We start from the raw sequence: 52233 nt of genomic DNA, 5'->3' as shown, positions 1-52233 counted from the left end.
ACTGACAGGAGGCAATGAGATCAATATAATTTTTGAAAATGGTCACTTTTCCTTTAAGTATACTACGTTTTCTTATTAAATCACTAGCACTTTGTTTCGACATGTTGACTTTTTTATTGTAAAATTATTGAAAATACCTGTATTACTCACTTGTCTATAATAAAATTAAAAAAAAAAGGTTAAGGTTTTGTGCATGAAAATGTTGTTGCAAAATGTTCTGAGCAGAATAACCAAAAAAAGAAATGCAATACTTAAATTAGCAAATGAAGGTGAGAGCGGCGAATGCAGTGCAGTGCAACAAGATGGCGGGGTGTTGGCGCGCGGCGTGGGCGCGGACGCGTGGCGCAGGGGCGCAGGCGCGTGGCGTGGGCGCGTGGCGTGGGTGCGCGGGTGTCTGCGCGGGACAGGCTGGTGACGTGGCAGGGCCGTGCAGTAGCACCACAGCAAAAGCGAACACAGTGCTGTGGAATGTTGGGTGCGGGTTAATTTCAATAAAAATTAGAGCCAAGCTGAGTAGGTGTTAATGGGGTTGCACATAGGTTATACGTATGAAGTATGAAATTTATTTAGCAATCTGAGGTCTGAATAAGTCTGAAAAAAGGTCTGCAAAATGTCTGAAATGGGTCTGAAAAATATCTGAAATGGGTCTGAAAAATGTCTGAATAGGTCTGAAAAATATTGTGTAGGTATTGAGATACCTAAACAAGAACACACACACTGAGTTTCTGAAAATGAGTTTGTGTCAGGGAGTAATTAATTGGAACGACTCACGACTGCTGCACCAAACCCTTAGAACAATCTGACTGGTTGTTCTTCTGATGTCGCCGGTGATGCTTCACTTTGACGACGGCACTGGATGTTTCAACGCTGCTTGCTGGTCACGATGTTTCGCGATGTCGCGGGCGTTGAAACTGAATTCCAGTGGACTTCTCGACTGCCGCTTGCTTGATCTTCGCTGCGCTGTGTAGATGGTCTCGTCTTGATTTTCGTCTGGATTAGCGCCGTAATCCCGCGTCTCTTCAAAATGGCGGTTACGATGGGCGTCGTCGCCGTTGCCGGGTGAATTTAACGCGAAGCTCGAAGGACCAAAATGTTAAGTAGACTGTGTGTTGAAGTTAAATTAAACGACGCTAAATACAAGTATAAAAATGTATTTAATTACTTTAGATTACAGCGAAATAATTATATGACGAATTAAACAAGCGCGCGTGCGGCGGCGGCGGAGTCGGTCGAGAAGTGGGGGGTCCCGCGCGCGCGGCGCTCCTGTCATCTGGCTCTTTGTATCGCGCATGCGCGCGCGTGTTGGTGTTGCCAACAAGTTGTGTAGGTATATGTGGGTATTATTGGAGAGGTCTATTATAAATGGAAAGCGGATACGAAATATATAGCTACTTATATATTTTTCATAAAGGGAAACCTTTTGTTTTAACCACGGAATAGATGGAAGAGTTTAGAAGGGCCAAGTGAGTTCATATTTCAACTTTGCACTCCATTCGTCCGCAAACTGTACGACATATAGACCTCCGCGATAGTTTATTTAAAGGTCGTCTTGCGCATTATAACCTGCAGGGCAGACAATCAAACATCGATTATCATGCAAGGAGATCCCTCATACCAGGAAAGCTTAAAAATACTTTTGCATGCAGTATCTTACGAATCACATAAAAACACTCAAAAAATATAAGTATATTGCTGGTAAAGTGGCTATGGAATTTGAGAAGCAGTAGAGCTTATTGTAGTCATCTGTTTGCAGGAGTAGTAGTAAAAGAAAGTGGGGTTGAACCGGCGACAGAGGTTTTGGTCTTTCATCCTCTATCTTCTATTCTGTGGTTCGAACTCGTAGATGTATTTACCTATGTCAGGTATGCCTTAGTAGACAAACGCGATGTCAAGCCGCTTACTGTAAAGTGACTCACTATGAAAAGCCTCACTGTAGCGGGAATCATTATCAACGCTAAAATTCAAGAAAATAACGTGTTATAATAGAGCATATAGTCTGTCATAAAAGAGGTAAGAATTGCGTGAATTATATTGTTATTTAGCAGTAAGCCCGCCTACAATAATGTTGTCTTTATATATTTGTGTTTGTTTTTCTGTGTGTGTAGGTGAGTCGCTTTCAACGCCAAAATTCATATTTCAGTATTGCATTATATAGTCAGTTGTCCGCTCACCCCTCTGAACTGGGCCTGGCTCCGGACCTGCCTCTCTGTTTATTACACATAGTGAACAGTGATGCGCTCCACTGGTTATTCATGGTTTAATAAAAATGTTAACAGCGCGCCCAGCGCCCTCACATCAGCATACTACACTTCTCATCAAAAAAATCGAAACACTTCCGTTTTCATTGTTTCTGTCCGAATTTAACACAAAAAAGAATTCATACGATGAAAAAAAATACATAAATGTATAGGTGGCAGTTTGGCCATTACAGTAATAAGCGAAAATTCTAAATTCAAAATTAGAATTTCATTTGTTTATCTTATAAACGAAATGAATCACTGTTTTGAGACAAATGTGTGTTTAGGGTTGGAGTACATTTAGCGTTTAAAAACTAAAAATTGGCGCCTATCCTTAAACTTTTTGTTTTTTATTTCAATACTGTGACTTTGGGACGTCTGAAAAAAGGTTTTTTTTCTAAAACGTATGGATACTTCGCCCACAGAAGCCGCCCAAGTTGTGGCATTGCTGGATTCTGGCCTTAGTCAGCGTGTTGTGGCTGCAAGACTGCATCTAAGCCTGTCATCTGTTCATAGAGTCTATAAACGTTATCGGGAGACTGGTTTGTTCACGCGCCGTTCAGGATCTGTCAGGAATCGGGTCACTTCAGAGCGAGATGATCGATTTATAGTAACAACTTCTTTAAGAAATCGACGCCTTAACGCTTTTCAACTGCAGCAGCGGCTTCGTGTTGTACGAAGGGTGGCTGTAAGTGACTCTACAATTAGAAGAAGGTTGAAGGATCGTGGACTGGTACCGCATAAGCCAGCAAATGGGCCGAAATTAACTGCAGACCATCGAAGAGCGCGCCTTAACTTTGCACGTGAGCACCTAAATTGGTCATACCTACAGTGGAGCAAAGTTCTCTTTTCTGATGAGTGTAAAATTATGCTGTATGGTAACGACGGAAGGAACAAGGTCTACAGAAGAGACGGAGAACGCTATGCACAATGCTGCATTGAAGAAAAGGTCAGCTATGGTGGCGGTTCGTGGACGGTTTGGGGAGGAATCAGCGCCGACGGTAAGACAGAGCTTGCTTTCGTGTCTGGGCCACGTCTGCCTGCACTTAACTGTCATCGGTACGCCGAAGAGTGTCTCGAGCCTCATGTGATGCCCTATGCACATTTTATTGGCAACGGCTTCATATTCATGCACGACAATGCTAGGGCTCTCACACCGCGGGCGTCGTACGGGATTATCTTAACGAAGTCGATATCTCTATTATGGAATGGCCAGCAAGAAGCCCGGACATGAATCCCATTGAACATCTGTGGGATGAATTAAAGAGACGAATTCGAGCAAGAGATCCTGCCCCAGAAACACTTAGCCAGCTGCAAGATGCAATCCAAGAGGAATGGGACAATATACCACAGCATGTGATCGTGACTCTCATCCGATCGATGAAGAACCGTATGGAAGCAGTAATTAGAGCTCGGGGAGGGAATACAAGTTATTAAATAAACGTTTTTTAGCTTTTTTTTTCATTTACGTGTGTTGTTTTATCCATTTCCTTTATACTCCATACGGAATAAAAATGACTCATTTAACAAAATACGAAACCTATGAAAAATTCATTTAAATTTAGAACATTAACATTAAGATTTGATAAGCTCATATTACTCACTATTAAACGACATTTAACATTTATTCCTAAATGTACACATTTTTCTGATAATCCTGACAAAACGTAAACTTGCAAGGTGTTTCGATTTTTTTGATGAGAAGTGTATTACTATGACTAGATTGTACCTATGCCTATGGCGTTCCCTACAACACTTTCCATATAACCACACCATCAATCGTTTATTTTTCTATTTTTATGCTCTACTGCCGTTTTATCGTCCGCATTATCAATAATACTTAGCATCGAAATAATGTCTGAAGAGCGTTGTGGTATTTTATTCTTAGCAAGTGAACAACCAACATTCCTAACTCTTTCTGGAGTCGTCGGCAGAGCCAGAGAGCCACAGGCAGTCAGAGATGGAAAATCTCTGGGTACTGACTTCCATAAATAGGTAAGTAATCGGTGAACTGAGTAGTTCAATATCAACCCACATCACCGCCTTTAATTTATAAGTCCAACAGATTGTAAGTATAAAAACAATTTCTTTACCGATTTATTAACATGCTCGGGCAAATGTGTAACGTGAAATTAAAACACCAACTAGAGGATAGTCGCAATAAAATGTATAATAAATGAAGTATAAAAGCATATTATTTCGATGACGATTCGGTTACCATGTGATCTAAAAGCATAATCATCACCATCATCTTTACCTCTCAAGCGGGTGATAAATTCGCTATAACCTGAAACTCGAGTGAATAAAGTTGTTTTGTCGAAATTCTTGCCGCATATAACACCAACTAGACGTTCGTTTTCAGGAAATAAAGAAGCCTTGCTTTGGCCGTCGCAAACTAAAGGACCTCCAGAGTCTCCCTTCGCGACATCCGACGACACCACCGAGTCGGAACAGACGAACTTATCCATATTAATTTCCCACAAAGTGCTACAGTTATTCTTAGACAGAATGTTGATGTAGGCCAGCAATAGAGTCGGTGATGAAGGCGCTTTAGAATCGTGCGAAACGCGGCCGTATCCCGCGACGATGCAGTTGGCCCAATTGTCTTCGCCTTCTTTAGCCACTTGAACGGAATGAACAGAGTGGTCAAATTTCCACGGGTTATCAACTATTAACAAAGCGATATCATTGATCGGGAAATTAAATTCATTGTGAACAAATATGCGTTTTATACCTCGCCATTGTACGGCTGGGTCAGAGATATTATTTCCATTTTTCATTTCTGTGACTTCGTTTGCGAGGCTCCCAGCCACGATACGTATCATTTGGGGATTTTTGACCAAAAAGAAATCGTTGTCTTCAAAACAATGCGCTGCGGTCAATACCCTCTTTATGTGGATGATAGATCCACCACACAAATTTCGCCATAATATGGTTTCATTATCATATTTCCTATGAATAGATTTAATGGAAACTATGAACGGTATTCGCCCAGGTTCTACGGGTTGTCCCTGGACTATAGTAGGTTTTACACGCAGCACCGTGTGCTTTAAAGTTGTTATGATTCTCTCATCGCACACAATCGATTTTATTATCACTGATACTAGAAGGTAATTCCAAAACATTCATTGAAAATTTAAAAGAAATAGAAATAAAATCTAAATCACGGAAACATCGATTTCCTGTAGTTATTGTCGTTTGTTCTGTCAGAAATAAGTCAGTAACTTCAAGTGACTTGGCGTGATCGTGAAAGAAACCACGAAGAAAGTGTAAAAATATCAAGACGCTATGGTACCTACTTATTATCTACAGTTACAAACGAAAGTGCGTGTTGCCTTGTAGCTGTGTTTGTCACTCTCTTCTTTTTAGATTATCACATATACTTAATACTTAAATATTTTTCTTTGTTTATAGTTTACTGCTGAGCAAAGGCCATATAGGGATCATATAGGCTAATAATAATAATAGTTTACTAGACTCTTGCCTACAATAAGCCGTGGTGGCCCAGCTGGTAGAACGCTTGCCTCTCACTTTGACGTCGGGGGTTTGAATCCAGCACAAGCCTAAATCAATGATTCTCCAATTTGTTTTCGGATTCATGTTTGGCTCATAAATGATTATAGAAATTGTTAATTATAACTATCACTTTCTCAGCGGTGAAGGAAAACATCGTGAGGAAACCCACATTCCCGAGAAAAGCGTTTTCGGAGGTATGTGACGTAATTTGTGTGGCCTAGTTTTCCCTTCGCATGTTGCAAGGTCAGACAGGTAGTCGCTTCTGTAAAAAAACCGAACCTGTCAAATCTTCAAATCTTTCCTGTGAAAAACGAAATAATGCTTGGGAGATGATGACATATGCCTCCAATAAGTTAAACTGACGATATCTTAAAATTTGTTTCTTTTGGGAGGGCCATTTTCTTAAATCCTGTAGTTTTCCGATATACCTATAGATAGTAAGTAGGTTACACAAAATAATCGCAAAATCTTGGTATTTGTACAAAGGGTATGGGCGGAGGCACACTTTAGCGACAAAGCCGAAGGAGATGAGAGGATCACGGGTCGGAACAAACAAATGGCGCAGTCATCAAAGAAAATTAAGACAAACGATAGATAAAGAAGTTCCTAATTAAAGAGGGGAAGTTCCAAGCAGTTATTATATTCGAGACCCAAAAATAATTTTCGTTAATATCACTAATTTGTAGAGGCACCCACTCGCCATTGTTTATGTTTATATAATTGTTTAGGAAAATTGGGAAACTCAAGAAATCTGAGGACAATCTTCTGTTAGGTTAGGTAAAGCTGTTTTAGTGTCATGAGCATGTCAAAGGTGAAAATAGATTCGAAATTCTTTGTAAAACGTATTAATGATAAAGCCACCCGAAACAACAGGAACTCATGACGTCAGATGTCGTATGCAGTAATATGCTGACGTAGGTGGCTTAATAATACAATGAAAAATACATAAGTATCTTTTTCTACTCCTCTACTTTAATCTGGCATTTAAATAACCAAAAAGTCTAATATAAGTACATACATAATTAAACTCTTTGAAAAAGTGTATGCTCTATGGCCTATAAAAGCATTGTTTACAAAGTGTAACTGTACTATAATGTCGCCAAAAAAGCATTGTTGTTGTTTTTTTTTTTTTTTTGACCTGGAAACTGGCACCTTTACTTTGTTTGGTGCCATAGATATACTATAAAAAAAAAGTATACATTTGCCGCCATTTTCCCGCGCGTTGGAAAATAAATTGGAAAATTTTTGTTTCATTTAAAATTACGTCGTCGTAGAAAAAGTATTGTATGCAACGTTGTATAACTAGGTCAAAAAATGCTCGTGGCGTCTCTTATTGCGATGTTCGCCAAGGCTCACATCGCAACTCACGCCACTCGCATTTTTTGACCCTTCTTATACAACTGTTGCATAAAATACTATATTATTCGATATTTGGATACCTACCGTACAAAATCCAGTTACCTAACATTTCATCCAATCCGAGTGAGTTGGTGTTAACTACGGAATAGAATCTTTCTTCTATTCCGTGGTGCTAACACATACTATTATTATTTTTACTATTTACATTTTTGTCCGAAAATGTACCTAGGCATCAGAAATCGACATCATTTATTAATAAAACACTTATTAGACTACTATAAGGTTCTTCTTAGTATGAAAATGTATATTTTCAGTAAAAACCAAAGAGCCACACGGAAGGGAGTAGACATCTCACATCTTCCCGCCCCGCGAAAAGTGGCAGAAAATTTATTTATTTATTTATATAGATAGGTATACCAACAGTACACATATTGTAAAGTTATAAAATGCAAGTCCTAAATTAGTTTTTGTATATGTACTCCAATTACAGGTACATAGAGCATTCATAATTACAACAACAAAACGTATATATGTAGGTGTATATAATTATATATATGTCGTGGCCAGACCATAGAATTGATCATTTCATGATGTGCTCGATCATTTCATGAAATGGTCATATTTCATGAAATGGCCAAGTCAAGTTGACCATTATAACCATTTCATGAAATGGTCATATTTCATGAAATATGACCATTTCATGAAATGGTCGACCACATCATGAAATGATCAATTTTACGATCTGGCCACGACATATATAAAATGAAAATGTTGTATTGACCATGGTATAATTATACCGTGGTACAGATAGTTCAACTCAGTTGTCCGCGCGGCCCTATGTGTGCGTGGGCTTGTAAATATACAACTTTCATTCGTGTGGCAGTGATGCGGCAATCGTCGTCCGAGCAAGATGTGTTTCTATCGCTTTTTCTTAAGGGTACAGTAGTTTACGAAAATGTCTAGTTCTTCACGGAGAAAATGTTTAGGGAGTAAAAATCTTTTAATTTTAAAAGATGACGAAAATAATGAAACTCGTAAATTAACGTTTAAGTCAAATTGATGACTTGTCGACATCTACAAAAGAAAGAAAATGAATACTATACGTATGTAGACATTTTGACATGGAGTCAGAAATTATAATTAACCTTGGTGAGAGAATCTGAAAATTCGTAATTAGATTTTTCAAGTAGGGATTCAGTTCAATTTTCAATAAATAAACATTAAATTACGAAATAACTGCTTTTTTAAAAAACTATATGACCCGTAAATAAACTGTATTTTGTATTTGAACCAGACTGTACCTCTTGTCACGCACACAAAATCACTGTATAGGTATGTACAAGGTTTACCCACACATAGGGCCGCAAGCACAACTGAGTTGAACTATCTGTATTTGGCAACTTACGCTAAGGCCACAGACTCCTCCCCGGTCCGCGGAGGCCCGTGTTGCTCTATGGCAAAAACATAGCAAAGTTAAAATGACTAAACTGTCATGAACGTATATATTTTATTCAGTTTATTATATTATTACTTTATTACATGTCTTTTATGTAATCCAAGAATTGGGTTATTCTTATAAGTAACTAAGATAATACCAATTAAACAATCTCTCTAATTCTGATACGCCGCTTTTTACGGAATTGGTATTTCAACGGTATGGCCGGATAAAAGACAAATAATAAACTGAATTAACGTGTTTATATCAAAACTAGTGTTAAATCAAAGGTCATGTGAAGATACGAAGCAAAGACTTGAATGTACCTAAAAATATTATATATTTTAACATATGTATCACAGTGCATGTCCGTGCCAGACAGACGAGTGATAACCACATTGAAATATTCGAAGTACCGCGTGAAGCCCGTCGTCGTGAACGGCGAGCCCGCGCTCAACTGGCAGGTACCCTACCTGGTCTCCATCAAGGAGCCAATCTCTAAGAGGGGAGTTCTTAAACTGTGGGCAAACTTATGCGGAGGAAGTATTATAAAAAAAGATGTAATACTGACTGCAGCTCATTGTTTCGAAGGCGACAATTTTTACTATGCCAAGCGATCCCATATACTTAGAGCTGTGGCCGGGAACATACACACCTCCCTGCAACACACCGGAGAGTCCGGCCGGTCTAAAGCTGGCTCACAATGGAGACAATTCAAGACAATTCACCTACACAAAAAGTTCAATTTCCCGAACAATGATTTAGCCCTCGGGTATATGGATTATCCTTGGGATTTCGAACAAACTGGAATAAAACCGATTACAGTGGCGCGTACCACGACGGACAGGCTAGGGGCGTGTATTACGGCCGGATATGGAAAAACTGGTCATAGAACGAAAGATAATACGTCACAAGTACTGCTTCTGGCGCCGATCGACACGATGCCGCGAGTGCAGTGTTCGTTGCTGTGGGAAATGAATATGGATAAGTTTGTGTGTTCGAACTCGCTGCGGACGGATGTGTCGGAGGGCGACTCTGGCAGCCCGCTCACGTGCGTGCACGCGCAGGACGGCGCCGCGCGCGACGGGCGCGACCTACTCGTCGGCGTCGTCAGCGGGAAAAACTTCGACAAGACCACGCTCTTTACCCGCGTCTCTGCCTTCCACGACTGGGTCACTGCTAATATGTCCGATCACCAATATTCCTTTTCCGACGCTGTTCGACCACAGGCGTTTTTGTTATATTTTTATGTACCTTATTTCTTTGTTTGACAATTAAATTAGGTATATGATAGTAACCAAAAATAAATTGTATCTAAACATGACTTTTGTTAGAAAGTTATTTATTCAAGTAGTATATACGCTCAAATTCCCGTTCCCTATCAAGGTCAGTCGAAATTTATTTCACAAAAACCTCTATCGTAAAAGTATCCTTCAACCTACAAGTTGTATAAAGAAAGGGCTCAAATCAAACTTGCGTCATCACTAAAAAATAAATTTATTACTTTTATTTTACAAACAATAAATTGTCTTTTATAAATCTTCGGCATTACATACCTTTCATTATACACCGTTAAAAATACATTGACTGATAACATTTGTAAATTCTCGTAGCAGGTTCACGAAACGTAAACGATGTCATAGTTGTGTTACATGATTGCATGCTTATTCGGCGATATTCTAACACATGTCACTGTTTAAATAGGTTAAATTATTTAATGATTTTATGAGTGATGTATACTAAGTTATAATTAACCATGGAGATTATACAGGCTGACAGAAGAGTTAGTCTACTTGTGTGGCAACATACTGCACTACAACGGGTAGAATTTAAAAATTTCATTCACCAGGGCTCAGACCAGGGGCCTAGAAAAGCTGCCAACGTTTGGATAAATCTGTAACATATATTATAACGCAGATACGCTACATTAACGATTCGTTTAATTTGTTGCATCAGTATACATATAGGTTACAGTACAGTATGTCCCAGTAAATCCTAATTATTTGTTATTTAGTTACAATTGCGCACATAATAGTATTAAAGGAATTAATACCCAACAATTACGGTATAATAATATTGTGAACAGCGGTAGTTTAAGATTAAGACCCCGAGTGTGATCAGTACGGTCACGAGCATTAATATGTATATGTCGTGGCCAGATCTTAAAAATGATCATTTCATGATGTGATCGACCATTTCATGAAATGGTCATATTTTATGAAATGGCCAACTTAAGTTGATCATATCGTTAAAACGTCAACGTTTAATGATATATCAATCAACGTTTGGCCATATCGTTAATGTAGGCGGTGTCCATGCTATGTGGTGTAATAAAAATGCGAATAGTCGATTAGTTTCTTAGGTTCAAAATTATGTACCTATTCGATATGGAAAATTGAACAATAACATTGATTCATCGATTATGAATCAAGTTTTAAATATAATCGACACCAGCGCCACTATCGGTGGATAATGTTACTAATTTTACGATATGATTGGCAACGTTTGGCCATATCATGAAATAATCATGCATTTAGTTGCTCATATCGTTAAACGTTTTGTGTTCATTGATCTGGCCAAACTACATCATGATGTGGCCAACGAATGATATTCTATTTCATGAAATAAGCACATCATGAAATGATCAATTCTATGATCTGGCCACGACATATACACTTTGGTACACACATTAACTTTTTTGACAAATTGAGCTGTAAGTGTCACTAAATGTCAAATAAGATAGTGCGACAGAGTCCTAAAGTGGGTACATTATATTGCTCATGACTGTACTACCCGCTGTACTAGCTGGTGGCTGTTCTACAGCGAGTAGTTTCTCGTCCGAGCGCGTCACATATTTGTTCGATTAGATATAATAACTGGTTTAATCGAAACGTTTGCAACTTGGCTAGACCCTCTGGTAATTTATCTTTTAGGTGAGTTATAGCTTTTAGTCGTAGCAAGCTACCAGTCAACTAGAGACCAATTTATTGGGGAACGCAACAACCTGAATAAAGACTATCTGAAGTTAAGGAGGAACAGGCTGGAAGGACCTTCCGTACAAATGAACATACAGAAACTATAATAACACATCAATGTATAAAATGTATTGGAAGATGTGACACAAATCATAATGTAGGTAATTTCACATTCAACAACAGTACACTAACATAGTTTTGAAATATAAAACAATATAAGGGTTATACCTTTTTAAAACCTAGTTTAAACACAAATGCTGAAGGGCTTATAGGTGAAATATAAAAAAAAAATACTATCGCTTATATCTATAATCATGAAAACAACATGGCATGCATGACACAATAAATGATGGAAATAATTTAAAATGCAATTTAAATGATTTTTAATTTAGTAATTAATTCAGTCCGGAATAAATAATACTGTAAATGTGTATATCGCATCATAATCTAAGTATTTAACTTCTCAAAAATTGAGCTTTAAATATGGTCCTCTAACTATCTGCAAGCATAACGGTATTTCTTTAGTTCTGATTCCTCTACATATTAAACAAATCCTTATACATTAGTTATGGAAGTGGTTCCACTTCCAACAACCAGGAAGCACTATCCAGGTATTCAATGGTGCCGATTCCAGCCGACATCTCCTAATTTTATTTACAGTTACACCTGTCATTTTTATCTGCCTAAAACGAAAGGGACGCATTAACAGCCGTTAATTCCAAAATGCATGAGTGAATGAAACAACACGGACGAATCAAATAAGCATCATACTGGTCTACAGTTAGTTTGACGTGTACTGTCGACTAAATTCTGGAGGCTTAATACCTTCTGTCTAAAACCATCCCGTTCTTTTTTTCGGTGGACAAAAAATTACAGGTATAACTTAAAATAAAGTTAGTAGGTATCTTCTCGTTTCACCACTAATATCAGTGAACATTCTATTTAATTAAATATGTATACTTATAACATAAATCTGTATATACACAATATTTCACTTCAAGATAATTCCATTTCTTGTGATTCTATACGATAATCTATAATATAACTGTCGTAAGTTTTAGGCGATATACTATGAATAGATAATTTCAATATTATGATAATGAGGTTATTTCATTTCTTTCGCTTCATAAGTACGTTTTTATGTTAGAACGATAATGAACGTAGTAATACGGTTAAATAAAGATTAAAGATTCAACCTCGGAATGAGAGCTAAATAGCTGGAAATTCGCGTAAGTAATAGCGGCGTTTTCCAATTTTCTACTTCGGCTGAAACCTCATATTGAGCTTCAAGATCAAAAAACAGATATTAAAAAAAACATTACTATGCATAACTTAGTTTTTGATCTTTTGACCTTGAACGTCTGGACCTGCAGACGCGTGATTTTATGTAATTTTTCAGCTATGGTGGAAAATGACAAAACGAAGCTATATACAAATTTCCAGCTTATTAGCTGGCATTTCGAGATTCATCTTTTAACGCACCTAATTTTTAGGATGCTGTACCCCTGAGACTCTATTACTAAACCTACGCGGTCTGTCCTAACTTGAAAATTTTATATTATAAAGTTTTAATACACGATACACGTTACGCAGATTCTAGATTCTAGAAGAAGAGGGCAAGTATTGCCATATTTAAAATGTGAAATATAATTTTGTTGGGGTTGCCAACAATCCGTAATAGGCAGACAGTTGAATTTTACACAGATGGTGTTATTATGGCGGATTTACCAACAAACAATTAAAATACCAAAATCTAATGTTTAAAAAGGGTACAAGGTACGTGTTTTTTCCAAGGTTATTTGACGGCTATAGTTTTTGCTTTATAGAACAAATAGTAGGTGCAAACATACATTTTGAGTTTATAATGTCATGATTATTGGCGTTATGATGTCACACACACTGAGACAGACAGAGCGGAGACTTGAGTGCCGAGTTTGGTTTATTAATATGAACGTTTTTGACAACTCTTAGCTGAGAGCGAGTGTGACATTAGTGACACCAGTCCAATTTATTAATAAGAACAGATACTTGAGATCAATCTTGAGTTGACACTCGGAACTTGAGATTGGTTTATTAATACGGGCCTTAGTAATAGAGTCCCATTACGGTAGTTACGACACCCTAAAAATGGAAGTATATGCATATGAAATGATGAGCGATGTGAACTATTAATTAAATGATATCACCGCGGGGTGGGAATGTGAGTGTAGCGGGGCGTCCCTATTTGTCCTGCAGTTGCACGTAGTTCGCGGGGAACAGTCCGAACGCGCCCTTACACAGCCCCTGCCACCAGCCCTCGTCGATCTGAAACAACAAAACTTACATCAGATTCCAGCACTTTCAGTCCTAATCGCCACGCAATCATATAAACGTCAAACCTCACGGATTATATAATATTTTAGACGCAGCATTTTATATTGATGATAATTTAAACCACATATTCTGAGACGAAACATTCACGGGTGATAGGTCAATGACCCGGGGTTTGTATTCATTACATTGCCGGTAAAGTGGCTATGGAATAAGAGCGCGGGGATGAACCGGCGGGTCTCATACAAAATGCGCGTTAGGGCCTTTCCAAGCTCCTTATTCCGTGTTATTTACCATGACGATGTTGGTGATGATGTCATCAGGGTCGAAGGAGATCTCGTCTGGCGCGGCGGCCTGGTAGTCGTAGAGCGCGCGCGCCGTGTACCCGTCCTCGTCCTCGCCCTCCGCCGTCTCCGACTCCCACCCCACCGGGGACACCACAATCGTCGGCTGGCGCTTTATCTGTTAACACGTATGTTTGTTATAGCTACAGCAAAAGTATAGAACCTGTAATAGTGTAAGTAAAGCGTAAACACACCCCGGACACTTCATACAAACAACCTCGTTTTACACAGACATTACACATTGACATAACCGTACACGCGCATCTGTGTGTGTGACGTCTGACACCGTACGATTCAAGTTTTAGGATGGTGTCAATAAACTAATCTCAGCTTTCTCAAGATAATGCGCAAGTCCTTGTTTTTATATAACAACTGTCACATTGGCATAATCTTGAGGGCAGTCTCAATGCTGAGATTAGTTTATTAATCTTTCGAACGCCGGAACGCAGATCTCGACCAGACACAATGTAAAATCTATTGTGTCTGGTATCTCGGCATATGAGAGGTTAATACCACCCTAAAATATGTTCGACTCGGGGGTGAGGTAAACCTAGCCCAGACACTGGTGGGGAGCGTTAGTATTATTCCATTCTGTATTTCGTTTAGATTATATGATAACTTTTTTCGGGAATTTATCGTCATTTCGTTTTCGTTTAGTTACGTATTCTCACTACTACGTTGGACTGAAAGCGAATACAGAACGAAAATACGTTTAGCTGTTTATCATCCGGGACAGGTCGTAAACTTATATTTACTTATGACGACGTAAAAGCTAACTACAGGGACTGTGTCCTTTCTAATTTGATGGTTCATTATATGGGCGATGAGCTAATTGCCTATCGCCATACGGTTGGTCATATCCGTCTTAGACTACTAGAATTTTGTATCCAGTGGCTGGCTGTAACCTGTCTTCTAATTACTTGCGGCTCTGTCAACCTCACTAGGTATGACAGTAGGCATGAGTATAAACTCAACCCGTAATATAAAACAGTATTATGTATGTATGTAAAACAGTATAAAAAAATACATGCATAATGACTTCATGTCGCTTTTTACGGAGGAACAAAATAAAATGATACCTCTTCCCGTTCCTCCATCGGTGAACCGACGAGAGTGACGTCAGGCAAGTTGGCCTGCTCGGTAACATCCTCGGGAGAAGTCGGCTCCGAAACTGGTAGCATTACAGGACTGGCTAGCACCTTGTTGACTGGACTTTTGTGCTGCTCCATGTGCTCAGTCGCTTTGGACGTAGGGTCAGGCTGTTCTTCGTTCTTTAATTTCTCCTTTTCCTGGAAGTAAGAGAAGTAATGTAACATTCTGTATAGTTCAGAACCTATTATCCTCCCGCAATGGAACAGCGTGATAGTATGCGCTTGAGGGGAGGCCCATAGTAGACGGTGTGGAGACTGTTTATGCTATCCGTGACACTTGAATGGATAATTCTTTAATTGAACCTGATAGTCTCGGTACTTGTCACCAGGTGAGAACCCTCAGCGCTCCCCATCTACGATAAGTCACGGAGAAAAAGGTTTGGCAGAGCGTGTTGTCGGTATGTGCAGAATAAATTAAACTGCCGTTTTGTGAATGTTTACTGCAGAAGTATAGACGAAGAAAGTGCAATGCACAATAGAAAAATATCATTTTAACATGTGCGTGTAACGCCAGAAAGGCATTTATCAATGGTAAGGTCATTTTCCTCACCTTCAGAGAAAGGTCCTTATCGGTTTTTTCTCGTTGCTGTCGTATCCTTTGCACAGTTTGCTGCGCTTCCTGAAAAATATGAACTGTTTTAACAAAAAAAAAAACACAGACCAAAACGGCTCTCATTATTTTTCAGGGCTCATAAATATTTAAAGCAAAAAAGGGTCAAAGAGTAATAAATTCAACACATGTAAATTACAGAGATTATACCAGCAAACAAGTTCATGTTTAATTATTAATATTTTTAATGATCTATTCCTTATAAATACGTAGTTCATGTCCCTTATCATTCTAAAAGGCTAAAGCTTCGTCTTCACTAGGCGACATTATTGAGTGCCATGTATCAAATATGTGCTCCCGCATATAACGGACTTTGTTGGACGAGACGTCGCCTGTGAATGTAAGGGAGGCGAACATGCGTGCTTGCTTGGATGAGATGATCGTCGTGAAGGCTCTCCTCCATCATCAGCACGTACGCGGACCTCCGCGTACGCGATTACGCGTGTACTCCGTGTACGCGATTGTCACCTCAATCGCGTTAACAATCATGTCACAGAAGGTGACAGTGCATTCCCGCTGAAGTGGGTATTGAGATCGGTGAACATTAAAACCAAACATCGTGTGGTGGGAGGTGCGACGGCCGGTGCCGCAATAATAAAATTGCGCTTACAAAAGGCGACAGAGTGTCGATATAAGCACCGATAACAAAAACACGCCTCTTTAACAAAGATAGAACGTTGTCGTGCTGTCATCCGATAGAAATCAGCGCACTCACGTAAGTACTGACGCAGTCATCATCAGCCCATTAACGTCCCCACTGTTGGGGCACGGGCCTTCCCTATGGATGGATAGGGAGATCGGGCCTTAAACCATCACGCGGGCCCAGTGTGGATTGGTGGTTATTAACGACTGCTAATGCAGCCGGGACCAACGGCTTAACGTGCCTTCCGAAGCACGGAGGAACTCGAGGTGAAAACTTTTTTTTTGTGATCGCCCATCCTTTGACCGGCCTTTTGCGAAAGTTGCTTAACTTCAACGATCGCAGACCGAGCGCGTTTACCGCTGCGCTACCGAGCTCCTCACTCCAACTATTATATTATTATAATAATTGTAAACTAGAAAATTAAGCCTGTCGGTATCGGAGAACTACGCATGCGTGCCAAACCAACTAGCTTTCTAGTAACCAGTTTCCGATCACTGTAGGCACAAGTTATTATGACTTCAGTGTCTTTGCGTGTTTCTTTTTTGTGATTAGTAGAAACTCAGATTGTTTGTTAAGTGGAACGTTTTTACAATGATTTATGTCTAATTTAGCTATAGTGGTTGAGTCTGTTTCAAAAGAAATTGAGTTGAGTTTTTGCAAAACGAGTGAAGTGTATTTTTTATCTCTCAACTCAACACACAGTAGCATAGGCGTCAATTTATGTGGTTTTAGTATAGATGTATTATTTATTCGTAGGATGTATCCAAGTCTTGATATAATTGGCTATGACAACTCCCTAGGTGTACATACAAAATTTTAAGGTTTTTATGACACTTTTTTGTATATGTTTGCATAAATAACAATAAAAACATGCAAAGTTTTAAATACATAATTATGCTGAGAATTTAGTTTAATGATGTAAACAAAAATCTCAAAAAGATGAACTTCGCGAGGACTCGAACGCGGTGTGGCAGGGATACATCGCGGCTTTGATATCTGCGCCACCGACCTTCAGCGAAAAACTAAATCTCGTTTGGCAGATCTACGAGCCATTGAAATCAATGCCTTTCAAATTCGCACACAATGTCCAATCAATTACTTATTAAGAGGAACAGGCGTTTCCAAACGCTATAAAAAATAAATACAACATTGTTTTCTCACTCCTACTAAACACTCACAACTTGCCTCAAAAGAATTCGATCTCGAATGACGTTTCATTATCTGTCAAAGAGATTTGAAAGTCTGCGACAATTACCCTCCAATAAAAAAAATTTCAACAAACTAAAATATTAATATTATGTTGCGAGCGACATATTATTATGTTGGTCATGACCATTCATCATCACTAATTTAAGCCACCCTTGTGTCGGAGTAGCATTCTCCGTACTTCTTCTATCGTGTGGGTTGTGAGGTGGGTGTCTCCGTGCTACTTTTTTAGGGAAAAATGTGGCAGTGGTGCGCTCTAGCCTTCCGCCCCGCAGTACCCTGGTCATGACGATTACAATGCTATAATATAGCATAAGCTCACAAGATGAACTAAGTGACCCGCTTCACCGAGCTTTCTGTAAGACCAAAGTAATTGTTCGAGCCAACTGTGTTAGCGAAAACTGCACTTAAAATAAAAAATAAGGGGTTCCAGTCAGCGCTCCCCGGCGAACCACGAATAATAATTATTATATGTTCATTTCCTTTGTATTTTAAAGCTATAAACATTATTATTATAAGTATACTTACCGCTTCTTTTTCCTTGGCCATGTTTTCAAACTTGGCTCTGATGGAGGAAGGCATGGCGCCGGCGATGTCTGGTTTCTGCTTGATGTAATTGGTGCCCACCTTCTCCACCTCGTCGAACCTATGCGCGGACTTGTCCACGCGGTCGGTCTCCACGCCGAACTTGCCACCAAAACCCTAGCAACGTAATATTATATATATTGATCGTTGATTTCTCTGGCAGGTATTTTGTCCATTATTTAATTATAAAAAGGAATATTTGATAATATATGTTATAGTATTATATAACTATATTTCTGGAACTATGTACAGTCATGAGCAATATCATATACCCACTTTAGAACCTTGTCGCTCTATCATATTTGACATTTAATGAGACTTACGGTTTAATTTGTCATAAAAGTTAATGTGACATGGTTTCAAAGTGCATACATATTAGTACTCGTGACCGTACAATGTACACGACCGTTGGACTAGTCGATAAGACCCGAACGGAGAGTAATTAACGAACAACTGACATTGATACATTCATATAAAATTATACGTAGGCTCTTATCTGAATTTAGGCGTATAGCTGTGTCAGTTAAGCGCTCCTAGGATTATAGGAACATAAATTGGTTAGTCAAAGATCGTACACTCAATTCGTTTGGATTTGACTAAGTTTTGACCTGGAGATTGACTAGGTAAACCTAGGAGCGTCGGAGCTTTTGGTCTTTACCTATAAATAACATATAGATATTAAGGTATTTATTGTAAGGATCTTTGTAGTATAAAATAAGTCGTTATTGTTATTATAACTGACCTTTTTATGGTCGACTTGACTCGCGTGGGCTGGCGTCTTCTCCTGGTGGTCCCAGCCCATAGCAGACGCGTCCTGTCTGTCCGTTTGTACTCCGAATTTTCCGCCGAACCCGATTGCATAGTCTGTAGGAATTATATGTCATAAAATCATATATCCTGACAAACTTTGTTCATATTTTCAGGATGAGTGGTACAACATTGATAAGACAAATGTGTTATTTCTGTATAAAAAGGTTCCGGCCAAGTAGTAACTGCTACACATACCTACAGAGAAGACATAATAAGACAAAAAAAAACTGTTTATAAAAGCGGTTTTTATTATTTTAAACGATTGCTATGTCGTATGTCATATGCAGCATGAACTAAATATTTTATAACTGAACAATAATAAAATGTCATAAAGAGTCATATCATTGTAATTATTATTAAGGACAAAGATTTTTGAAAACCATGATCACTCAAGATTTCTCATTGGCGCATCGCTAACCGCAGAATACAGAACAAAAAAAAACAACTGGGTTTTGTCAAAATTTAATCATTTTCATTTTAAGAATATAAATAAAAACTTTTAGAATGTCATCATCATCATCACCAGCTCATTAACGTCCCCACTGCTGGGGCACGGGCCTTCCTTGTGGATGGATAGGGAGATCGGGCCTTCAACCACCACGCGGGCCCAGTGCGGATTGGTGGTTATTAACGACTGCTAATGCAGCCGGGACCAACGACGTAACGTGCCTTCCGAAGCACGGAGGAGCTCGAGATGAAAACATTTTTTTTCGGCCTTTGCGAAAGTCGCTTAACTTCAACAATCGCAGACCGAGCGCGTCAACCGCTGCGCCACCGAGCTCCTTAAGAGATTTAGAATGTAAATTAATTAAAATGAAAAATCATTTTTTTATAAAAAAATATCTATTATCTCACAATTGGAATGAAATCGTTTTCATAACACCTGGAAAAAGTTAATTCTCTTATTTATTCAGGCAAACCAAATACGACAGTCACAATGCATTCAACGCGCCATTATTCTTATGCTGCATAATCGTATTTAGCTCGTGTTAAGCAATGTTACCTTGTTATTTTACATAACATATTGTTACGTCAGGCAAATACATTTAAATGTTTAATTTTCCTGTGGTCATTACAAAACAGATATTCTAATTTGATCATGTTACATTAAACATAATCTTGTAAATTTTCACTGTAAATAAATTAAATGTTTTGATTAAATAAATTAAAGGCAAGTAATACAATAACGTGGAGAATGTAAATTAATTTTACGGTCATAAATGATAAAGATCAATATTTTAAATTAGTATACACATCATTTAAGAAGCCGCGGTAGCTCAGTTGGTAGAACGCTTGCCTCTCACTTTGAGGTCGCAGGGTCGAATCCCACACAGGCTTAAACCAATGATTGCCGAATTTGTTTTCGAATTTATGTTTATATCATAAATGATTATCACGTGCTCTTCGGTGAAGGAAAACATCGTGAGGAAACCCACATTCCCAAGAAAAGCATTTTCGGAAGTATTTGACCTAACCTGTATTGGGCTGATTTTCCCTTCGCGGGTTGGAAGGTTAGACAGGCAGTCGCTTCTGTAAAAAACCGGACCTGTCAAATTTTCAGGTTAGGTAAGCGGACCCTGTGAAAAACGAGATAATGATACACATATTTTTTATCTCCTATGCACCTGAATCTAATCTATTTCGTTGATTTCAGCCCCTTATACTGAGTCCCCTTGGCATGTAACGACTACTTACTTACATCAGTAAGTAGTAACAGGGACCAACAGCTTAACGTGCCTTCCGAAGCCTTCGTCTTACTTTCGGACAATCTGGTGATCAGCCAGTAATGTCCTAACCAAACTAGGGACCACAAAGTATTTTTTGTGTTTTGTCCTCATCGGGAAGCGAACCCGGGACCTCCGGATCGTGAGTCCAACGCTCAACCACTGGACCACGGAGGTCTCTATGGTTATAAGCGCATTCAATTTCAGCGGTTATTTTATGTATCGTATTGGAAGAGCGTAGCTTTAAATGCAGTGTAAATGGAGTCAATTTACGTAATACGAACGGTCGCGTGTTATATCAGCATACAATTCCATCACGTTTTCCATGTTGTTTTTACGAAAGAATTTAAATGTACATGACTGTGGTATAATATGTAAGAATCAGAATCACTTATTCAACGTAATTATCATGGATAAACTTGATGAAGGTCAATGTAACATTTTTGAATTTACGTCATTTCGCAAGGTGTTATGGCTGAGGAGATGAAATGACAAGAAACTGCAACAGCAACACATCTTTTAAATCAATGAGGGTACATTACAAGTTATTTAATAACTAGAGGAACACATTCAATACCAGACATTTTTATCATTTAGGTAATCATTAATCTTATAATAAGCTTTTTTACATAAAGTAAGCTTCACGTGAGCAGAATCAGAATCAGAATCATTTATTCAACGTAATTATCATGGATAAACTTGTTGAAGGTCAATGTAACATTTTTGAATTTACGTCATTTCGCAAGGTGTTATGGCTGAGGAGAAGAAATGACAAGAAACTGCAACAGCAACACATCTTTTAAATCAATGAGGGTACATTACAAGTTATTTAATAACTAGAGGAACACATTTAATACCAGACATTTTTATCATTTAGGTAATCATTAATCTTATAATAGGCTTTTTTACATAAAGTAAGCTTCACGTGAGCTTTAAATTTGTTCTCCGACAAATTTAAAATATTATCTGGTATTTGAGCTTTAAATTTATTCTCTAGCAAATTTAAAATATCATCTGGTATTTTATTGTAAAAACGTATACATAACCCCAAAAAAGATGAATTTAATTTACTTAATCTAGAATTTTGAACAACAATTTTATTTTTATTCCTTGTATTGTAAGTATGCCTTTCACAGTTTCTCGGAAGGAGAGATACATTTTTACGTACATACATAATGTTTTCATAAATATATTGACTCGCGACCGTGAGTATATTTATTTCTTTAAACAGCTCCCTTAAAGAGCCCCGGCAACACAGATTATAAATAGCGCGAAGTGCTCTTTTTTGAATGATGAAAATAGTTTCTACATCAGCGGCTCGACCCCACAATTAGAAATATCTAGTATTTAGATAACACTACTTTTTGGAAACTGAATCACTTTAACAATGTGGAACTTCCCATGCTACGTTCCCCAAGAAAAATGAGGCGCTTAAAAAATCCTTCTTCTAATTGCATAGATAAAAGATATATGCATCTTTTACCTTCGTTTTTGAGTATACATGATGACCCTTTTTATTACACAGTACATCTCCCATCCATTGTTATTCTGCTCTAAACAAAGAGCAATATAAGTAGGAACATAGTTGTATACATAATCCGATTCAAATATCAAACAACAATTCTTTCTTTGGAGAATGTTACACCGACAAGGGCGTGGTTCTTTTTCAAAAATTCAAAATTTTAAAATATTTATTTTTCAAAATTGGCTTACAAAGTTAGCGCTTTTTGAACGTCAAAAAAAATTAAATTACATATTATGTAAAAAGCTGTAAAACTACTACCACATCGGAATCTGTAACGCTGAGCGAAAGACGTGGCCAGAAAACCTCCCAGCACAGGGCCCTAGTCCTACTGTTTCATGTTTTCCTTTCTTAAATTAGTGATGATGCTTCTGCCATTACATTACGTTAAATCTGGATAACGCCATCTATATTATTTTTGGGGAACGTAGTCTGGAAAGTCCCTAGTCATCTTGTCGATTTAAGTTTACTGAGTAAGTCTCCTTTAAGCTTACTCGCAGCTTCATAACGGATATCTGGTGATGCTTAGGTTAGTCGCAAACCTAGCTGCCACAGCTAAAAGCCATTGGGCTTATCGAGACAATCATAATACAGTAGTTTATACATTGTGTTGTGTGTAAGCTGTCAAACTATAATTTCCAATACTACTCTGTCTCCATACTTCAGCTCCTATCAAGTTTATCTACGTAGCCAGATATCGCCTTTATGTAGATAGCGTGACCCAGTGTTGGCATCCCCGACAAAATGTTACTTTATATTTTAAGTATGGCAATACTTGCTTTTCATCTCCAGCATGATTTATCTGCATAACGTGTATTGTGTGCTAAAATTATAATTAATATACAAGTGCCGTCAACAACATTGTCCAGCTGTATTATTCCGTACCAACACATCGTGAGAAGTATCGCCACCACCTAGATGCCCACACTCAATCTCAATCATCCGTCCCTTTCCTTTTCGGCGGATAAAGAAATGACAGGAATAACTTAAAGTAAAATTAGGAGGTGTCTGCAGTAATCGGAGCCACTATGTATATAAATGTATAACTGTAAAATGACCTTTCTGCGAGTGATGTTGGTTCGCGTCCTCGCGGTGGTCCCAGCCGACGGCGGAGGCGTCCTTCCTGTCGGTCTGCACGCCGAACTTCCCTCCGAACCCGACGGAGTAGTCTTTCTGCGACGAGTGCTTTTCCACCTGCTCCCTATGATCCCAGCCTGCTGCACTCTATTGTTTATCAAACGAAACAAAACATATATCATATTTTCGATTAAGTAAATGGCACAGAAATATTGCCTATTTATTTTTTACATCATCTTACTTTTGGACAATCAGGTGATCAGCCTGTAATGTTCTAACCAAACTAGGGATCACAAAGTGGTTTTTGAGATTTATACCCACCGGGATTCCAACCTGGGACCTCGGGATCGTCACAACGCCCAACCACTGGACCACGGAGGCATTATATTACATCAATGATTTCAAATGACATTACTCTTATTCTATGTGGAGGAAGCATGAGAAGTGTGTCAAGATCGAAGTAAATGAAATTCCATAGTTTCTGCTTAACCCGGTGTACTCTTATTCAGAATTCACACACACAAACACACAGGACAATGCAACACGCAATTCGATAACAAGAAACTTAAAAGGCATGTTTTCTAAAAGAAATGTAAGTAACATAATTGAACTAGTAACCTTGTCAACCCGATCGGATTGTACGCCAAACTTGCCGCCGAAGCCGTGGGCGTAGTCTGTCTGTGACACGTGCTTCTCCACCTTCCCGACGTAGTCGTGCCCGACAGCCGACTTGTCCATCCGATCCTTCTGTACTCCGAACTTCCCGCCGAAACCTGCACGGAAACAAGTGTTCTAAATTAAGTGAAACCAGTACAGAAAGAAGTGGCCAAAATTCAATGGACAATGTTCATAACATAACATACATAAATAGCCTATATACGTGCTGGGCACAGGCCTCCAATCAATCAACCGGAGGGGAGCAATGGAGCATACGCCACCACGCTGCTCCACTGCGGGTTGGTGGAGGTATTTTTTACGGCTAATAGCCGGGACCCACGGCCTAACGTGCCCTCCGAAGCACGGAATCAACTTATTTTTTCAGACAATCAGGTGGTTCAAGCCTGTAAGTCCTTACCAAACATAGGAGTCTCACAAAGTGATTTCGATAATGTCCCCCATCGGGAATTCGAACCCGGACCTCCACATCGTGAGCCTAACGCTCTAACCACTAGACCACGGAGGCTGTTCACAACACAGACAATGTTCATTCCCACGAAAATCTCCGTCAGGGAGAAATCTGATATCGGACAGGCAGGATAACTTCCGCATCATAGTTTAGTCCTAGGAAGGAGCCGGGAACTTTAAGCTGCTTTTGTAACTAATAATCAAAGTTTCATATAGGTATATTGTCTATTCTTTCTTTATCTTTTATCGTGTGGGTTGTAAGGTGGGTTACCAACTTCAACAACCACCTCAGGGTTATCAGATAGCCGCCAAAGACCCCTGATATGACATGTAATGACTACGTACTTACATCTGTAAGTAGTAACAGGGACAAACGGCTTAACGAGCCTTCCGAAGCACGGATCATCTTACTTACGTATGTCCTAACAATGATCACAAAATGTTTTTTGTGACATGTCCCCACCGGGACTTGAACCCGAGACCTCCGGGTCGTGAACCCAACGCATTGTGCGTTGGGCTCTCTAGACCACGGATGGCGCTATATTCTATTAATAATCAGTAATAACTGACTTTTCAAACAATCAATGCTCTAGCATTTTTAAAAAGGAATCTAATACCGAGAACTCATTTATTTTTGACGTATGTTGCGTACCTTTAGCGTAATCAGTCTGGGAAACGTGTTTCTCTGTTTTTCCAACATAATCATGTCCTACAGCAGACTTATCCATGCGGTCCGCCTGCACGCCAAATTTTCCTCCATACCTGGGAATATAATTTTTTTATCGTGTTCATTATACGTATGAAATAAAGTGGTGTACTGTGAAGTTGTGTGGATGCACAAGACACTGAATTCAATATTGTTTTGGAATATCTAGATCATAAAATTGATAACAGGATATGTTAAAATAATAAGCGCGGAACTAAGTCTATGGTTAAAAGTGAAAGAAACTTAAACTTATTATTATTATTTTTATTAAACTTTGTGAGCCCATTTACCCCCAGAGGGAGGGGAGTATCCATAGCATTATTTTTAGATACAAAAGGCATGGGACGTTTATTGGTGCCATTTTTAATCGCTGCACGAAAGTAACTGGTAGAGGCCTGACATTTCTCGAGTCATTATAGTGACAATTTTGTGATACTTTTTTCATTAACGGCATAAGCATGTCATGTCAGTCGTATGTTACTGTAAGTAAATGAAAAAAAAAATGCAAAAGACAATAATTCTCATGGAAAAAGACTGAGGGACTTACCAGGTTATGTTCTTTAAAATCTACACAGATGGCACTGTACAGATTTTCCTTCGTTTAACCTTCTGATTTTTTGGATAACAGACAGCTGGCTCTTGTAATTACACCCAGGCACAATTACATCTTCCACCCATTATTATTTTGATCAAAATAAAGAAAAACAATATAGGAAGCAAATAATTCTATACATAATCTGATCCAAATATCAAGAAACAATATTTTTTATATAATTATGCTTCTGCCATTACATTGATTTTTTAAATAATTATATGAATACCCGAGTAATGAAAAAATAGGTAATTATCACGTTAGATCTGTACAACGCCATCTATATCGTTTTTGGGGAACATACCCTGGAAAGTTCTTCATTCAACTTTAACCAACTACATCTCGAGACGGATGCATTTTAGACCTTAACTGTCATAGTAACTATTATTAATATATTATGAATGCTCTCTATACTGCTGAGCAGAAGTTTTGATCGTGCGCAGACAATGCATACAAATTTTAGTAAAGGAGACTGACATTGCAGAATTCGATAATTCTTAGAAGTATCTCTATCATTGAACTAAGTACCCAGACATTACCGAGCTTTCGTAAAAATAACTGGTGAAACAAATCAAAATAGGTAAGTATACATAATATATTGTATACTCCTGTCATGAACACATATTTTAAAAGAAGTTTCATTATCTGCAAGTAGATATCTCAATATCTAACATGAGTATTAACTAGGTTAAAATTAAAAGCTGCATAATGATGGAATTTATATGGACTATTAATTTACCTGCACTTTTATCGTCCCAGCAAATGGGCTTATAATTTAAAAGTATTTTTATGATTTAAAAGTAAACAGAAAAGGCGGGAACGGAAGTGAGAATTACGCGGTGAACGAAACAAATGAAGAATGGGGTTGGACTTGTGCCCTGACTTTTCTAGGAGAAGTTGGTTGTGGAAAGAATTACGATGGAAATTAATAAATAATTGGTAAAGTCACCCAATTACAGTGTTTTCTTGAAACTCCTATGTCAGGGTTGATGAGGTCGGACACATGAAAGAAGAACTCCTTTTTCTTTGACATTTCTATTGGTAACCACTATATTCTCCTTGTCGACAACTATCTACAAACCGCTCATTTCAGTACAGGGAGTATCCCTTCTGTATGCAGTATTATTATTTATTCTATGTCGGCAGATGAACCTGGATATAGGTTAAAAGTTAAGTTTTAGGTATTTAGAGAATGTATCCATCCATACACAAAAACGGCAAAAACAATTTTAGTGATTTATGCTTTCCTGAATTACAATGTAGGAGCAATACATGATATGGTTCTGAAATATTGATTTCCTGTTATGTGTTGATGACAGCATCAATCATAAAAGAACCAAAGCTTATTTATAATGGATATGAGTATAATTTTTCCTTATCACATCTTTACATGAACCCAAGGATTTAATGATATTTAAATAACATTAGCAGCCTTGACACAGAAATTGTTTCTAGAATACAATATAATACTATATATTTATTGCACATAAAGCAAACAACGATACACAAACAAAGACTACTTACCCTAAGGATGGTTTCGGGCCATCATCATACTGTTTCTTTTTTGCTAATTTGTCTGCTTCCAAGACCTCTTCTCTCAGCTTTGCCATACTGAAATAACATTATAGAGTCTTAAATAACAGCATAGCACAGGTAGGTATTTCATCTCATTTGCGAGTCACACATGACCTGACTATCAACAAGTAGCACTGAGTCACTGGGTACTTCATATTTTGCATTGGATATTTATAAATTGAAAGTGAATGACCTGTGCATGAAATCCTATCATAATATATGACAAACAAATTGCAGTCTGAGACAAAGAGAAAAATATAAAAGATATCATCCTGTTTTTGTTCCTTGTGTTGTGTCTGACTTGGTGAACAATTATGTATTGTAAGAATGTAGTATGGATAAAAGACTGATAGTTTGTCACAAAACATAATTATTATCTTAAGAATTTTTTCAGCCTTTGGTTTTGATTTTATACAAGACCAATAAATAACCCGGCCCCAGGCGGCTCAGAGTCATCTTGAGGCAATTCTTGTTCGGCGCCTCCATGCCGCAGGGGTGGGCCCCTCTTACTTCAGTAGGCCAGAGTGAGATGGTGGCTAAGTTTGGATAGGGACCCAGAACTACAGGGTATAATGTAGAACCCTCACCCAGGGATACTGGTGAAGACCTCAACCGTTACAGAGTGGAGGTGGAATCCATCATTATGGCACTGCAGGACGGAAGGGGCAAGTCGCAGGGACTGTAATCTGGGACCTGACACAGGGTAGCAGTAACTGTCAATACTATTCAGAGGTGGAGGACAGGAGTTCTAGTACAGCTTTGAAATAGACTTCTCTGGATGCCATCCCACTCGCGTCACATGGAATACTGCAGGAAAATGCTGCACTGATAAGAGTGTGGATCCTAAATTAGTGATGATGAATTTTTTCATAATTTAGTTGTAAGTACTTTACATTGTAAAGGCTACCATATCTTTTAATTTACAACTTACTCAATAGCTTCTACATTTCGCCCTCCTGGTCCCCATCTCTGTTCATGCTCTGTAATATCGTTCACAAAGTCGGGGTCCGTCTCCCAGTCATCAGCCTCTGCCGGAGCCGGGGCAGTTACGTCTGTTGCCGCTTTCCACATCTAACAAACAAAATGTTATTGATGCCATTGTCCACACATTGTTTGAATTGCTAATAAATGAAACAAACAATACAAATACTTCATTCGCTTTTACAGTTGAACAGATTGGCTTATATGTACACATTAGTAGTAACATAAGTGCAAATACACAAAATATGTAAACACAAAAAACAACAAGCTGCAAATGTAACACAACAAATTAAGAGTATGACTATTTTATGAATAACCTATAATGGATCACCATTATAGTAATGGCAAGGGAAGGTACTTATCAAAGTAATGGCAAGGGAAGTTCATGGAAATGTTAGCAAGTCTAAATGTAGCAATTAATACATACAACATTACACAAAATATATGGGGTTGATGAATAATAATTGAGTGACACATCTATACAAAACACACCAGGCACTCTTCTTACCATTTTAGCAATATTAAACTAATATAATAACTTTGAATGTGTGATTTTGTCTAAGATATCGTATCTATACTTTATCTTGACGTCTAAAGGCGATTAATAGTAGTGTAGTCACCACACACGAAGAATTCAATTTCTAAACAAGAAATTAAAGCATTAGCCGCCTTATTATAGGAAAATATTCAAGTACAAGGTTTAAACTAGTTTTGTTATGGTATTAAATGCGCCATTTATTACGAAATTTTGTTCCGAAGTGTAAAGTAAAAAATATAATTCAGGAGAACTTGTAGATTAACTTGTAAGATACCTTTAGTCAGCGCCGATTTCTCCCACGTCGTCGCCGTAATTTGACGCTCAGAATTAATCTATCTAGACCACACTGCCTGTGATATTACTTGTGGAACAAGTGATTAAGGAAAGGGGAAAAATATTGAAAGTAGATAGACCTAAAATGTCCAAAAAGTAATTGTAACTTGACAAGGCTCAGACTGACGTTTGTTTGGCCGCTCGCTAGCCGTACCGCGCGCGCCCCTCCCCTCTTCTCTTCTTTCGGGAAGTTTGGTCGGACCAAGTCGGGCACACACACACCACACACCGCCACACACAGTATCCACCGCCCGGATATGCGTCACTTGATGTGTTTGTAATTCAGTAATATAGCGCTATATTTCGATGCATACCTAACTAAAGTAAGTAAAATGTTTAGGATTTTCCTGGCTTACAATTTATTTTTATTATTACTCATCATTTTCTTTCTTTACCCTTTTTTAACCTTAAACAACACACACACTTATCACTTTTTTTCAAAGACCAAGACATTTTTTTATTGATTTTATCGATCAAAATTTTCGCTAAGAAAAACAGGATTACGTACCTACGAAGCAACAGAAATTCTTATTTTGACCTTTCGTAAAAAGCAGTTTCAAATTGACTAATAACACCCGTATTCTCAGATGTCACTCAAGATTTCCTCCACTCGACTCAACCTTGGTTGAGGATTTTTGGTATTCATAGTTGACATTTACGTCCTCGACTTATGGTTCTTCCTCACTGGAGGTGAGTAAAAATTGAGGAATGAACTGTCAAATGTAAGGTACCTCGTGACCTACCTTAAGGACTACTCAACGCTTGAAATCCGTGCGAACGCTTGTTGTGACGATACTTTTTATATTACAAACTTCGATTTTTGTTATTAAAATGAGTGATAGTGACTTATATAGTGACTTTGAAGAGTTTATGGATTATGTTTATGATAATCCTTACGATTATCCGGCGCGGAAATATATCAGAGACGCTCAAAACCCTTTGGAATGTTACGACGAAGAACAATTTCAAAAACGCTTTCGATTTAGGAAAGATACCGTTGTTCATATGATATTGCCACTGATTGGATTGCAATCAAATGTAACCAACAAAGGGTTACCTTTACCACCCATATTGCAACTACTCATAGCGTTAAGATTTTATGCTACAGGAAACTTCCAGGTAAGTTAGCCATTCAAGCATTTATATAATTACTTATCTACAGTTATAAAAAATATTTACCAAACTATTTCTGTTTCAACAGATTGTTTGCGGAGACCTGCATAAGATCAGTCAGCCAGTTGTATCTAAAATCGTGGCTAAGCTATCGAAAATATTAGCAATGAAAGTAGTTGAGTTTATCAAGTTCCCTGGAGCACACGAGAGAGCCAACGTGAAGAGAGCATTTTACCAACGTGCTCAATTCCCAGGGGTAATCGGGTGCATTGACTGCACTCACGTACCAATTAAAAATCCGAGTCGGGAAAATGGAGAACTTTTCAGAAATAGAAAAGGTGAGTTCTCTATAAATGTACAACTAATATGCGGGCCACAAATGTTGATTTACGACATTGTGGCAAGGTGGCCAGGATCTGCCCATGATTCCCGCATATTCAGCAACAGCCGTTGTAGTATGCGCTTTGAAGAAGGGGATTTAGTAGGTGCTGGCATACTTTTAGGGGACAGTGGATATGCACAGTCGTCTTACACGTATACTCCCGTGCTAAATCCACAAACACCAGCTCAGGAGCGCTACAACAGATCCCATATCAGTACTAGAAATATTATAGAAAGGCTGAATGGTGTCCTGAAAAGAAGATTTGCTTGTTTAAGCAGGAAGCTTCAGAACAAAATAAAAAATGTCCCTAACATCATCGTGGCATGTGCTGTATTGCACAATATCAGTGTTAACACTAACCAAGAAATGCCAGAACCCTTGAGGTCAAGGATAGACCCACCAACACCTGTTCCAGACAATGAACGAGGTAGTATTATAAGAGCTAGTTTAATCGCAAGACATTTTAGTTAAGTATAATTTTGTTATGTTAGTTATGTTTCCTCAGCAAAAAGAACGCCTTTTGTACCACTTGCTTCTTGTATTTAAATAATAAAGAGTTACTGTATTGTGTTATGTACTAGTTTAGTTTCTATCTAGTTGTTAGATATGTATTAAATACCTATAATATTATGTTATAATTCATATAGAAAAAGTTCTTAGAAATATTCTTTAAGATTCCATTATTTGTATCATAGTTAAAATTAGTTATTGCTCCAAATACAAGGGATATGCTCAATAAAAAAAATGTTATAAAAACTATCAATTTATTTCTTTCTTTCCCTAGAAAGATGCAGCTCTGCTAGCTCTCGCTTAGCTCGGCTGCATAGCAGCAACTCCTGCGCACTTTCCTTTTCAAGGCGAGCTTTATGATATGTCTCCTCAGCTGCCTTTACGAGCCACTCCCGCTCTGCTATCCTCAATTTGTGTAGCTCCTCCTCCCTGTCCACTATCACCTGATATCTATCCTTTCGCAAGGTGAACTCCTGATTAATTACATGAGCCCGAATGTTCTTTGAAGCTGAAACGTAACAAGAAGATATGTTAAAACGCACGAAAGTTCACAGGCTTAATAAACACAGTTACTTATAATAAAAATATTTTTTAACCGATCCTTTTTACTCCGAAGTGAATACGTTTAACTGGCTAATATAAAAAAAGGTCACCACAAGTGCTGACAGATGGCCATCACATTCACAGATGTGAATGTAAACAAAAGATAAGAAAGCTCTAAAAACTTTTGTGGACGGAGTTGGGTCGCGCAAGATCAGCATGGGGTTTCTAGGAATTTGTTACCAAAAATACATTAGAAATTATTTTAGTTACTTATAAAGCAGATTTTGTTCAACAATATTGCTATAATAAGAATACCTTGAGTTTGAGAAGGTGCTCCATAATCATGTTCTCTCAATCCAGTTGATGGTCGACGAGGTAGCTCTACTTGTGCCACAGGAACAGACTCTACAAATAAAAAAATCCAAATATGTTACTTAAATAAGGTTACATAAGTGTTCATTAAACACACCTCTTTCTTAAAATCTTTAAAATCTTCACACTGGTTTAGATTACTTGTAATAATAATCAAGCCTATAGTTTTGTTTAAATGTACTAGATAATCAACTTAAGAAAATATCTAAGAAAATACCTTGAATTAGAGAAGGTGGCTCATAATCGGAGAGACGAGACCCGGCTGATGGACGATATTGATTATCCATTATTTCAATATCAACTTCCACAGGAATAACTTCTGCAAAAAAGGCAAAACATAATGTATTCTGCAAAAAAAAATATGTTGTTTATTGTGTTAGAAATGGCAAAAAATATAGCTTAACTATTATACTTTGTATTTGGGATGGTCCTTCGCCAGGTGAGGTATTAGCGGGTGCTGCAGGTGCAGGGAGATCGGGTACTGGGGCTAACATGTTGTGGTCCAACACCATATCTGGAATGAAAATGTTATCAATTGCTATAATTTTTACTTGCAAGAGCCACTCGGCGAAATTCTATTAACTTTCAACTGAACATAGAAAAGAGATATAAAAAACATACCTTTAGTAAGTGGAATAAGGTATGTATGTATATCCTGATAACTCACCACTATCACTATCAAACACGCCTTGTAGCTCTATATTTGTGGCATCCAAAAGAGCAGCATCAATAGCCTCCTGGGAGCCTTGAGAGGTACTAGCTGCATACAACCCACCTCCGGTCCTCATGCGTTCCCTTCCAAATTCAAATGAAAAAAGAGAAGCTTAAAAATAACATTACTTACTTTTAATAATCTGTTAGAAGAAAATTGGCCGGATTGTCATTACATATTCACTGATGCCTCTAAACATTCCTCTACTGGCTGTGTAGGGGTGGGTGTTTTTCATTCTCAATATGATATTGTACAAAGAGTAAAACTTCCTCCTGAATCTTCTGTGTTTACAGGCGAGTGTTATGCCATATTTAAAGCCCTTGAATATATCTTAATTTTTAAACTAACTAAATCAGTAATATTTTCCGATGCTAGGAGTGCTTTGCAAGCTCTAATTAGGTTCCCTTTTCGATCTAAATCTTTCCCTATAATCATTGATATTCGGGACAAATTGTTTAAATGTCAACAATTAGGATATTCAGTTTCTTTTGCATGGATTCCTGGCCACAATAACATTCCTGGTAATATAAAAGCAGATCAACTAGCCAATAGGGCTGTTGACGATGGTGACTTGTTTCCCTATAAGAATTACTGCCACGACCTGGGTTCTCTGCCAAGGGTATATCTCCGAGATCAGTGGAAGCAATCTTGGATAAGGAGCTCTGAGTCAAAAGGAAAATATTACTTCTCTATTCAAAGAGACATTCCTGCTAAACCCTGGTTTTTTAAATTGAAGTTGTGCAAACGTGCTACTAGTACAATCATTAGAATGCGATTGGGTCATGTTTGTTCTCCAGCTCATCTTGCCAGACTTCAGATAATTCAGAGCGATGCTTGTGAGTGCGGTACAGGTGTAGGTGATATTAATCATCTATTTCTTTCGTGTCCTCTCCTTGACCATACCCCTTTATATACATTTCTCCATTCTTTAAAAGTTCCTCTTCCTACTTCCATCCCTGTTCTGTTGCACAGTATGAATCCAGATATATACAAATATTTATCTATATGTATTATTAATAATGACCTTAAACTATAAATATCTCCATTATTTTATTCTAATTATTTATATAGAATTCCTGTTATATTTATTTTATCCTCCACCTTTCTGATCCTTTTTCTTTCCAAATTCCGTTCCTTGTTTTTCCTACGAATCCGTTTCCCTATCTTTGTCTGTGGCAAATGCGCAAGCCGCGCGAAGCCAAAACTTAATAAAAAAAAAAAAAAAAAAAAAAAAAACATTACTTACAGCATTGCACTGTGTTTTGTAACAATAGTAAATAATTAAATATTTACTTTTAAGAAAGTATATGATATTTTACCTTTTTTCTTGTGCTAGAAATTGTTTTCTTCTGGTTTTTAAATTGTCCCAACATTTTTTTAATTGTGCCTCTGTTCGCTAAAAGAAATCAAAGGTTTGTTTGTAAGTTTAATCAAAATCAGGAATGATATTAATATTATGTGCTACAATTAGGTACTTACTTTACTATTGGTCTCAATGGAGTTAAATTCTTGTGTAAGGCGTACCCAAGCCATTTTTTTTACATTTGCATTTCCAGCCCCAATAGTTGCAGCAGAATTTAATTTATATTTCAAAACTAATTCCTGCAGACACACTTTTTCGTGTTCAGTGAAAGTTTGTCTTGTTGATCCGCTCGACATTTTGACTTGATAAACACTTTTACAAATCTAATAAACACTTTCACACTCCACAAAGTAGTTTGGGACGGATGATAACTTGCTCAGTGCAAAGTAGTCTGAAATTTGTGTTTGAAATAAACAAAGCCGGTACCGCGAAATCAACTGTCAAAGTCGATTATTAAATTACTAAAGTCAAGGCTGTATGGTCCTGAGATCTTTGCCTGCCTTATATAAGGCGAATTTAAACAACAACAACAACGATTTGACAATTTGTTTGACGTTTAAATTTAAATGTTCCCATAAACTACAAACGTGACCACAGCCAACAGAATTCTATCATGCTGCCAACAAAATAATACGAAAACAATGACGTCATACCTCCACTCTTCCTCGCTGGAGGAAACCTCCGTTAAGGTTGAGGTGCCAACTAAGAATACCGATTTCAAGGAGATTTTGAGAATCCCTTAAGGTGGCCTTGGCTGAGGACCGAGTGAAGGCAGTTTTGAGTAAACATCTTAGAATACGGGTGTAAGTTTCAAGGGCAAAGTTGGAAATTAAATAAGAGCTATAGTATATAGGCTACTAGGAAAAATTTAAACTAAGCGCTCTTTTTTAAAAATCATAATAAGATGTCTCCGATTCCGACTCGCATCTGTTTGGATGACTTGCCGCATACACTGATTCTGCTCACCAACACCCCTAGGTTGTGGTCACGTCTGTTGATGTGTGTGAAATTTCGAGACACTTCTAATCGTATATCGATTCATCTCATCCAGGACTTTCTTTTTGTTGGATAACGAATCCCGGTTCATTAACTGAGGACAACCCAATGGCTCTAACGACAATAATAAGTACACGATTGTGTAGGTACTTGTATTAATTTCTCCCGATAACCATAATACACAGGACTTACCCCGTTTCTCGTACTAACGACACTCTAATAACAAACGTAACCGATCGTAATTTCATATGCGTTGGCGTATTTCCGTAATTTGCAACGTAAAATCTCATTACTCTTATGACCAGCCGATCTCCTCACAAAATCCCTTTGACATTCTATACGTTATCCCTCTACCTCCCTTTAAACTTTATGAGTTGAGACATTATAAAAAATACGGAAGCAGACCGAAAAGGAAAAGAAAAAATATTTATCATTTTTAATGCGTATAAAATATATTACTGACCCAATAATTTTAATTCATGTACTATAAAACTTATGAATTTATTAATAAGCGCCTTTTCTTGACAGCTCCTAAAAGTAGGTAGGTACTAAGTAGTCATTTATTTTAAAACAATAAAACCATTAGATAGGTACATACAGGACATACCTATACGTACATTATTTTTGCTATCGAACAAAAGATGGCGCTAATGCTGAACCTCAGTGCTGAACGATCACTGTTGACTTGGAAAACGTTGCATTGCGTGCGGTTTCAGAAACAAAGTTTCTTCCCCTTAGTGGTTTGGATACTGGTCATGTTAACCACATTTTTCTGGCTTGCCCTCTACATGACAACTCCCTTCTTTTTAAGAATCTTTTATTACAAAAAGTCCCTCTTCCTACATCTATTTCGGTCCTACTTGCTTCTAATGATCCTCAAATATATAAGTTGTTGGCTACATTTATTCATATAAATAATATTAAATTATAGTTAAATATATGTTTATTTTATGCCTACTGATATGTGTAAGTAAGTACATTGATATTCCTTATTCCTAACCTTATGATCCTTTATTTCAAAATTTCGTTCCTATCCAAATTCCTTTCTCCATAAACGTTTCCTAAGTTTTTATCCTCCACATTCAAATCTATGCAAGTCGCATGACGCCAAAGAAAAAAAATCTTCCTATCTTATTAAATAATAAGATTAGCCAGGTTGCTTTATGTGGTGCATCGTTGTATAATTTTCTGTGCACCGACGGAACCCTTAAGTGAACGAGTCGAGCTCGAAGTTGCCCAGTTGCGCATTTTTATTTTACTTTCTTGATTTAACGTACGATAATTTATTACCTATTAAGACTTGTATTGTACTAATATGTAGTTACTGTTACTACTATCACAGAAGATGGCATGGAAGTGCTGTCAACCGAGTTGAGTACTACCGCTATCGTACCCTCTTGACACTCGAAAAATTTCGGCGTACCTAGCTAAGTTGGTATGAGATACAGTAGGAGACACTTACAGTATATTTTTGCGAATATTGTTGCTGACCAAATTGGTAGGGTGGTATCTAAATAAATAGGTAGGTATAACAATCTTACGAATGATCTACTTAGGTTTGTTATATGTATTTTTAAAATGTTTATTAAGTACATAAAATGTTCGAATCTTATCTAAGGTATTATAATTTTAAACAATAATGTAAGTACTCGCTTTATTGTGCAGAGCAACAAAATATAACCTAAACTTATATGATATTATTTATTTAATCAACTAGCTAATTAACAAATGTACTTAAATGTAAAACACCAATAAAGTCCATCAATAGAAATGGAATAGTTTTTATATAAATATAGAGGTCAGTAATAATAAAAAATAAATTAAAATATTAAATAAGAAAATATTCACAGTCAATAATAAATTGCTCATTTAAGTATTAAGTATTTAAACAATTTTACATACTTAAGTAGGTACTTAAATTCGATTTTAATAATAGTTAAAATGTTCGATTTTTAAACCCCGTGTGTTCGTTCAGACGGGCCTTGTCTCTTATAATGTATTAAAATTAAAGATACGAGTACTTACTAAGTAATCCTAGGAAGGGGAAGGTAGGGTATTTATTTGACTAATGGATGATAGGTATAATATAAAAGTAGTCAAATTCGTGTCCGTAATCCCTTGTGGTTGGTATAAGTAAGATATTATACTTCCATATTATCGTTAGTTGTTGTCTACGATATGCCCGGGTTGATGAGCGGCTTTACCACATTCAGCAGTTGTACACGCTGTAACGGCAGAGATTTTGGTAATGTATGAATTTAAATTACTTAATACATAATATAGGCTAACTTCATGGTGTTCTTGCTACCCTCCACGCAGATGCGTCCAAGATCCGTAATAAAGACGATAGGTAGTGTTTGTTGTCTACGATAACAATCAAACTGTTCATTAAATCCTAAACACATGCTAGAGCCGATATTGGAAATGTGGCGAAACGAATTTGGCTTAAAACTCCGGGTCGGGGGCATCGATCGCATATCCAAATTTTTGAAGTGCCGTTTTTATTTCGCCGAAGACGGTGGCGTCTTCGATCGTAGCGGGCAGTTTGACTTGTTGGGACCTTGCCAACTTGGCGATGGCTCCTCGAAGCGCCTTCCCGGAACGCGTGCGTGGTAGTGCTGGTACGGCCACGGCCTTACGGAACGCGGCGATCGGTCCGATCAAGTGGCGAACTAAAGCGATCAGCTCCCGCGTGACGGTGCTCTCGGCCACAATCTCTTCATCTGTTAAATATCATTAACATATTAACTACTATACTATAGAAGATTTTATCCACATATCAAAGAAAAAACAAACAGTCTACTTACTGTCTTGAGGAGGTCGCATGACATAAAGGCAAAGAGGCACATCGCCCTTAGTTGGGTCAGGTGCCCCGACCACTACGGCGTCGGCTACTCTCGCGTGTTTCAATACTACGTCTTCGAGGGCGGCTGTGGACAGCCTGTGGCCAGCCACGTTGATGACGTCATCGGCTCGAGCCACCACCCACACAGCACTATCTGCACTAATCCACCCAGCATCCTGAGTGTCGTAATAACCCTGAAATAACACCACGCATAAGCAGTTATCAGGCGGGTTCATAGCCGATTAGCGCTAGTCGATAGGGGTCACAGGTGATGAGCAATATTTAGCAATGTAAATAAAAGCTGTCAAATTGTACCTGGGGTCAGGCACCTATTCATTTACGCTATGTACTCGTAATTTCTAAGGTACACCAGTTGGTTTAATGCTGTCAAGTGGTATGCCCAGTAGGTAGTTGGTGCCCTATTTCAGAATCTTTCATTTTTTTTCTCTTGTTATTCTTTCACTGACTTTGTCGACAGTTTCATCTTCAATATTTATGAAACATGACACTATAAGTACTTACCGGATAAGATTCAAAGTAAGTTTTCTTGAAGCGTTCATCAGACAGCCATAATGTGCTGGCGAAACCTGGAGGCAGCGGCAGCTTAGCGACTAGTCTACCAACCTCCCCGGGCTGACACTCGGTCCCGTCTTCGCGGAGTGTTCGCACTATAAAAAATAACATTACCGGTAAAAAAATTACTAAGTAGTAAAAAAATAATAATCAAAGAATCTTTAACATAAAGTGCCATGTACCTAAGTTACGAGATGATGCTCATTGTATAAATAGGACTTTAGTCAAAATAGTGAAATTAGTTAATTCGTCTTCTGCTTCTTATCGTGTGCGTTGTCAGGTAGAATACCAACCTCATCAACCCTGGCGTCAGGGTTATTACTGAGCCGCCAAAGGCCCCTGATATAGCTCATGTAACGACTACATACTTACATCAGTACGTAGTAACCGGGACCAACGCTTAACGTGCCTTCCGAAGCACGGATCATCTTACTTTCGGACAAACAGATAGTTAATTTGTAGAACGATATAAAAAAGAACGTAACGTAGAACGAAGGTTCTCTAACCAGTAGAAAAATAATAAAAATTAGATAAGTACTTAAGTATTTAACTAACTAAAAACAGACGCGGGATAAGCATCGGTACGAAACCGCAAACAAAATCCCGCGATCTGACACGCTTTGTAAGCATGTGGAGTTCAATAAGCGTTTTGTAGAGTGAAATAAATGATCAAAATGAAAAGTGTTACTGTCATATCCTGGCACTGGATAGCCGGCTGAGTGTGGAGGCACCGACTTCACGCCATAACCCAAGCAGGCTGCAGTGATGGCAGATCCAGTCTCCGTCTGCCACCAGTGGTTCAATACAGGCACACCGAATATTCGCTCAGCCCATTGCTACAAAAAAAGGGATTACGAGCAGTCATTATCTACCTATTTGTTTACTTACATATAATATGCGTAACAAAACACATTCATTCTTAATTTATTTTGAAATAAAATACACCAAGTTTTTCAATACTTATGTGAGTAATTAATTATAAATATTCACGCAGATATGATAATGAGTACATTATCATTGAAGGCGGCTTTTATAATATATATTTTTTCAATGAGGGACCCTTCAGGTTGCGTTCCTCAAATATACTTAATATAGATGGCGCTGTAAAGGTTTTCCTTCGTTTAACCTTCTAATTTCATTGATAACAGGCATAATCTATCTATTATCTTTGTTTGTGTGTAAAACTGATGACTACATTGACATCTTGCATTATTATTCTGATCAAAATAAAGCGAAGCAAAATGTGATCCAAATATCAAGCAACAATATTTTTTACTTAAGTATACAGGGTGTTAGTGACATCGTAACGAAAACTTTGAGGGATGATTCAGGCCATATTTCTGAGTTGATATCAAGTGGAATTTTCCGTCGCAAAAGTATGGAACGGAAAATAATTTAAATAAGCTCTAAAATTTTCATGACTTCTCCGACAGGAAATTCCACTTGATATCGACTCAGAATCATGATCCGAATCATCCCCTTCAGTATTCGTTACAGGGTCACTAACACCCATACCTACTTGTATGGCTACTGTATGTACTTGTATGGGGTGTAAGTGTAAGTGACATCGTAACGAATACTGAGAGGGATGATTCAGCTGATTATTCTGAGTTAATATCAAGTGGAATTTTCCATCGCAAAAGTATAGAATTGAAAATAATTTTAAAAAACTAAAAAATAACATGAATTTTGCGACGGAAAATTCTACTTGATATTAACTCAGAATCATGGTCTGAATCATCCCTCTCAGTATTCGTTACGATGTCACTAACACCCTGTATATGCGGCGCTTTTGACGTTACTTACATTGTGTATGTAACGTCAAAAGCGTTGTATTTTTGAATAATTATGTACCCGAGTAGTGAGAAAATAGGTAATTATCACGTTAAATCTCGACAGCGCCATCTATACTATTTTTGGGAAAACGTATCCCGTAAAGTCCCTCATTATCAAAGTAATTATTGTGTAAATTATATTTTCCGGCCAAGTAGTTAATCGCATTGAAATCTGCGGAAAAACTACAATAAGTCACGTCAAAAATAAAAATAATGCAAATTACGTGTCAATTTGAAACGAAATGTTACAAATGTAAATCTCGACTGTAATAAAAATAAAGGACTGAGTGAAAGAGTTAAATATACTTTTTTAAGGATAAGTACCTTAAAAAAGCAAATAATTTCCTCACAACATGTTTACAAAGTTTAAATAAATGCTCCTGGTACGTGTACCAAACGGTTCTTTTCATAGTTTTATTGTTTTAATTTGCAGCCTATTAATTAAGTATCTTCAGCAGTGAAACAAAGGATGACACGGGCCAGGGTTCATAGCCACGCAGTTGAATCTAATTTACATTTGTAACTGGCCGATATAGTACAAGTAGGTACAAAGAACAAAATGTACATAAGTGATGGACGCCTACTATAGTATCGGTATAGTAAACGTGACTGTTTCCGCTAAAATTTTTATTGATAGACATTATATCTTAGGCTACATAGTTACAAACATTGAGCCCGATTTCAATACAAATCGCGACGTTTTACGAGTCTGACACCGTGTATATCCAGGTGATGTGAAGTTGTAGATAGGCGCATAAAGTCTGATGCGTAGTTCCTAATAGGCTGAGCAGAGCCACTGATATAAGAAAACGAGGGGTACTTTAGTTTATACTAATAAAAAGAGTTGTTCCGACTTACCCTAGTGTCTTGATCGCAATGTTCTCCGGCAATGAAGACGGTTTTGAGAGACTTGCCGCAGTATCTCCTGGAGTACTTAGCTGCTGGGTCTACTCGCTTCAGCACGCGGAAGGCGGTGGGGATCGTAAACAACGCGTTGACTCGATGCTGTTCTATGATCCTAGGACAATATACTTCATTTTATTACGCTTCACAGTTACTACTTATACAAGTAAATAACAAGTAGTAAGTAGTTAAGTTTTCATCGTATTTTATAATTTTACTTTACCTCCATTACTTTACCTACTCGTTAGTACATACCTACCCAACTTTACAGAAGGTCGATTGGGATAGAAATATAAGCTTCCACACCAAAATTACATACTTACCTAAAGTATTGGCCGGGATCTGGGGTCCTGTCTGGTTTGCCTTCATACAACACAGAAGTGAGGCCGGCTAGGAGTGGTCCATAGCAGATGTAAGAATGGCCCACGACCCAACCGAGGTCCGATGCGGCCCACCAGACGCCCTTAGTGAGGCCGTACACAGCGTGCATGGACCAACACAGAGTCGCAGCGTGGCCCACTGGGCGCTGCACGCCCTTCGGAGCATCCGTCGTTCCTAAACAATAAATATATTTTTTTTAAAGCAAGCTTTCCGACACTGTTGGTAGTGTTTATGGCTAATGAAAATCGGTCGTTTGCCTATTATTGTTTAACGAAGTTATGAACGCAACAATACCTGCATTTCCAAGTTACGTTTTCGTTCAATCTATTCCACTTTTTCTTTTTATTTAAGTAAGTATGTAATTTAATTACTTACATGAAGCAACTCGGGCTTCTGGCGAACGAGTACTTATTACGAATTACGACTACTTCGAATAGTAAAAAAGAGCTCGAAATATTAGTATGTGATCACAATTATATCAGGTGCTTTCCGTAACTGTATGTAAATTAGTAATTGAATTCAACTATTCAAGAAATAGCGTGTCAATGAACGATTACGTGCATTTATAAGTACCTATATATCTTTATATACTCGTAGGTACGATACAAACTAGTAATAAGTCATAAAAAGTTCCACAAAGAAGTAAAACATGCATGATGAAAAATAACTAATAAAAGGATGATAAATGTAAAAGAATTAGGTAGCTAAGTAATTAATTATAAAGGATCATGGTACTCTTAATGCCCAAGTACTTAGCCAATGCCTTTCGCTAACGTATTTGGGCGATGGACTGATAACCAGCCACTGAATAGCTCAACATATCCTTCCATCTAGTAAGGAATAATCCATCAGGGGTTGTAGTGTAATGACGTGCCAACCCCACCACTTTATGTGTGAGAATCGCTTTGTCTAATGCATAGAATAAGGAATAATACTACGTATTGAACGGCAACTCTCCGCTCCCCACCAGCTTCTGAGCTAGGTTTACCTCACCCCTTCTCGGATATAATTTAGACTTGAATCGTAAGGCGTCAGACGTCATACACACAGATGCGCGTGTACGATATATTTTTTCATTTTTTTTGGCGTGACTTATTGTAGATTTGCCGCAGATGGCATTAACTATTTCGCCGGACAAAATGTACGATACCGTCAGCATGTGGTGTCTGTGTAAAACGAGGTTGATTGTATAAACTGTCCGAGGTGTCTCTAATGTCTACTATGTCTCTCTCTCCAAGTCCGAAGTCCGAAGAGACCATAGTAGGTACTAATTTCAATATAAGTACATAAGTACTTCTATAGTAGACGGGTCATCTAGATCTTACCTGATTTATTAATTAAAGCAACGTCCCTATTTCTATTGTCTCGTAATCGCATAAAGTATTGTTTTCCTGCTATACTTACTTACTGATAATTGTGAAAGTAGGTACCTACTTTTCTGTTCTGTATACATTATTTATACTATTGTAATGGTGCTGATTCCTGTATCATCTAATTTTATTTTAAGTTATAAGTACCTGTGATTTTCGCCCGGACTATTCATTCATTTGGAAATTAACAGTTATCAACCATCTGGTTGAATGAGATGCGGCATGTGCCTTGCAGTGAGGCGTAATACTTACGTTGTTTATAATGTTTTTTTTTTCTACATACCAGAAGTATAAAGGATGTAGAGGGGCTCATTGGCCTCGACCGGCACGCAGGGCACGGGGTCGGCCTGCATGGCCTCCTCCCAGCAGATATCCCGGTCTTTTTCCAGAGGACACTCCAGCACACGCCGCCGTTGGTAGATGATGCAGCTACGCGGCTGGTGCGAGCTCTGGCAGATGGCCTCGTCTAGGATGTCTTTATATCTACGTAAAACGCAACACAAAATTATAAAGAGAACAGAGTAGCTTCAGCAACTGTGCTATCTAACGACAAACAGCCTCAATACCAATCGTAACGTAACGTAACGAACTCCGTGGTCCAGTGGTTGAGCGTTGGACTCACGATCCGGAGGTCCTGAATTCGATTCCCGATGGGGACAAATCACAAAAATTACTTTGTGATAACTAGTTTGGTTAGGAAATTACAGGCTGATCACCTGATTGTCCGAAAGTAAGATGATCCGTGCTTCGGAAGGCACGTTAAGCCTTTGGTCCCGGTTAATACATACCGATGTAAGTAGTCGTTACATAAGCCATGTCAGGGGCCTTTGGCTGCTCAATATATAGTAACCCTGACACCGGGGTTGATGAGGTTGGTACTCCACCTCACAACCTACACGATAGAAGAAGAAGAATGCCAATCGTGCGGCCGCTTCTGCTATCAGAAAAACGCTGTATAACATACAATAGGTTTTTGGGGCCTATTTCCTCACCTCACCTGGATAAGCAAATACTATGGAATTCCATTTGCTTCGAGCCTAATATACTTATCCTGTCTCCTCCACATTGAACAATTGTTGGACGCTGTATAAATCATCTGATAAAGATGTAAATTCATATGATGACTACCAGAACAGCCTCCGTGGTCTAGTGGTTAGAGCGTTAGGCTCACGATCTGTAGGTCCGGGTTCGATTCCCGATGGGGACATTGTCGAAATCACTTTGTGAGACTGTCCTTTGTTTGGTAAAGGACTTTTCAGGCATGAATCACCTGATTGTCCGAAAAAGTAAGATGATTCAGTGCTTCGGAGGGCACGTTAAGCCGTTGGTAACGGCTATTAGCCGTAAAAACACCTCCACCAACCCGCAGTGGAGCAGCGTGTTGGAGTATGCTCCGTACCCCCTCCGGTTGATTGAGGGGAGGCCTGTGCCCAGCAGTGGGACGTATATAGGCAGTTTATGACTACCAGAAGGGTATTTTTTTCTCTACGCGTATATACACGTGATATCCATAAGCACGTGATATACAAATTACGTAAACAAATGAAAGCATTTAACGGCTCAATAATAATAACTAAGTACGATTGATATGCAAGAAATAAAGGCGGGGTTCAAAAGGCCACATCGAAGCAATTCATCTAAAAAAACAATATTGTTTGTTTTTTTCGTTTTTTTTCCCCGAAGGGTAAGGCAAAGGGAACTATGCCCATATAGCCATGTCTTACGTATTTTTTTTCTTGATGAATAATGAAATGATGAAAGGTGATGATGATGAAAACTAAGCCCCCACCCTCGGAGTAGACTCCTACTCCGAACTCCAAACGAATTAACTCAAAAGTCCGCATAAACTTTCGAGTTATGAAGCTGCTTCCTGGCACGAAGCGAAAATAGGCAGATACACTTTGTTCCTTGAATACTCCAATATAATAACACTCGGGAATGTCTTCCGACTAACTTAATGCGAACATTAACCACAAAACACCACTTCGTATTAATTATTTAGATTATTCAATGAAGAAAGCAACTGTCCCGTTCCCGTTTCCCGTCAAAAAGCCCAATATTGTTTGTTTGACATTTGTTTGCATTGCGCACTAACTTTTATATGTACAAATGTCAAATAGCAATATTGCTTTTTAGATAAGTCATTCGATGTGATAAGTAATCTCTTATTGGTCTGTGAAAAGGACATCGCCGACAAGTAGGAATTCTACAGTTTTTCGATAGAAGATATAATTACTATAATACTTAGTCGATATAATTCATGTTATTAGGATCACACCTATCGACATCCTCCTGAAGAACATCTAATAGTGTTGAATATTAGGAAGATAAGTAATTCCCTTTTATGTTCCTAACAGCTGCAGCGGGCGAGACGCATAGGAAATGAAGCCACGTTTTTAATTTCCGTCTTCAGAGCTTGTTGAAAGAAAGAACCTTTAATAAGCGTATGATTTGTATGTTGTAAGTGACCTCCCACACTAGCGTCTTTCGAGCGTCGTTCGGGTGAGAGCCTTCAGCGCTCCCCATTTGTCCGGCCAAGTAGTTAATGCCATCTGCGGCAAATCTACAATAAGTCACGTCAAAAAAAAAATCCGCTCGAAAGACACTAGTTGGGGGGGTCTCTAAGTATACGTTTGTATGTGCAATAGAGTTTGTTTGCAGTATGTGTTAACTATTACCTGACGATTTTATTGGGTTCCACGCCGCAGCTGGCAGCAATGATCACAGTAGGTTCCGCATGCTCAATCCTGGTACGCAACTCACGCGCAGCAAATCCTACACACAGAATAAAGTACTTATTTCGTACTAATTTTACATGCGTTATTTACTTACTAATAATGAAATTGAAAATTCAAAGAAAATATTCTAGGTAAGTAAGGGTATCTACAAAAAAAATATCAATGATAAACGAAGTAAGAGGTATTTTTTTCAAAAGTATTTTTATTATATTCCACAAAATAGTTGTTACATAATCTCTAATTGGTGAAGGTTTTGGCGGGAAGAAGAGACGAATGGTGATTACTCCACCGACAAGAGCGCAGCTCTTAATTAAAGAGACAGAGAATCTCTAATTAAGGATTTCGTTCCTGTCTCCTTATACTTACCTCCAAAAACAACGGAATGGATAGCACCAATCCTGTTAGTGGCTAGCATGGCTATGATGGCTTCCGGGATCAGAGGCATGTAGATCAGCACCCGGGAGCCCCGAGTCACCCCTAGGGACGCCAACTTGCCCGCCAGCCGGGATACCTGGTTTGTTAAGACATATTGTAATCTACAATAAAGATAGGAAAATGACACTTCGGTGAGTGTGCGCAGGAACTTCACGAGTTAATTTCACTCACTCCATTCCATCTGCAGACAACTAGACATCAGCAGGCATTTCATCCTTATGTGCACCAATCCGTACAAAACGTTTTGCCTCTGTGGTCGTCTTTTTTCCAACTTGTTATAATCTGGGAGTCTTCAAGGCTAGAGTGAATAGGATTTGCTAGGTAAGGCGTGATCTACCATAGACTACATCGTCACTTACCATCAGGTGAATTTGTGGTCAAACGCGAGCCTATTTTATTTAAAAAAATAACATAATAATGACAATAATCAAAAGGAAGTAACTCTGTCTGTCTGTTAACTTTTCAGGGTTCAACCGCTGAAATTTGGTGTAGGTAGTTTGAGACCCAGGGAAAAAAATAGGATAGTTTTTATCCCGTAATTTACCCCATAACAGGATGAAAAGTGGAAAAAAAAACAAATTCCTCCACCAACTCCGCATTGAAGCTGATGGAGAATGTTTCGTACCCCTGATTGAATGAGCGGAGGCTTGTGTCCAATTTTTTTTTAGGGTTGTGTCCAATTTTTTTTTAGGGTTGTGTCCAATTTTTTTTTATAGCTGTGGGACATAAAAGACTGTTTATTCTTATGATATCAATTTAGGGTGTCTGTACCTGATGTTTGAGCTCTGTGTAGGTGATCCTGCGGACAGTGTCTGTGAGTGGCGAGTCGTGAACCAACGCGACGTTGTCCCCGCGCCCAGCTGCCACGTGGCGGTCCACAGCATTGTGGCATACCGACACCTCCCCGCCGACCCACCTTCGACAAACAGAAAACTAAGTCAAGCCTCTTATGCATACAAGATCACCCTCATTTTCTTTTGGGATGGGCAGTGAGGCTCCAAGTTGCTACGATCAAAAACAGAATAAAAAAAACGTAATATGGCGCGTGGCATGCTAATCCAAGCAGGTTTGTCTCGAGGCCTATTTATATTTTATTATAAATTATAAATTACCTATTCATACTTAAATATTTTTTAAATAATGTAAAATGTCCGGAGCTTAAACTAGGAAACACTGTAAGTAGATAACCTGCTACCTTCAGACAAAAGATATTTTATTCATAATGGTGAGATGAAATTAATGAAGACGTAGTCAGCCCACAAATCTAGTATCTACCTACAGCTGAAATTATGAGTATGTAATAAGGTAGATTATATGCCTACACACTATACCTAGGTAAGTACCTCATTATCTCCCTAGCATTATTCGGTTTTTAACTGGGTCCGCTTACCTAACCTGAAGATTTGATAGGTCCGGTTTTTTACAGAAGCGACTGTCTGTCTGACCTTTCAACCCACGAAGGGAAAACCAGCACAATAGAGGTTAGATCACATACCTCCGAAAATGCATTTCTCGGGAATGCGGGTTTCCTCACGATGTTTTCCTTCACCGTTGAGCACGTTTATGATCCAAACATGAATTGACTGTGCTGGATACGAACCTGCGACCTCAAAGTGAGAGGCAGGCGTTCTACCAACTGGGCTACCACGGCTCTTATACTACACCTACCAATGTAATGTTAATTCGTTTATAACAACTTCACGTATAGCGTCTGAGAAAGGACGATGCCAACGCAACGACAATAAAAATTCAAAAGTCGGTTCCAATATTGACCCCTGAGGACGACGACGCGGATGCCTAACTAGCGAACTAAATAATGTTCCCCGGTCAATGAACGAGTATTTTAGTCAACGTATGTCACGCACGAGTATAGGTATTAGTGAATAGGTAAGCCCGCAGACCAGAGGTCATAACAAAATCTATTTAGTAGGTACTTACTGTCTAACCGAACGATATCCATTCGATCGATGTCTGGGACTTCGTAATGATTGTACTTAACTTAAAAATTGGGACATAAAAAAATCGTTACGATACTTTAGTGACTTAATCAGACTGTGAGTGTGTACCTACTTTTGGTGCGGTAGTATAATAATAGACAAAAAAGCGATGTGTTTTTAAAACTTATACGCCATTGAAAATTTACAGAATACTCATTAATTAGTATTTATTTATTAACCTTCTAAGGCCGAGACACACACACACACACACACAATGGATTTGATATGTACTTTAGAAGGCCTGTGCCCAGCAGTGGGAGGACGTATAAGCCTGTTTATGTTAAGTACTTATGTTTAAATGTGCCATCTCCATCAAAAGTATTTTTTCAAGACCTGTTGAGGCAGACGCTGCAATTGGGTAATTTCCTAGGTCAAAGATAAATTATGAAATTCTGATTACTAAATAAAGACAGACCTTAAGTTGACAAAACACTCTTTCTTTTATCTAAGTATTTAACTTAAGTACTTATGAATTTTACATAAGTACATACATACATTTACATAAACTCTCGCCCGTAATCCCTAATGGGATGGGCAGAGCCACAAGGAATCAAAGAATGAATGAATTTTAATAAAGAAAAAAGTAATAATAAATGACGTTTTTTGTCACGTTTTTCTATGGTTGCTTGTTCATACAAATTCCATAGTATCTAATTTCGTCTTTTGACGTTTAGTTAAAACTAACTGATTTGATTAGTTGGAAGAATAATATCGCTCAGCAAGTAATTACCTACCTAGATATACCGCTGTTTATAATTAATCGTGATATTAAAATAAGTTATTACATAAAATAAAGTTTGTACCACTTACCTATCTTAAGACGACGTCCTTCGAAGTGTATGTACCTATTATTCCTTAGAATAGAAAATTTGGAAAATAATAAGTATGACGCTTAGGCAAACGATAAAATCCTTCGCATTGGCAAGAAATCTCATCAATTTTATATTTTACACATATCGGTACATTTAAAAAAGTATTACGTCAGGTTATGAAAGTGTAATTGATAGAAAAGTAAAACGTTCGAAGCAACCCAGAGTTCCAGAACTTTCGAAAAGAACACATCTTAGAATTTTGATGTGTTGAATGGCCCCAGTGAATAAAATGGAATTGAGAAACACTAGAAAGACGAAAAGAATTCGATGTGTTCAATGTCCTAAAGAAACTGATCAAAAATGAATTTTGGAATGCCATTATATTAATGCAGGTTACATTTTTGGTTGTGTTTTTATAATTATAATACTTACCATTTAGTAAAAGGCGGGTTGGAGTTATCCAGGACACGATCCCAGGTTTTTGTCCACTCCAGTTCATTGGCGACTTCCGCCCAGAAGCCTTCGGGATCATTTATAGACCGCTTGTACGCCTCCTGACTTTCCGGGGTCAGTCCGCTCTCCCCTAAAGGAAAATTTAATAGAAATTCAACTATGGTAACAAAAGAAAACCATTTAACCGGGTTTCCAACATATTTTTTATTTATACAGTCGTCAGCTGAAAATAAAAAAGCGTGGGTAGGTTTCTCATGAACCAAGGCGCTATACCTACAACAAGCTATCCCATGGTGCTTTACTAAAATTGTAGTAAGTACCTACCTAAAGTTGTTGAGCTAGCATTGATAATTCAGGGTGTATTATTACGTCAAACACTACTATATAGCTTTCTGGTGCATAATATTTTACATACATACATAAACAGCCTACGTTATATACGTCCCACTGCTGGGCACAGGCCTCCCCTAAATCAACCGGAGAGGGTATGGAGCATACTCCACCACGCTGCTCCAATGCGGGTTGGTGGAGGTGTTTTTACGGTTAATAGCCGGGACCAACGGCTTAACGTGCCCTCCGAAGCACGGAATCATCTTACTTTTTCGGACAATCAGGTGATTCAAGCCTGAAAAGTCCTTTACCAAACAAAGGACAGTCCCACAAAGTGATTTCGACAATGTCCCCATCAGGAATCGAACCCGGACCTCCAGATCGTGAGCCTAACGCTCTAACCACTAGACCACGGAGGCTGTTAGTTATTTTACATTTATTCAATTATCTGCTGTACTTACTGAAATATAGTCATCGCGAGCCAGTCGTACTCGGCAATTCTGAGGCCCTTATCCCGCTCTAAGCGGGGTTGGCAAAATATGTTTCCATTCATCTCTCAGTAAGTACTCATACACAATATATCCTTTTTCAAACAATCCATCTACACTTTCTTAGGACGTACCCGAGCCCCTATCCCTATATGGGATCCATTCACATCCCTGACTGTCGTAGTCGATGTTATACCTAAAAGCCGTCGAAGGCATTATAATAATACCCAACACAGTAGACCTGCCACTTCCCAGTAGAACATAAATGGACGATGTTCGTGTAACCTGTCACCGCACGGTTCATCATATCCATCTAAGGACGTAAGTTGTCCTTTACTTATGGCTCTGCCTACCTCTATAGGGAGATTACGGGCATATTTTGTGTAATAAATATAATCTAATTTAAATAACCACAAAAAGAACATGGGTTAATCTGATCGTGATAAAAATAACTTACCATAACTTTCGATATCAACAGCAGACACAAAGGTTTTCTTTTTAAGATCACTTATAGTAGATTCAAATTTGTTTTTGTTAAAACTAGAGCCCAGGTCAGTCTCCTGATACATCTTTATAAGGTTTTATTTTCAATACGAGAACAAAAAAATCTTTCCCCCACAACAAACTTTTTTCTAAACGCCGCTCCCGTTCTGGTATTGGGAAGAAACTGTGCAATGTTGTGTTGGCCCGTAGGTACCACTAGTTGTCATACAATACTTTATATTCCTTGTATAATAATGAGTGACCTGTGAACCTCCTGAATTATTTACAAGTAGAACTGATGAAAAGAGTTTGACGCATTGGTTTTCAAATGTTTTTAGCGACTGCTGCTTGCCACTTAGCTTACTGATGCTTAGATAAGACATAATTTAGAATTTATTTTTATACTTTAGGGTTCCGTTGAGAAATTGAATGATTGCAATTCATTGTTCTATTAAGTTTTTATTATATAAAGTAAGTACCACATATGCAAAGCGAAAGTTTTTACTTAATTGTATATCCGGAAACGGGTCACTTGTATGTATAATGAGTGACTTTTGTCATATGCTACTTTAAATTACAATGTGGACCTTTTGGCCCAAAATCAGTCTTGAACAATTTCCTTGTGTGCTCTGTGAATTTTCAGGCAATAGTGGTGAAATACTCGTAGATGGCCATTAGACGTTTAATAGCGAGTTATATATAAGCTAATAAGTACCCAGTTGAGTATTCTGCGATCAAGCAAAACGCTCTTGTTACATTCGTTAAATAAAAACGTTAAAAGTAAAGATAAGTGACTTGCTGTGTGATCTATCAGTGGCCTGTTACAAAAGAATTGGTGTTCATTACGTAGCTAATATGAAATTGCCAAACATTTGTGATCACACACTCCGCAATGTACATCAAATTGTTTTTGTAATTTACAATTGTAAGTTTTATGAAACAGTTGTATTAATGTATATTTTAATGTTGTAAATGTATATGTGTGTCGTAGATTTTACCTAAATAAACTTTTTTATTATTATTATTATTATTTTTTTTAAACAGGCCCCTGGAGGGTGACCAAGTAATTCATCTAAAAAAGCAATATTGCAATTTGACATTTGCACATATAAAAGTAAGTGCGCAATGCAAACAAATGTCAAATAGCAATATTGCTTTTTTTAGATGAATTGCTTCGGTGTGGCGTTTTTAAACCCCTGATCACAAAAGGGCATTTCTACGGAAGGGTCTATTTTTTCTCAATTC

At 38.1% G+C, this 52233-nt stretch overlaps 6 protein-coding genes across 8 annotated transcripts; 2 read left to right on the top strand and 4 right to left on the bottom strand.

Moving 5' to 3' along the window:
• Positions 1–256: 256 nt before the first annotated feature.
• Positions 257–5062, bottom strand: LOC126379732 (serine protease 55-like). The gene is made up of 3 exons (XM_050028547.1): positions 4495–5062; positions 772–874; positions 257–461 (listed from the first exon to the last, which is right to left on the bottom strand). Exons 1-3 carry the CDS (start codon positions 5060–5062, stop codon positions 257–259), a joined length of 876 nt encoding a protein of 291 aa, XP_049884504.1.
• Positions 5063–8912: 3850 nt separating this feature from the next.
• Positions 8913–10373, top strand: LOC126379731 (chymotrypsinogen 2-like). The gene is made up of 2 exons (XM_050028546.1): positions 8913–9733; positions 10319–10373. Exons 1-2 carry the CDS (start codon positions 8913–8915, stop codon positions 10371–10373), a joined length of 876 nt encoding a protein of 291 aa, XP_049884503.1.
• LOC126380193 (src substrate cortactin) lies at positions 10028–35664 on the bottom strand. 3 transcript variants are annotated; one of them, XM_050029450.1, is made up of 12 exons: positions 35538–35664; positions 28434–28573; positions 27452–27538; positions 25282–25391; positions 24123–24277; positions 23486–23651; positions 19114–19235; positions 18315–18488; positions 15878–15946; positions 15256–15465; positions 14127–14294; positions 10028–13826 (listed from the first exon to the last, which is right to left on the bottom strand). In XM_050029450.1, exons 2-12 carry the CDS (start codon positions 28571–28573, stop codon positions 13743–13745), a joined length of 1485 nt encoding a protein of 494 aa, XP_049885407.1. In that variant the 5' UTR covers positions 35538–35664; the 3' UTR covers positions 10028–13742. The 3 variants fall into 3 exon arrangements, with proteins under 3 accessions (XP_049885407.1, XP_049885406.1, XP_049885405.1); XM_050029449.1 differs by lacking the exon at positions 35538–35664 and adding an exon at positions 29296–29552; XM_050029448.1 differs by lacking the exon at positions 35538–35664 and adding an exon at positions 28992–29108.
• Positions 29932–31320, top strand: LOC126380194 (putative nuclease HARBI1). Its single transcript, XM_050029451.1, has 2 exons — positions 29932–30473; positions 30556–31320. The coding sequence occupies exons 1-2, from the start codon at positions 30186–30188 to the stop codon at positions 31318–31320; spliced, it is 1053 nt and encodes a 350-aa protein (XP_049885408.1). The 5' UTR covers positions 29932–30185.
• Positions 31582–34794, bottom strand: LOC126379730 (uncharacterized). Its single transcript, XM_050028545.1, has 7 exons — positions 34466–34794; positions 34306–34382; positions 32942–33069; positions 32687–32788; positions 32492–32635; positions 32218–32307; positions 31582–31867 (listed from the first exon to the last, which is right to left on the bottom strand). Exons 1-7 carry the CDS (start codon positions 34643–34645, stop codon positions 31614–31616), a joined length of 975 nt encoding a protein of 324 aa, XP_049884502.1. The 5' UTR covers positions 34646–34794; the 3' UTR covers positions 31582–31613.
• A 156-nt stretch (positions 35665–35820) lies between the features above and the next one.
• On the bottom strand, positions 35821–51183 carry LOC126380453 (acyl-CoA synthetase short-chain family member 3, mitochondrial). Its single transcript, XM_050029879.1, has 12 exons — positions 50963–51183; positions 49667–49817; positions 47197–47341; positions 46357–46501; positions 45931–46027; positions 43536–43735; positions 41825–42056; positions 41457–41616; positions 39452–39599; positions 38713–38858; positions 38153–38384; positions 35821–38068 (listed from the first exon to the last, which is right to left on the bottom strand). The coding sequence occupies exons 1-12, from the start codon at positions 51072–51074 to the stop codon at positions 37791–37793; spliced, it is 2046 nt and encodes a 681-aa protein (XP_049885836.1). The 5' UTR covers positions 51075–51183; the 3' UTR covers positions 35821–37790.
• Between the last annotated feature and the right edge of the window lie 1050 nt (positions 51184–52233).

This window comes from Pectinophora gossypiella, chromosome Z (genome assembly GCF_024362695.1).
Source record: "Pectinophora gossypiella chromosome Z, ilPecGoss1.1, whole genome shotgun sequence".
Taxonomy (NCBI): Eukaryota; Metazoa; Arthropoda; class Insecta; order Lepidoptera; family Gelechiidae; genus Pectinophora; species Pectinophora gossypiella.
Note: the sequence above shows the minus strand (reverse complement) of the source record. Positions and strands in the feature narration are given on the sequence as shown.

Coding starts and splice junctions, on each gene's coding strand:
- LOC126380453 (XM_050029879.1), bottom strand. CDS start 51,074: ATGTATCAGGAGACTGACCTGGGCTCTAGTTTTAACAAAAACAAATTT. Junction 47,342..49,666: donor AACCCGCCTTTTACTAAATG/GTAAGTATTATA, acceptor TGTTTGTCGAAG/GTGGGTCGGCGGGGAGGTGT. Junction 39,600..41,456: donor ATTGCGATCAAGACACTAGG/GTAAGTCGGAAC, acceptor CTTTTTTTGTAG/CAATGGGCTGAGCGAATATT.
- LOC126379732 (XM_050028547.1), bottom strand. CDS start 5,062: ATGATACGTATCGTGGCTGGGAGCCTCGCAAACGAAGTCACAGAAATG. Junction 875..4,494: donor ATTTATCACCCGCTTGAGAG/GTAAAGATGATG, acceptor CATCGTGACCAG/CAAGCAGCGTTGAAACATCC. Junction 462..771: donor AAGGGTTTGGTGCAGCAGTC/GTGAGTCGTTCC, acceptor AACATTCCACAG/CACTGTGTTCGCTTTTGCTG.
- LOC126379731 (XM_050028546.1), top strand. CDS start 8,913: ATGTCCGTGCCAGACAGACGAGTGATAACCACATTGAAATATTCGAAG. Junction 9,734..10,318: donor GACTGGGTCACTGCTAATAT/GTCCGATCACCA, acceptor GAGATTATACAG/GCTGACAGAAGAGTTAGTCT.
- LOC126379730 (XM_050028545.1), bottom strand. CDS start 34,645: ATGTCGAGCGGATCAACAAGACAAACTTTCACTGAACACGAAAAAGTG. Junction 34,383..34,465: donor CCATTGAGACCAATAGTAAA/GTAAGTACCTAA, acceptor GATTTCTTTTAG/CGAACAGAGGCACAATTAAA. Junction 32,308..32,491: donor GCCACCTTCTCTAATTCAAG/GTATTTTCTTAG, acceptor TTTTATTTGTAG/AGTCTGTTCCTGTGGCACAA.
- LOC126380194 (XM_050029451.1), top strand. CDS start 30,186: ATGAGTGATAGTGACTTATATAGTGACTTTGAAGAGTTTATGGATTAT. Junction 30,474..30,555: donor ATGCTACAGGAAACTTCCAG/GTAAGTTAGCCA, acceptor CTGTTTCAACAG/ATTGTTTGCGGAGACCTGCA.
- LOC126380193 (XM_050029448.1), bottom strand. Junction 27,539..28,433: donor CGAAATGTAGAAGCTATTGA/GTAAGTTGTAAA, acceptor ATGTTATTTCAG/TATGGCAAAGCTGAGAGAAG. Junction 23,652..24,122: donor AATCCGATCGGGTTGACAAG/GTTACTAGTTCA, acceptor GATAAACAATAG/AGTGCAGCAGGCTGGGATCA.